General features: G+C 38.8%; 1 protein-coding gene across 1 annotated transcript; it reads left to right on the forward strand.

The window, feature by feature from the left end:
• Positions 1-37,102: 37,102 nt before the first annotated feature.
• On the forward strand, positions 37,103-47,539 carry LOC139743094 (uncharacterized; the record flags this gene model as incomplete). Its single annotated transcript, XM_071653601.1, has 5 exons — positions 37,103-37,350; positions 41,078-41,219; positions 42,018-42,200; positions 43,315-43,398; positions 44,253-47,539. Coding segments are annotated over 5 exons (3,944 nt in total), but the record flags the coding sequence as incomplete, so codon positions are not given.
• Between the last annotated feature and the right edge of the window lie 24,550 nt (positions 47,540-72,089).

Below are 72,089 nucleotides of genomic sequence, written 5' to 3' on the forward strand. Positions count from 1 at the left end.
TCTTCAAATTGCTACTTCTCTGTCATTTATGAGCCAATTTTGATTCTGTTTGCTTTATATGATAGCACTACATGGGAGCTTTGAAACTTCTACACAGAATTTCAGTCGTGACCTTTGACCTTGACCTTTGACCTATATTGTACATTTTGCTACAAAATGCTACTCCTTCGCCATTTCTAACCCGATTTCGATTCCGTTTGCTTTATGTGATGGCACTAGGTGAGGGCTTCAAAACTTCTACACAGAATTTTGACCTTTGACTTCTTTGACCTTTGACCTTGATTTTTGACCTGTATTGTACATTTTGCTACAAAATGCTACTCCTTCGCCATTTCTTACCCGATTTCGATTCCGTTTGCTTTATGTGATGGCACTAGGTGAGGGCTTCAAAACTTCTACACAGAATTTTGACCTTTGACTTCTTTGACCTTTGACCTTGATTTTTGACCTGTATTGTACATTTTGCTACAAAATGCTACTCCTTCGCCATTTCTTACCCGATTTCGATTCTGTTTGCTTTATGTGATGGCGCTAGGTGAGGGCTTCAAAACTTCTACACAGAATTTTGACCTTTGACTTCTTTGACCTTTGACCTTAATTTTTGACCTACATTTTTTGTACATTTTGCTACAAAATGCTACTCCTTCGCCATTTCTTACCCGATTTTGATTCCGTTTGCTTTATGTGATGGCACTAGGTGAGCGCTTCAAAACTTCTACACAGAATTTTGACCTTTGACTTCTTTGACCTTTGACCTTGATTTTTGACCTATATTGTACATTTTGCTACAAAATGCTACTTCCGGCGGGGACATGTATTACGCACCGCGTAATTTCTACTTTTCCTTGTTTTCAGTTGAAAAGAGTAAACTCATGACCAAGTGCAGCTAGGATTTTTATATTAAATTTATTCATACAGCCTGCACAGTCTGTACAAATAACCTTCATAAATCTCCTCCTATTGGTGACACTACTAATGCACTGAATTTAGTCCAACTGCTAATCTATCTATACCACAGCTTCTTTCTACAATGTTTTAAATGTCTTCTGTAGATTAAAATGATCAATGAGTGGATATTTAGAAAATGCAAATTTCAAGTGTTCTGCTTTATGCGAGTCTACTAGATCAAAATGTTTCTAATTTAAATGCATAAAGTTTGTCTTATGGCGAAGTGCTTATCAGATGATTATCATGACTCATTTCTATGGCCAATGTTGACAATCTTGTGTGTTGTAAATGCAGTTTATGCATATCTGTGAAGTGTTTATTATGTCTCTCTCTCTTTTTTACATAGCATATTGCCTTTAATAGTCAGAGCTAGTTTACCTATCTGCTCATGCATAGGGCATATTACAGCAAAGCAGCAAAGTGACTTTTTTTTTCCATTTCTCTGAAATCTTGTCTTCTGTGTTTGTTGGAGAGCACTCCTTCCCTCCTCACTGCATGCAGCAAGATCTGTCTCGTACTTCCATTTGATCAGTGATTCTTTAAAATGGAGATAAAGCTTCTTAGATAAGAGGCAGGGGGAAGCTAGCTAGGCTTTATTTTGCAGATAAGGCCTAAAACCTTTGATGCATCAAGTCTGTCTAGGAGATAAAAAGCGGAGATAACTTGACTGAATCATGCTCTTGGAGGGTGATACAGTACAATGGTGATGATGAAAGAGCAAGGCCCATGAGGAATATATATATACCATACCTCTCCTCTGGGCTCTGCGCAGTGTTTAAACCTGTGATGAATCGCATCTTTCCCTTGAAAAGTAGTCTCTCGAATCATGGAGTTGTATTCTCTTTCGACTTTGTTGTTCTAAAGAAAATGAACATGATGGCAACAACAGCAGTCTGTACTAGTGTTTTTTCCCCTTCAATTCAATTAAGTTATCATTTATTTCAATCTAATAAAAGGGTGTAATGAAATACAAAGCAGATCATATACTAGTAGTTTTATCCATTTGCAAGAAATGCATTTGATAATGCTGTGTGGATCATAAAGCATGTAATAAAATATGTGATATAATCTTGGCAGACTGACATCACTATAAGACAACCAGAATCAGTGAGTGCAATCTGTCTGTTATTTGTCTTGGATAGCTGATTTTTTAAAAATAATTTTTTTTTTGAATATATATGGGCCGTGACGCGGGAAAAGGGCCCTTAGGGCATAAAATACCGAAAATGAGTTTTCACTGCCACACTGTAGAATAAATTCTGAAGTCTTTAGATATGAACACCTAAATGCCCCAATTATGACATTTTAAGAAGCATGTATTGTCCAAATCCTGCTACCTTTTTTGATGCGTCTATGCATGTGTGCGCAGCTAGCTAGCTGATCTGTTTTTTACACGTATTGGTTTGTCAAACTTTTATGGCGCTTGTCCGCGACAGCACTAAGGGCACTTTTCTCGCGTCATGGTCCATATATCGATATATGTTGTTTGTTTGTATTTCTTTTTCAGGAGATAAGAGCATGTATGGATCCGGAATGCGAACTTTGAATGAATGTTGAATATGTCAGACTCTTTGAGCCATTGACAAACTTTATAGAACTTCGTAAAATGTTCTTAGTACCAATATTCTCAATAAGCACTTAAAAAGTACTTCAGAGAGAAAGAGAGAAAAAAAAAACACACACCACCTAACAATTTTGGATGGTGTGAGCACTCCTCTCCTTATAGCTATAGTAAGGCCTTAGTAATCAACATTTATTTTGGAAGAAACATTTTACTTTATGATTATTAACATCTACTGTGTGCAGATAGATACAAAATAAATTTTCTGCGTATTATATAGGGTATGAAACTTTTGTGAATTTCGTGAGGAGCCATGATTCACAAAAGTTAAAGGCATTCAAAAGTTTTTGTCCTCACAATCCAGTATTAAAATATATTTTACTCAGGATTTTTTTCATGGTCAATAATTCACAAAAGTTTCATGCCACGAAAAAAGCCGTCAGCTCCAATATGCAAAAATTTCCATACTGCAAATGTTTGTGGTTTTCTAGTACATATGTGCTGTGCTATACTAGTCATAGGCACTCAAAATTGCAGCCGCAATTAAGCTTAAAACTTAGCTTTCTTTCTGTAAGATGCCAATGTAAATTTTTGTTGAGTGAATTTATCAAAGAGACTGAATGCTGAATGTTTTATGCCATTCCGCATTCGTCAGGTTATTGTGAAAAGTGGGGGGAAAAAAGACGTTTTATGACATATTAAGACTCCTGTATGTACTTCCCCAGCCTTCAAATTGAAGAAATGTGAAGTTCATGGACCAATGCCAAAAAGAAGGTTGAAAACAAAGAAAAGTAACAAGGATTTCTCTTGTTTGTGTGTATGTGTATTAGTGTGCATTCAGTGGGTTAATCCGAGTCTGTCATCTTGTGTTTGGGTTTATTAATAACACAAAAAGTAAGGCATTCATATCAAAGGGGAGTTGTGCTAGAATGAAGCATGATCAGGGGATTACTTACCAGAAGCAATTATTTAGCAATTTTCCCCCATGATCAGCTATCAGTAGAATGTGTACTCACTGGCTGGCTTCCTTTCTCCTGGAACCCTGCCCGCACTTTTGACTTGAGAAATAATTACGCTTGATGCTGTTCCCTCCAAATTCAAGCTGAAAGATGATAAGCAACAATCTTGTTTCAGGAAGGTGAGTAGGAGGGGGATTTTTTTTTTCTCCGCTGCCTTCATATTACTCTTAACCCTTTAACAACCCTGGATCGTGCAGTATACTGCCATTTAGACAGCTTTACAGAGATGTAAGGTTTAATATGATGTGATCATTGGGTGTTAATAATAGTTCACTAGGGATACGTTTGTAAGATGTCTGCGTATATCCATGTAAACAGAAATTATAATCACTGGCAATTCGCAGATTCTGGGGCAGTGTGAACTTTTTTTTTCCCACATGAGGTTCTGAGCAAGCATGCAACAGGGAGTGAGAGATGCAAAAGTTTATAGGCAGCTGTTTGCTTGCGTCATATCTTAACGTTTCCCCGATCTTTCTGATTCACTCTGCCACCGATTATCTCCCAGTTTATCAATGGGCCGTGGGAGTTATCTTGGGCAACATACATGTCAGCCATCAGAGATAAAGGGGTTTTAATTAGGAAATTTGCAAAAACTCATTTCTGATCGGCTATGACTTCCAACACGTAGCGAGATGGTTGATTTTAATGTCCAAACAAGCAGTCTGTATCAATAGGTTGCCATATGAATCTGGTTGCAAGGCTTGACACATATACAGTTAGGGCTCTTGACATGCCATAGCAATAAATAAATCAATAAATAGAGAAATGCGGTTTTGATGGCTACATTGAAATTTCATTATTCATCCTTCAATACAGTCAAGAAGAAACACTTGAGTAATTTTAGCCTTGCGTCTTACTATAATACACATGATATATTTCAGTCCATTTCACAGTGTTATAGATTAATTTTGTGATGTTATATCATGAAAAGACAAGGAATTCTGATATGAGATGTCAACTCAGCAATCAAGGCCTACTATCCCAAAAGCCTACAAACAGTATTCCAAGTCCGACACAATCTTCAGAGGAGGTGGTCACTATACCAGGGCACCGCTTCATGAAACTCAAAGTTGTCACCTCTGACGAGTTGTCAGCCTCTGACAATTTCAGTAAAATCCTTGGTTTTGATTGGCTGAGAAGCTCTTGTGATGACTGACTGATACTATGGTAATTGTCACAAACTGACAACTTGTCAGGGCTGACAAGTTTCATGAAACAGTGTCCAGTTGGTACTATGCTGGTTGGTGATTATATACACACTCATCATCACAAATGGGCAGTCACTGAACATTAAACAAACTTCTTTTCTTCAACTGGTAGATTAAATTCATTCCCAATGCAGAGTAAATCATTACATTCAAAAGGCAGCAAAAATGCTGTTACAGTTTCTGGTGTATCAACTTCACTTCTTCTCTGATGGGGAAACCTTTTATATGGTATTGGGATTGCAGTTAATATGCAGTTCTTTTAAACAGATCTGGTAGTGATAGTAAGCTTTGCTATCAGACAAGTCTCAAGATTGATGAGATATCATTATTAATTATAATGCTTGTTGTTTTCTATTGTACAAAAGGGAATTTTCAGGAAGACTTTTAAACTAATTTGTAACTTTTTTTTTATTTCGAGTTTCAAAATATTGTGTATGTATGCTTTTCAGTTCCTCTTCTATCCCAAAATCATTTATTCAATCCAAGAGTCCACATAGTAGATACAATAGACACAACTCTAAAGTGTAGTGAGAAGCATGTTAATATGAACACACACACACAAAACAAGAACGAAACAAAAACACAGCTCCTGCTAGCTTGGTACATGTAGTAGCAATTTTTAAAGGCCTTAATGCTATTGTTTAGCACTGTCAATCAAGTGCAATGTGAGCGAAATGAGGCTGTTTTCAAGGTGTAATGTTATCACTACTCTGGTGATTGGTTGAGTTCTGCTACCAGATACTGGTGGCAGAATTTGCGCATTCAAGCGCATTTACTGAAGTAAAGAAATTTGGTTTCGTCTGCCAAGGTCCTATCACTTGGGCTTGCTTGTCACCTGTGGCTTAATTCTGTTTCAATGCTTCTCTTGCACTTGTTCCTGCTACACAGTCTGTGAAAGAGGCTAGCATATAAAGTCTTGATGCTCACTTGCTAGATTGGAGAGACAGCCCTTGACATCCGGGTCGACAGTAACTAATCTCGAAGGCTTCTTATCTAATTGTGAAGACAATAGCCTCATCAATTCAGTTCTTATCTTTTATGCACCTTTTGGCTACCATTTACCTTCAGGCCTGTGAACAAAATAATGGTCTCCTTAGACCATCACCTTACATTCAAGCATCCAGAAATAATTTTGTTGTCGCTGTACTTCATCGTGCAATCAGTAGACGACCCATTCACACATGCTGACAAAATGTGACTCAATTTGCGATGCAAATCATGCTTTTTGATGCTCTTGTTCTGACCGACACAGGCAAAAAAGTAATTGTGATCCAAATTGCACCAGTTCTTCAAGAAAAATCGCGACCGAATCACAATGGTTCAATCAAGACTAATCTGCACATCTATATCTGAGTCTCGGAGTTTGATCTGATGTAAACCCAACTGTCCAAAGTGTCAACCATATATCTTACATTATGAGATATTAAAAAAAAAAATAGTATGATTTTGCATACTGTTCATTCACACTTTGCACTACAAAGTATCCCAGCTATTCAGAAAAAAAAAAAATTATCATGATTATTTTGTACTTTAAGTCACACTTTGAGTGGTACAACTACTACTTAAAAAATGAGGCTTGGTTAATACAAGGGAGCAGGTAATGGACTGGGAAATACTTTTCTTCCATTTGGAAATAGAGTCAAATTTTGCTGTCCAGTTGCATTTGATTTCAACACCATCACAGTGTGTATGGTAACCCCAATATACCTCCTATTTTGATAAACAAATTAAATGCCCAGCCTCTATGTTTTAGCTCAAGATGATTAAAGCACTTTTATTGCAGGCTTCTTGTTCATGTAGAAAGTTCAGTTGGACTCTGCTGTGCCTGTGAATGACATCACCACCGAGAGATGGAAATACGGGGGCTGAATTGGCCCAGTGCGGATATTTGGCAGAAAATCTTGACAAATTTGCATTTCCCCCTGCAAGAGGCAGACACATGTTCACGTTCAGAGTGGAAGTGAGTAGAAGCTCATGGATGATACCTCATGATCTTCCTCAAAAATATTCCTCAATTTTGCTTCCCTCAAAAAAGAGGGTGACTCCTGAGCTTAATTAGGTATCTAGAGTAACATTCTTGTGCGTGCAATGTAACCTTAACCTAATAGGGATTATTTGAAGTATTAATTAAACAGGAAAAAAAAATCACTTTTGATTTCTGAGTGCAATTTTTTCTTCTTGCAAGCCAAAGAAAAGTTTGGCAATATATTGCATGAGATTGTAAGTATGCTCTGCTCTATAAAAATGACTGTCCTGTAAAAATACTCCCTGTTATTGGATAGGACTATCTTCTCCACTTATATTTATATCCAGTAGTATGTATGATTTATGAGTATATATATATTTTTTTACAACTGGACATGCAATGATTTTAGATGTATGACTTCAAGTAGATGAGTATGACTGATGAGGCAACTATTTCATTCTTTTTTTTAGGGCAAACTTCAATTAGAAATGTTTATAAGAAATTCCCTGGACCCTCCCTCAAAACGACAACGTCAACAAAAATTAATAAAAGCAAAACAAGAAGTGTTTTTATTAGTTCTGTTCAAAGATGCAGTGAACTACCATAGTTCATGCTGACTTTCATAGAGTCAAATCAAAGAAGCAGAATAGCTGGAGTTGTATCAAAAGCAGACAAGGAATGACACAAGCCATGGAACATTGCATATTTTCACGAGACATCTAAATGTACCAATGATAGCATGGTAGTTGACTCGAGGCAAATATTATTATCTCTCATCCTTAGAATCAGAAAAGTACACCTGATTTTATGGCATCCAATGAATTTTCTTCAAATGCATAATGCATGACGATTTATATCATTCACAGTTGAAGCAATGAACTGTATTCATTACTATTGATGATTTCCCCTACTATTTTGTTGTGTAAAGTGAATTTGAAGAGAGGAATTGTGTCTTTTTGTTATGGATGGCACTGTATTTTCCGCCGAGTGACATTATTGATCTGACTGAATAGAAAGACTATCATGGCTGTCAAGAAAGATTGCTTCAGACCAGGTCAAATTTTTGGGATCATTTTCCAGTGTTGAATCTAATGTTTGCATGTCGATGTTGATGCATGTTGGAAGGCTATTGACCACACTTAACCCATCGAGGATGGTTTGATTTTGTTACAACATACATTTCCCATAGACACCTGCCCGAGTATACTCGGGACTCATCCTGAACGGGTTAAGTTATTCATTTGCAAAGCAGTAAGAGGTGCAAGGTGATGACATTATTACCTCATCTTCTTTACACATATTGAAAGAAATTCTAATAAAAGTTATTACACTATTTTATGAAAAAAGAGAATTTTGTAATTTCAATATTTCACTATAATTATGTTAAGTGCAACTTTAAATGTTGGGGTTTTTTTCAGTTTGTAGCTAACGAAGTCAATTTGAAGTTAGCACACAATGGAATTTCTTTAGAGCTGTTTGTGTGTGTGAAAGACTTGGTAGTGTGTGGACTTGTAGGTGGCCTGATTCAGTTGCTGCCCGCTGGGGTACATTTGAAAACCGCGAATAGCACCGGTCAGTGATCTGTGAATTGAAGAGTATGCTCATTGGTAAGAACAGTCGACTCCAATCCAGTGGCAGTCAACTTTCTCTAGCTGTGTGTGTCCTTACACAGAGAAAAAGCTGTACACAATTTGTAATTTGTATATATTTTTCTCCTATGGCGACCAGGGATGACATCTCATAGTGCTTTGTATCCAGTGGAAAAGGCACTCTAAAAATATCAACTATCATCATAGTCAATTTATTACGGGGATTGTCAAAAATATGGGAGCCGAGCCAGCCTTCCCACCCTATGGTATATCCCCATGCTACCCATTGAAGATGAGTCTCGAGAATACTCTGGCAAGGTGTCTATGGGAAATGCGTGTCATGGCAAAATCAATCCATCCTCAACGGGTTAAGGTTCACTACGTTCATCCACTGATAAGCATCTCCAGAGATCAGCTAATGGGGAAATGGGCTGATGTTAACAAAGTATTCGTCATTGTCATGTATGTGAATTTTTGATGTGGTTATGATTTGGGAATTCTTGCTCAGAATGTATTCTTTATTATTTTGACAAACAAATTGTCTGCCCTCAGAGCATTATGGGACGGAGCCAACTTCCAGGAAGAGGGTCTTTGTTATGGATCTGACCTCACCGTAATGAGGTTCCCCTTGTGTGGGCAACATGTAATTGCACGAGTGCTTCAACCATTCAGGTCTTGTCAAGTCAGATTAATGAAATTGATGCCTGTTTTGCTCTTCTTCGCACATTAGAACATGTCTCGTACAGGTTGGCTGCAGAATGGTTGTGTGTGACATATATCTGTGTTTATCTGACAACCAACATAACTTGGCTGATCTTATCGTAGGTCGTTAAGACAAGAATATGGGACAGAATGTTTAGTAACTGATACAGTTTCATAGAGTCAAATCAAAGAAGCAGAATAGCTGGAGTTGTATCAAAAGCAGACAAGGAATGACACAAGCCAGGGAACATTGCATATTTTCACGAGGCATATTTTCTCGAGACATCTAAATGTACCAATGATAGCATGGTAGTTGACTTCTAGGCAAATATTATTATCTCTCATCCTTAGAATCAGAAAAGTACACCTGATTTTATGGCATCCAATGAATTTTCTTCAAATGCATAATGCATGACGATTTATATCATTCACAGTTGAAGCAATGAACTGTATTCATTACTATTGATGATTTCCCCTACTATTTTGTTGTGTAAAGTGAATTTGAAGAGAGGAATTGTGTCTTTTTGTTATGGATGGCACTGTATTTTCCGCCGAGTGACATTATTGATCTGACTGAATAGAAAGACTATCATGGCTGTCAAGAAAGATTGCTTCAGACCAGGTCAAATTTTTGGGATCATTTTCCAGTGTTGAATCTAATGTTTGCATGTCGATGTTGATGCATGTTGGAAGGCTATTGACCACACTTAACCCATCGAGGATGGTTTGATTTTGTTACAACATACATTTCCCATAGACACCTGCCCGAGTATACTCGGGACTCATCCTGAACGGGTTAAGTTATTCATTTGCAAAGCAGTAAGAGGTGCAAGGTGATGACATTATTACCTCATCTTCTTTACACATATTGAAAGAAATTCTAATAAAAGTTATTACACTATTTTATGAAAAAAGAGAATTTTGTAATTTCAATATTTCACTATAATTATGTTAAGTGCAACTTTAAATGTTGGGGGTTTTTTCAGTTTGTAGCTAACGAAGTCAATTTGAAGTTAGCACACAATGGAATTTCTTTAGAGCTGTTTGTGTGTGTGAAAGACTTGGTAGTGTGTGGACTTGTAGGTGGCCTGATTCAGTTGCTGCCCGCTGGGGTACATTTGAAAACCGCGAATAGCACCGGTCAGTGATCTGTGAATTGAAGAGTATGCTCATTGATAAGAACAGTCGACTCCAATCCAGTGGCAGTCAACTTTCTCTAGCTGTGTGTGTCCTTACACAGAGAAAAAGCTGTACACAATTTGTAATTTGTATATATTTATCTCCTATGGCGACCAGGGATGACATCTCATAGTGCTTTGTATCCAGTGGAAAAGGCACTCTAAAAATATCAACTATCATCATAGTCAATTTATTACGGGGATTGTCAAAAATATGGGAGCCGAGCCAGCCTTCCCACCCTATGGTATATCCCCATGCTACCCATTGAAGATGAGTCTCGAGAATACTCTGGCAAGGTGTCTATGGGAAATGCGTGTCATGGCAAAATCAGTCCATCCTCAACGGGTTAAGGTTCACTACGTTCATCCACTGATAAGCATCTCCAGAGATCAGCTAATGGGGAAATGGGCTGATGTTAACAAAGTATTCGTCATTGTCATGTATGTGAATTTTTGATGTGGTTATGATTTGGGAATTCTTGCTCAGAATGTATTCTTTATTATTTTGACAAACAAATTGTCTGCCCTCAGAGCATTATGGGACGGAGCCAACTTCCAGGAAGAGGGTCTTTGTTACGGATCTGACCTCACCGTAATGAGGTTCCCCTTGTGTGGGCAACATGTAATTGCACGAGTGCTTCAACCATTCAGGTCTTGTCAAGTCAGATTAATGAAATTGATGCCTGTTTTGCTCTTCTTCGCACATTAGAACATGTCTCGTACAGGTTGGCTGCAGAATGGTTGTGTGTGACATATATCTGTGTTTATCTGACAACCAACATGGTGACTATTGTGCCTGCAGCATGTACAGTACGTGAGACAGAGAGTGAGACAGAAATGTTTTGGTTATGGTGCAGTAAGTTGCCAGATTTGGAAATAGAAGGAGGAAGGGGGGCGGGGTACCTTGATGCTAATGGTGGGGGCAATTCAACTTGACTGATAAGAAAGACAGTTTCTATAACTTGGCTGATCTTATCGTAGGTCGTTAAGACAAGAATATGGGACAGAATGTTTAGTAACTGATAGAGTTCTTATCTCGATCTGCCAGGCTATAGACCTGAAAGGCTGTCCCATTCAAAAGTCCTCAAAGAGTTGTTTATTCCATACCACACACTGTGGTATGTCGGATGTCAGTCATATCAAGATGGATGTTTATGAGATAGTCATAGACAGTGAGATAAAGGAGAAGAAGAAGTAAAGGATTGTATGTGTCTCTGATGTGCATTAATCATCCCCGGCGGGAAAAGTGTGCTATCTGCCCGATCCAGGCTAGGCCCATCTTGCGATAACCTCTCGGAGATAATGACCCAACCAGGTTTTGCTGAGGAGTCCCAGTTAGATGGTGTCTGCAATGACAAGTCTCTATCATTACCGCGCTGGATGAATGATTCTTGCTGAAGCCTTTCAATAGGTGCATTCACATTGGACCCCCTGTTCAGACGCAAGCCAGGTTATACCAAAACTCAAAGAAACGAGGTGTAAAGGATAATCGTATATATAGCTGACAGTCCGTTCAGATGCTAATCTCGACCGTTCTGGAAAACGTTATATAGTTGTTATGGTCATAACATTGCCACTAGTGAGAGGAATATACAAGTGTTGTAGGGTCACCTTTCATGCACGTTCACATTAAGTCCTGCCCTGTTATACCGTTCTATGGTCGCCACATGTTCAGAGGCGTATGAACATGATGTGATGCTGTTTTGTTATCCAGTTATAGTTGGAAATGATGCTCTGACTGTCGTTTCATTATGCATCATTTCATTATGCGTTTTTTTGTTAGTCAGCATTCAGACATATAAATTGATCGTATAGCTATACCGTTTTTAATAGTATAATTTTTTTTTCTGTCTGAACTCCCAGCAAATTACTCTGACATCAAGTACCATGGTAATTTGGTGGCACCGTTGTCACTGGTGAAATACGACAGTAATAGATACTGCAGTAATTTACTTTGCGTCATTCTCATTCACAAAAAAGAAAAAATGTGGAATCTCTGGTAAACATCATGACAAATACGCCACTTTGCAATCAGTGGTATTTTGTGACATGATTCGCACTCAAATCTTGCATGTGTATTTTGTGTGAAGTGTGAATAACCACTCTAAATACCGTGGTATTTTGCCATGTATTTTGTGGTGTATCTATGTTCACATTAATTATTAAATAAAAGCATTTCACAGTCAGTGTGAAAGTACCTACTGTCACAATCTCAAAATGCCATTGGTATTGTATACATTAAAGTCTGTGGCATGTGATGAGGGAGTTCAATAACTTGGGGAGGGGGAGATAAATGCAGCATCCAATAAAGATGTTTTATAGAGCAGTCTGAGGTCATAGGATGTGATCATTGGCTTTTGGTAAGAAAGCATTCTTTTTTTTAAAATGATGGTTGAAAAAAGTTCTTGGAGCTAACTTGGATAATTTTTGTCGGTAGTTGTAACTATTTGTGTGCTATGTTCGAATGCATGACTCAGTTGACAGGTTGACAAATTTTGTGTGTTTTGATCAAACGCATCACTGCACACAAACCAATTGATATAAATGGCATCATGCCACAGTACATTGAAAGCATTTCTCACACATTCAGTTTGCAGGGCTTGGTCACTGAATAGCAGCGTTCCATCAGGATTTTTCAAGTAAATTTTGATTTTCTGTCGAGTTTATGTCGTCATTAAGTCATGCCTCAAAAACGTATCTGTGAAAGTGTGTGTTATCATGACAAAAGGTACAAATTTGCAGCCTCTTCGGAGGTTATGTTTTGAGTACTTACCGTATGCAAGAAAATATTTAGTCATAGCTTTGTCATTAAATTTATAAATTGCACAGCAAATGAGCTTGCAATTTTCTCTACAACTTTGCTGAACTTTACTTCTGGCATAAACTCCTCTATGAAAAGTTATGTGGCTATATTCTATGAGAAACTTCTATGAGAAACATCATGTTTATGAAAAAAATGCTCATGTGTTACTGTCTCAGAATAAGCTGGCACACAGAGGGTTTACATTATGGCACTCAGAGAGATAATATTGAATACACAGCTCTGTGTATCATTGTCATTTGCAGTTAAAGAAGGACATTGCTCTTGTTTTTCTTATATCATAAGTCATTAATTTTTCACAACAATTTACCTCATGCTTTTTTAAAGAATATCTAGTACCCTAACCCCTGCCTGCCCAGAAAAGAAGACTCACAAATAAACAAACAAACAAACAACCATGGAATATTCCAAAACATGTTTGAATTTACTCGTGCCATGCTGTATAGACAAGAGCTGACAATGAGAAATAACCTTTTGTTTTATCCCGAAGAGTGACCTGTACTGGAGTCTGAAAGTGTGAAAAACTATTTTTCAGTGAGTGCACTGTATAAAAGCTGCAAGGTGTTGTGCACCTTTGTTGCTATGATGTGACACAGGAGTTACATGAACTTTGGTAAGTAGCGCGGAGGAGGAAAACTTGAGGTTGAAAGGAAACTGAAATGTCTGCAATTCAATGTAAACATGCTGTATATCCTAAAGTGATTCCAGCAAGATAACGTGCATCCATTTGTGTGTGTGTGTGTCTCTCTCTCTCTTTCCTTCTCTCTCTCTCCATCTTTATCATCATCTCTTTATTTTCTTTCCCTTGTTTGGCTCATTTTGTCTCTCTTTCTCTCACCCTGCTAAGTATAAGCTACGGGACTTTTCTGTGTCTCACAGCTGATGCAGTAAAAGGAGGGGGAGGGGGTGTCTTGATCTCTGTCTGGTAGTTTTAAAAAAGAAAATGATATGGAAAGTGAAAGTGCTTCTCAGGCATGTATACTTACATTATTATTATGCTGTTTATTTCACTCTCTCGTGTATCATTCTGCATTCATGTTTCTCTTTTTAAGATGATAAAGTTTTATTGGAGTCACAGTTTGTGTTATGTGAAGTTCAGCTCTGCCCCACATCCACGTTGACTTTGAAAATAGATTAAAATCTAACAGACAGATTGGTTTTATGTCTCATCAAATTTGCTTGTCAAAGAAAAAAATACAGAATTTTAAATTATTGTTATTATTATTGTTATTATTATCATTGTTATTATGATCATTATTATATTTATTTATTTTTTTTTATTTATTTATTTATTTATTTATTTATTTATTTATTTATTTATTTATTTATTTATTTATTTATTTATTTATTTATTTATTTAATTCTTATTCATTTTTTACAGACGAGTGATGTTTGACTCAGCCAAATCAGATTGAGTGATGATGCCATCACCTCACAACTTTCCTGTCTGTGCACATGAATATTTCAGAAATTTGGGTTTTTGTCCATAATTTAGCAATTGCAACCCTTACACCCCCTTCCTCCTCCCCCCCCCCCCCCCCCCAAGAAAAAAGTAACTATTTGTTTATTACAATGTGCATATACTTTGGTGTGAGTGAAGGAAGACTTTCTAATGGATTTCATGCCAAAGTGTGAATGTACTGTAGGTGAATGGGAGACTTCTGAGAAAACTATATTACCTCACTTGATCATGATAGAAATATGGATAGACTGTCATCAGTGTTACATTAAAACATATTAAATGAAACTCCCAACACCTTTCACTTTCTATTTCTGACTTTGCTGAAAATCAAATCATTCTTTTTGTTTGATTTTGTTCTATTTCTTTAAGTAAACTAGAGCACAGAATAGTGAAGTGTACTTCAAGTATAAGAATAAATATCTCTTATACCAGGAGAGACTTTCCTGTAACTGTCCTCTTAAGGTGAAAACAGAAACATATCGCTAAATACTATATTCAATGCTTTGACAATAAATGCTCCATCTCTGCCTGAATGTCAGGTTGTGAATGAGTTTAAATCTTAGGGGGCCCAAAAAGTGCAGTGTCACTCTGTGTTAGAATAGACTATGACCAATGAGAGCAAACAGCATACCAACAACATTCATAATACAGTTTTTAGAAATTGGGGAGAAAGTAAGAAAGTTATAGAATTATTAAGTTTCATATGGTTCCAAGAAGCTGGTACAGTGTTTTTATTTTGGCAACTATGTTGATGTAAGATTACTAGGAATATAAAACTCTGCCCTTTGTGCAGTATAACGTCTGGACGTACAGTGGATGTTTATTTTTTTTTTGGGGGGGGTTATGCTGTCTTCGATGTAAACCTATTATGACAGAATTTTCAGCAATGAAATCTTTTTGTGTTGTAAATTCGTAGGAGCATTGGTGACCAATGAAACAGCATTGAAAAAGAAAAAGTTGGAACGTTGTCATTCGCTTGAATGTCTCATATCAAAGAAATATCATTGATTCTAAACCACCTTAGCTTTTTAGCTTTGTCTGTGTGTGATGCGTGGGGTGTGGTATTTAAGTACTTTTTGCCAGTGTAGTGGTGTGTGCACATGAGTCAATGTTATCTTAACCATCTAGACTACCTGGACTGCTAATTATTTGTGGCATTATTTGACTTGTCGCTAGGCACAAAATTTCATGTCTCTAGGATTTTTTTTTAAAGACTGTTATTCATTCCTTTGTATCAATCACTAAATTGTGAATGATTTTTGTGTTTGGAATTTTCCCATCATTTCGAACAAAGCAAGTTTCGTTGCTTTATGCTGTCCTTACAACTGAGGAATACCATTGCTTGGTATGTCAAAGTCAAGATTACAAATCATTGATTTAGCTTATTATGCAAGATAGTTTTCAGCTGTGCTGAATCATTTGTGGTGCTCATCCTGCAAAGAGACTCTGCAGAATGGGGAAAAACTTTACTTTCAATGCAAAATGGTCACTTCTTTGTGGAAACTCATAGCAGATTTAACATTGCTGTTCCACATAGTGCCACCTGATGAACTTTATATTCATACATGTATTTAGCGTCATACCACTTTTCATGTAACAGTGCTGTACTGTAGTACAGCATTCACACACAATCTCCTTTCTTGTTTAAACTATTGGGAAATTGATGGGCATTTTCACTAATTACCTGTACATGTATGTTTATTTGCAATATCCTGTGTGTACAACGCTGATAATAATTAATCCCTAATTACATGAGCAGTATATAGCTCCCATCTAGACCGCCTGTTCAAAACTGTTTGCGGCAGCCAACAAGAAGTGGAGACTTATCGCGAAAATGCATGGAAATGTTAAACACTCTATCTATCAATTCATCTCTATGACTTTGCAAAATGGAGGAGATTGCGAGATCCCCAGGGGAGGTGAACACTCACCGCCAGCTGCAGCGGTACACGATACCAATGCCAGTCCAGACCGCTGGCGCAGATAAGGGGGCTAGGGGAAAGCCGAAGTAACACCTTTCTCACATGTAACTGTCACTCGGATATATCTCGAGATGTATGTGAAATGCCCATTAGAGGTGAGATAATGATGAGGACGATGATTCTTTCCTTTTCTCTCTCATCTCTCTTCCCTCATCCTCACTATCTGTTTTTGTCTCTTTAAAAAAACACCAAATTTTCTGCCCTGTAACAGTCTCCGTTTATCATTATGTCTCTATATCTCACTTTATTATCTGTGCTTGGCATATCTTCATGTTTTTGTTTGTTTCCCTTTTCTTGTACAGTTGCTGTCTGCTCAGTATTTTTCACTCTTTCTTTTTTTTTGTCATTGATGTCTTTATTCCCTTCTTTTTTCTTTTGATATATGAATCTTCAAATTACTATGCCCTCTTCTTTCCCTTCCCTTCTACCTGGATTTATGACCCATTTTTGTCTTACAGATTTCTCCCCTTGTGCACATTTCTGGTTTGAAAAACATGTTTTACATACCTTCATTTCAAAACAAAGTTCCTCTCTCTGTCTTGTACAATGTAGGCCTACATTGCTGTAGCTTATTGGTCAGTTCTCTGATTTGTTGTTTGTTGTTTGTTGTTTGTTTGTTTTTGTTTTTAGTGTGTGGGAAGGTAGCTTATAATAAGTGATAAATACTGAGTAGGATTTTCCATTCACTCAGTTCAAACGACACAAGCAAAGACTGAGCTGTTGAAAGTGCTTGACTGAGGACAGAGAATCAAACTCTTTCGTTTTCAGTGGGAGATCTCCTGCTTTGAGGCCATTTGCTCAAAATTGATTGATGAGGACAATGATTCTTTTCTCTTCTCTCTAGCTTAGGTTTAAGTTTTTCCCAGTCTGTTTCACATTATTTCTTCTTTAAAAAATCATATTCCTTTGTGCTATCTTTCCTTCACACGAATCTGGAAGTAGAAACTTGTCGATGGCAATTTGTTATCTGCGCAAGTATTTTATTATTTCTTGTAGTTTTCATACAAAGTGGATGCCTGAAAATGGCTCAGGGGAATGCTACCAAGGGATACAACATGAGTGCAGTTTCAGTGAGTTAAATGTACAAACTAGCCATTATGTCACCTTGCTAATTCTTGGAGACCTATCTGAGCTACAATTATGTCAAATATTAGCTGATTTATAGAAGAGTACCGAGTGATAATAAGCCCCCTAAAAGTTGTAACAGTGATGACTAATTTTGTTTTTGACAGAATGTGAAATGATGACCACTCGTCTTGATGTCATTGATGAGGTTCTTGGTAGAATGTGATACCATGTGGGAATGAACAGAATCAAATAAGTAGCATCAGTCACAGTACCCAAGTGGAATAAATCAGGGGGCATTGTAGAAACCTTTCACACTTGAAAGTCTTATCTTTTTTTATCAAAGTACTCAGTAATCTTAAATACCATTGACATTGTACCTCAAATAACTTGCCGACTGTAAAGAGAAAGTCAATGCAGCAATGCTTTGAAAATGCAGTTTGTGCCCTCTGATACCCGCTCTTTACTATTTTTTTTTTCTTACTCACTTCTTTCAATGAAATACCTCCCCGTTCCTTCCTGGCATCATAAAGAATATTTGTGGAATGGATGTTGTGAGATCATATAATTTGATATATTTGTTATTGATACCAGTCATTACAGGGTACATTTCATCAGACTGCAGTATCCACTTGCAAAACATTTACACCGTAAGTTGAAAAAAAAAAATCAAACCCATTCGAAAGATTTTCAAAAGGAGGTGCTCAGCAGACAACCTGTTTGTTTCAATCACAAAGATATGACAAAGTTTACATCACAGATATAAATGAAAAATCTATCCCCTATCTTACTCTTAGCACATTTAGTCCTTTATCACTATACTCCGAGGTGGATTATATCTGAGAACTGAGAAAGTTATCTCTTAGTGGAAACTATCATGACAAATGCTATCACATTACCTTCAAACACCATTCACCTTATCTTGCACTATGTACTTTCTTATGCCATAGCCTTACGTCACCGATGTAAATTGCAACTGTAGGCCAATGAAGATTTTATGAAGGTTCCTGACATAGGAATATGCAATTATTATACAAATGATGCACAGGATAGAGTGTGTTAGTGTAGGCGTGGTGCACTCGAGGGTATTTACAATTGTGAAACATGCACGAGGCGAAGCCGAGTGCATGTTGCACTACATTGTAAATACCCGAGAGTGAGCTACGCCTCCACTAACGCCACAAAATAATCCTGTGCATCATTTGTTTTATAAAATGGGTCGAAAATTCGAAAACTAACATCATTTTTCAGCGTTTTTCACGTACCTTTGTGGGTCAAGACGTCCGAAGATGTTCGTCCCAAACATTTACGCACGTCGCACTCGCGGAAGTCCCGCACATACAGTATAAGTATAATGGGGGGTTGGGTTTCCGGACACTTAAGTTCCCGCATGAAAACTTACTTATTTTACGTAGAATATGCACCCTTTACCTTAAAGACTTGATATAGACTCCTCATATAGGCCTACTAGACAACATACTCTGAAAACGGCGTGAGAATTAACCTGCTAAATCGTTGGATTTGCTCTTCAAAGTGACTCCATGTACGCGTCCGGTCCCATAACACTTGGTCTACTGTACTGTACAAAGTGTACGTATAGTAGAGTATACGTACGTACGTACGCCACACATGTTATGCACAAGGGAAGACAGGCCGGCCGGCCGGCAGCCCGAACTAGAAGTTGTTTACAGGATTGACAGCGCGTATGCATGCAATTCATCAAAGGAGCCGCCGCGCGCACAGACGATCGGCAATCTACCGTAGGATTACAGGCAGTGCAATTGTACTGAAGTAAAGGAAGGAGGTGTGTCTCATTTCAGCGCTTCCTATTGGCTACATTCTTGAACCCATTTTATAATATTTAATATATTAAGATTAACAATACATGTAAACCAATGTACATGTACAAATAATGCATGAGTCTGAGTGTGTCAGTAGAAATTGTGAGCATAAGGTAACTAGCAAAGCCAAGTGTGTTTAGACTAAATTCCATGGTTACGGCATGCACGCAATTCCATCTGACACACAAAAAAGACATGTACATCATTTGTTTAATGAAATGGTGACAAACTTTGCCTGAAATCCATTGTTTTATTGTAATCCTGACAATTTGGAATTCTCTCTTTTTGGCTTGCCATAGATGAAACTATGCATCAGTTTTTACTGATGCATGGTACTGATGCATGGCTACTCTTGCCAAGTGCTCGCACCCGTTCTATGCGAGTATGGTAAGCCATCTCTTCCTAAACGCGCGAATGCTTGGTAAGTGGGCAAACTCTTTGTTACAAGTATGAGTAACAACATGTTATCTGCGACTATCGCCAATGATCAAGCCTGCTGCCAGTGAAAATTGATACATCGCCTCGACCAATGAGATTGCAGGATTCACTCTACCTGTTTTATAATATGTTACATTTAAACAAGTTTTGCTGTGAGTGAAGGGGATGATCCTCCAGGCCAGGCTGTATTTGTGATTCCTGTAAAGGTACTGTTTACTATTAGGAACATTGATTTTAAAAATGTTTGAGATATATATCATATTTGATGCATATGTGTAGGTCAGTTGTGTCACAAAACATCCTACCATATAAAAATTTTGCAATAAAGCCTAAAATATAAGGAGATATCACTATTTTTTTTGTATTTGTAGACCATTTAGTATCAAAACATTTTTCAATAACTATTGTTCACATTTCATGTATTTAACAATATTTAACAGTAATTATACTGATTCAAATTTTTACATTGGTTATTTCTATCCCTAACTCACATTTTAGAACTATTTTGAAGCACTAAAGCTGGGTGTTTGTTTCATCTGCAAATGATAAACGGACATGGAATTCCAGAACAGAATTAACTTAATCTCAAAGAAGAGTAAAGATTTTTCATTCATATTCAGAAGTGATAACCTGATCAAAGTCGATAAGAATATTCAAACAAGTGATATGATGATGTCATAAGCTCACTGCTTGCCATATATTCTGTATACAGAAATAAATATTTCATATTTCAGATATGAGAATACTAATATATTGTTGTAGGATGGACTTTCCCTTGAACACTTGATGTACCACTTTCACACACCCATCTCAGCCACTGGCATGTGAACTTTGCATGTATATGTTGCTCAAACACACAACTGTACACAAATCTAAATTTTGATATGCCATAGAACATTGAAAACATCGTAGTCATATATAAGCTGTGTCATAAAATTTACATCATAACAAAGTTTGCCATTTTCTCTGCAACAGCTGTTCTCTGTTTTGTCGCATTTGACGGCAAGTTGTATGGCTTTAAAAACAGAATGTATTCCCAAAAGTGCTGATATGCTGCACTCTCAGAATGATATGGCACACAGGGGCTGTGCATAGTGGTACACAGTGTTAACCCGTTGAGGACGAGTCCCTAGTGTACTCGGGCAAGGGGAATGCGTGTTGTAGCAAAATCAGCCCATCCTCAATGGGTTAAAAGAAAGGAATGAGTTCATTCCATCGTGTTTGAGTAAATCTCCTTTCTATGTTCACATTAACTTCATTGAAGTTAGTTACATCAAAAACTTTTTAAAAATTATACACATCTAACAAAAAATAGACTAAAAATGAGATACTGTAAACGTTAATATTTTCGCGCGATTAATTTTTCGCGCTGAGCGGCTCGAAAACATATTCGCGAGTTCTTAAATTCGCGCTCCGCAGCGGGTTAATACACAGTCGCTGTTATCATCCAGCGATGCCAGCGTACAATAAGCAACGTAGCGAGCGGCGCGAGTGCGAGTACAAGCACTCAACTACATAGTGCATGTACAATGTATTTTACTCGATACATGTACTGTAGGACTAGTACTGTAGTCGCGGGGATGTAGCACACCAATCGGCCGTGGGCTTGGTGCGTGCGGTGCGTGCGATGATACTGCTATATGCGTAAACATGTCTGTACTACGTAGCAGTATCATCGACGAAGCGCACCAGGCCGTTCAAAATGTGCATAGAAAATTACGAAGATATATTCGCGCATTTTTGAATTCGCGCTAGCCGAACGTAGCGCGAAATACGCGAAAATTAATGTACCGCGAAAATTTCCACGTTTACAGTATGGAAACATGAAATATATCACAAGACAGTGACATCATGTCATAACATTCAAAGCTTTGTTTTTCTCTTTCAAATCAAAATAGAAATAGAATTAGAAGATATGATATCTTTCAGGTACTTTGATACCTTCTGCTTATGTGACCATGGCATTCCTGTACTAAATTCCTCCTTTATTATGTGAAGAACAAAACAGGTTTGTCTTGAATGTACAAAAAAAGAATGAACTACCTGTCTTTTGACAGATATTTGAGGACAAGATATCCAGGATAAAACAAAAGTCAATGAGTGAAATAAGTCACTTTCACTCACTCTGCAGATGAGCAATGCCCAGAGTGGTGGTGTCATGTTCACATTATCAGTATGACTCCTATGAGGTGTACACTGTCAGAACTCTGTCTTGCCAGGGTCATGCAATACGGATTTTTATCTTTTAGTGATCGTGAATTCTGTAATCTCATTGGTCAATCAACCTCTGAATATATCCCGTATTCCGTGATAAGGTCATATTGTGCACATGCGCTAAATCCACCGCTGAATATATTCCATATTCCGTGATATGACGTCATATTACACAGCTAGCTGCGCGTGTACTAGAGACGCTTATAGGAAAGTGCGCGCTAATCCTGTACAAAACAAATGGACAGCGCGTGGTCCTCAAGCGTATTACGCACATAACCTGAGACCACTAGTGGCTTGATAAACGACAACAGCAACTTAGTATCTGGCTACTGCAGTATCTTATGGCTTGTACGTACCGTATTTGTACATTGTATGCGCGCATACAGTGATCAGCTCGCGAGATGTAGGCCTAAGTCAACATGGTCATGGCTGACAGCCGGCGATTTCAACATCATTCACGAGGGGAAATCAGCGAGAAGAAGGTTAGCACTTACACTAAAAGATAAAATCGTTACCCCCTGCTTGTTCTTACGAAATACGGGAAATATCTACGGTCTGGTGCCATATTCCATTCGGCCTTCGGCCTCATGGAATATGGCACCAGACCATAGATATTTGCCCGTATTTCGTGAACAAGAAGGGGATAACTAATAGTCCCGTGTAGATTCCATATACCGGTATTCAAGCAAAGATGTACTTCAATGAGAGTGTGAAATGCCATGTCGATATCTCTCCTGTTTTACAAACAAATTCATGTGAATATCTGTGGACTTCTTCATTGAATATTGCTGAAAATGCTGGGTAAACTGAACCAAATGATCCCTGACCATTGCAGCAGTGCTGGCCACATGGAGCAGACAACCATGTGGTATGTCAATCACGCAACGAACCTATCATAGCACTATATCAGTTCAATGTGATAACCAGTGAATAATCAGCATTTATAGGCTATTTCTCATCGGTAATAGTAACTTTGAACCATCTGAGAGCTTCCGCTCATTTTCTGGTTTATATCTCTTTTGCAAACCATGTACTTTCTTGGGAGGAAGGCCGCTTTTATCTGTTAAAAAAAACAAGATGACAACAACGGAATCAGCCCGAGGCTGATTATGAACACCTTCAAAAGTGCAGTGATAGGAGTTGATATGCCCAACTGAAGTAATCTGTTTTTATTTCAGTTGTGCTTATCCTCTCCCCTGCCTCAATCTTATTTTTCTTTCTCTCACAGATTTGTGATAACTTTGGCATATGAACTGATACAGCTGCCATGTTCTTTTCCTTTTATTGTGCTTATTTTGTGTGTGTGTTTAAAGAGGAGCATTGTGAACAACCAGGGAAGTGCTCACCTCCCTGGAATGACCGACTGTGTGCTGACACTGATACTAACAACGGAGCTCTGCCTAGAATCATATGCTGCAGATCAGAGTCAGATGCTATTCCTAAGTTATGAAGCCCACAAAAATATTAATTCTGATCCCTACATAAATGAGACGTGCCTGTGTACATTTCTTTGCCCATTGCTGTACTCCACGATCGCGTATGTAACCACACAACGAAATTGACAGGAAGTTCAGATTCTCAAAAAAATTAATGTAAAACATGATATATTTGCGGCATGAAAATTTCGCAAATTACAGCCAACAACCTTTCTAGCGGCAAAAAATTTTCGCGAATTGCCACTGGCACCCAATGCATATTGTTTAGGCAAGAACTTTCACATGCACTTTAATTTTGTGGATGCTAGTGCTTGCGAAATTCACAAAATTAAAATGCATGCGAGCATTCCTCGTTTTACAGTAGATTTTGTGTATATTGCATATATGCGGTATACCAAATTTGATTCCATGTGTCAGCAGTGAAACATGGGAGACAGCATGTGTGTTTTTTTGTAATGCATTTAGACTTGTCATGATCCCTAAATGTTTCTTGTCACTTTTGATGATTAGGGATTTTTTTTGTAAAGATGAAGGAAATATATCCTCTATTTCAAGCTTGATAAGCCAAAGAAGAGAATGTTGTGTCCACCAGCATGAATACACGCACATCGATACACACTGCACTCGCCTAGTACCTCCTTGGTTGATCTACTCTGTTGGGCATACGGTGGAATGGAATATAGCAGGTTTCTGTTGACAAAGCAACCATAGAAATTATGGATTTAGGCCTGACATGTATATCTCAATCATCGATTTGATTTTGTATATATTTCATAACAGAACAGAAACCAATTTAGGCCTACATACCTGGGTATTGTTTTTTTTCAGAGTTTACATGGGAATGCAAGTGTGACATCTCATGTGTCAACTTCAGCAGCAGCTCAACAATTTGTGGTACAATTTCAGGTCCTTTCTAATAAAGAAGAACTAAAGTTCTGCATGTGTGATTTTTTTTCATTGATATCAAATTGTCACTTTGTTAATTTCTTTTCACATTAAAAAACAGATGAGAGTTGTGGTTGACATGCTGCGAAGTGCAAATGCCGAAACATTTCTCCATATTGTTTCACCAATCAATACTAGATCATTAAACGGGACTTTGTCCTATTTTAGATTGGACACTGACAAAGTGCTTCTTTAACTCGTGTAAGCAGAAGAAATTTTTTGCATCCAGGTCATGCTACCAGAGCAATAGATGAGAGAACAGAGAGATAAAGAGAGAGACAGAAGTTACGTTCAGACGACAAGCCTTAACGTTGAGGTTAAGCTCGTAGTTAGGGACCGTGTAGATGCACTCGTAGTTAGCTAACCGCGAGGTTAGCTCGATGTTAAGAGCCACAAGATATCTCAGGGTTAGCGCTCTAACCACGAGCCGGGGGGGGGGGGGGGGGGGGGGAGGGGGAGGGGGAGGGGGGTCCCCACTCATAGTTAAGCACCATGTGGACACAAAAATCAAGAACTCAAAGGGGCAGGAATTTAACCTCAAGGTTAAGCTTTGTCGTGTGGACGCACGTCAAAGTAAGGGGGCAAGAGCTTAACCTCGAGGTTAGGACTTGTCCTCTGAACATAACTAGAGAGAGAGAAAGAGAGGAAGAGAAAGAGAAAAAAAGAGGTAAATCAACAACTTCTGATGGATGGCTATTTTCCCACACTCAGAAGTTACAACAATGAGGGTTGAAGGTAGAAAATGTGTATTCTAAATCAATTGATAAAGAGGACTCTTTCGATAGATAAGGTATCACCAGCAGTCGCCATTGTACTGTAGCTTGTATCTGCTACCACGGGTATTTTACCTAGTGTGAAAATCTGGCAACACTGCATGGTTTGATAATCAATGCAGGTCAAGGGATGGTGGTATCTGTGGTAGTCTACACAGGCTTGACCATTTCTGTGGTATGAAAATTTTTAGAAAGATAAAAATCGACGAGATAAAAGCATGATTACTTCAAAAGTGTTCTATCTGTTCTTCTAAAACAGGCATGCGCAAATAGTTCCATTGGATTGTCTTGTGCCATTTAAAGTGTTCTTAACAATATCACATTTTTTACTAGTTGCTAGCATTATGTTGATATGTAATACTGATTGATTAAAAAAAAAATGCATACCACTCTCCTCACCGTGCACCAGTGCCTCAAAATCTGAGAGAAATATGAATTGGCAGAGCATATAATTAAGCAGCTCATCAATTTATTGTGAACTAGTGATAATCTGTCTTAACTCATTGAAGACTAGTCCAGAGTATAAGCCAACTCAGACAGGTGTCTGGGAAATGTGTGTTTCAGCAAAATCAGCTTGTCCTCAACAAGGTAATCACATATTAAAAGAAGTGACAATGTCATTATATAACTCTCCCTGTGGCTGGTGTTCAAACCTGCACTCAAAATTTTCTCTTTTTGATGATTATCATTAATATATAATATAAATGTTACTTTAAAAAAGTAAGATTGAGGTGCATCCTGTTCATCAAATTATTTGATTCAGGATTGACAGCTTTCTTAAAGCTACTGTCAACTGTCAACTATAAGGAGCAGTGATTCAAAAAATGTTTAAGTTATCATATTTGATGCGTATGTGTAGGTCAGTTTTGTCACAAAACATCCTACCGTATAAAAAATTTGTAATAAATCCTGAAATATAAGGAGATATCACCATTTTTCTCTATAAATCATAACTGTAGATATGGTTTATGTTAGGCAGGAAATCAGGAACAATTTTTGTAAACACATTTTGTATTTTTTAGCAATACTTATAATATTGATTACACCAATTAAAATTTTTACGTTGGTTGTTTCTATCCCTAACTCACATTTTAGAACTATTTTGAAGCACTACAGCTGGGTTTTTGTTTCATCTGCAAATAGTAAATTGTAAAGCTTTAAGAGAAGGCTTATTTTTGGTTCTAATTATTCACACACACACACACACACACACACACACACACACACACGTGCACACAAACGAATGTCATTGGTATAACTAACTGGGAGAGCTGTTAGCAAGTCAATGACATAGGCTCATTGAACATGCGATACGTGATTGTAACTGAATTACTCATTTATGACAATCGAAACTACAGTGGGTCCACCTTGTTCGGGTTTAGAAAGATGCAGGTTTTGAACCAAGACTAATGCCCATGATGCTCTAATATTTTCAGTACACAACTCTGCACAGAGTCTTCAAAGAGTCCTTTTATACATAGCAAAATAGGTGTTTTACAAGTCAGTAGTTAAAAGGATGGTACAGTTTCGGTTGAGATCGGACGTCAAGTTTCCAACATTTTTTCATGATAATTTTTTTTAGAGAATGAGAATTCTTTTATGAAATATGAAAAAACACATAATTCTAAGAGGGTTTCCTAGTTTATTTGAAGAAAATTGCTTTTGAAATAGCCGATATATCTAAAACAGAGCGATCCTAATAAAAGGTGACACCCGCCTTTCAGTAAGGTCGCTTTGTTTTACTTCGTTTTTGGATATCTCAGCCATTCCAAAACCAATTTTCACCAAATAAATTTTGAATGGCTCTTAAAATGGCGATGTTCTGCACTATTTCATAAGTGGTTTCTTGGTATCTCACAAAACGTTAAATGCCCAATCCTCATCTCCACCAATACTACTGTAAAAGTGGATATTTTGGGGGGACTATTTTTCGCGCTTGGCCAGGTAAGAAGAGTTTTGCATCTTTTTAATTCCGTGGAATCAAGACATCAAGTACAGGAACAGAGACTCCAACTCTCCCGCTTTTGACGGGAGATCTCCCGCCGAAAGCCCACTTTTGCAAAATCTCCCGTTCTCCCACTTGAGATTTAATTTCTCCCGCCCTGGCTCTGTGTCTCCCGTTTGAAATGATTTCTTACTTTTTGTCTTTGTATGTTGAAAAATAAGCCTTAGATAGCACGAGAGAGCATCAAGAACCCTAATTATTAGAGCTTCCAGGGCCCAAGCGGGCCCTGGACCGGCCACAAGGAACTTTGCGCTCGTGATATCCATGCGCTTCTCGCACATCAAGTTGGAGTCTCCTGTTTGCTAGGAGTTTCAGGCGGGAGAATCTCCAGATCAGAAGGTCCTTAAGGTGCGTTCACACATCGCCGGTTTAGATGGCGGTTCATGGCGGTTCTCAAACCGCCGTGAACCGTGTCCCAATGATGGCGGAAAGCACTTAAGCGCGATGTGACTACGTTCTCAACACGTTTTGAACACGGAGCAAACGCGGATTGACGCGGTAGTAACACGGATCTCTCCGGAAGGTGGAGGAGTCCATACCAAGCCCATGTAGTTGGATGCGATCAGAGCCCTTTCACTTGTCCTCAATGAGTTTCAACAATTAAGGAGCATTTTGCTTTGTTTGGTAAACACAATTTTAAAGAAACTATGAAACGTTGTAGCCCCCTGTGTTTAACAGATTGATATAAGTGATGCAACAAGCAAATATCTTCAAGGTTCAACGTGCTTTTTCTCTTTCTCTTAACTTTTTAACTATCTGTATTAACTGTCATTAAAAAGGCATACATATCAAAGCAGAATCCAACATAGTTTCAAAAGTTTTCACGTTGCTGGCCATCTTAAAAGCTGTTAAGCTTTAATAAGATTATGAACTTTATACCTTTCAATGTAAATGATGTACTATTGAACATACCTAACAACTTTTTGAACATTAAACTTTATTTACAAATATACTGTATATGTGATAAAGAAGTAAGAAAACTATAGCATTCAATATATTTATCCGATCTTGTATTATGGGTTCATCTTTGCTTTCTTTCTCCATTTTTTATTGCTCCGCCACGAAGTGTCGCCGGAGCCATTATTCTCTTTAAGTTCATTGTTTCTTTTCTCTTGAAAAATTATGGCAATGTTAACACGGCATTATCACGGAGCTTGCAGTGCAAACACGGAGGATGCCGTTCTTTACACGGTGGACGGCGATGTGAACACGGTCCATTTCAAACCGCCAAGACCGCCACGAAAAATTAAACATGTTTAATTTTTCTGGCGGTTCCCCGCGGTTCTCGGGGTTCATGGCGGATGAGTGACGGATGACCACGGTTTGTGTACGGTGTAAACACGGTCTTTGGCGGAGCACGGCGACTTGCTGAACCGCCATCTAAACCGGCGATGTGTGATTGCACCTTTAGGGTTGGAGTCTCTGCAGGAACATATGGCAAGCAAGAATATTCGCGTGCTTTTATTTTCGCGCTAGTTTCTGGTTGCGCGAAATGGGCGAAAATTTCGACACTGTGGAAATGTCCCCTTTTACAGTATGCCATCCCTTTAAAGGGGATGGCTAGTAACTGATCAGTGGGAATCAGTGGAAATGCTGGGAGATGATTGTTCCAATCCTTATGGGATTCATTCAAGAGTTCATTGTATATCTATTGTTGTGTGAAAATGATTTGCTTCAGAACGGTCTCATATTCAAGTAATGTGCCACTGACCAGGGACGCTAACCTGGAAGCATTAAACTGCACATTACTTGAATATGAGACCATTCTGAAGCAAATCATTTTCACACAACAATAGATATACAATGAACTCTTGAATGAATCCCATAAGGATTGGAACAATCATCTCCCAGCATTTCCACTGATTCCCACTGATCAGTTACTAGCCTTCCCCTTTAAGGGAAAGTACTTTTCACTGCTTTGATCTCATATCTCTTGAGATACCTGTTACATCTTGTGGAGAAGAGAGAAGGAGAGTGCCTTGAAATGCCTTTGAAGAGGACAAGCATGACGCACTTGACAGGTATACTTTCTCTCCTCTGTACAGAGAAGCAGTGATGACTAATGTTATTAGGGGTGTGATGCCACGGCAGATAAGATTGCCAAGATGCTTATCGTCTGTTGTTGTTGTTGTTGTTCTTTTTGTTCTTGATGTTCTTTTTGTTGCTGTAATTGGTGAGTGTTGAATGATATGTTTTTTGCTCCATCAAGCTTGTAGGAAGGTCTGGTGCTGTATTTTAAGAACAAGTAAGAGATAGATAGATAAATAGATAGATAGATAGATAGATAGATATGTCCCAGCTATAGACAGAGAAAGAGTGAATGAGAGTGAGATAGAAATACAAAAAGAAAGATAATCTTGTAGAATTCAATTCAATAAGATATAACTCATACCCTTTCTTAATTGTATCTCCTGGCATGTATACCAGAGGATACTTTGGATTCAGCAGCGTTATGCCACCGTCTCCGCCACCGCCGCCGCCGCGTCACATTCTTGTGTGCACTCTTAGTGGCCACAAACCTTGACGGATTTCTTTGAAATTTTGCATGGAGGTTCATATTGGTAATATCTCCACACCTATAAGTTTGGGTGATGCTGCCCCCAGTGATACAAGCGCATTGCGCGGCAATGGACATTTCTGGTCATACACGGCTCTGTCATTGCACAGCTTGTTGTGACAAGGCTGTGCCACTCAGTATTGTTGCGCAGAACTTTGAATTAATGATTTTATGTTTGGTACCTCAGACCTGCATAAATCAAATCTTGATCATTTTACCTACATATAGGTGTTAGTGATATTGATACGCAACTTAACGAAAACGAAGATATATTGCATCATCTGCACATTGTAGATCATTTTTCTCTGCACGGTTACTGCTTAGTAAAAGCTGAAGTGACCCGGGTTATCGCTACATTTTAAAAGGTCACGCAGGCAATCGACCGTGTAGCGGTACAAGGTTTGTGCGACACTTTCAGTGGTAAATGCACATGCATTACAGAGTACTTCCGGTCACATCAACGCCGTTATTTTGAACTTGTGCAGCGATAGTCAGGCTTTGCAGTTAGCAGTGGAAAGTTTGCATCCCTGGACATAAGCGCAAGGGTTCGCTATGGATTGTTGCACCATTCATAAAGTTTTTAAAAAAGCAATCAATTCAATGTAAGTAAAATGTAAAATTTGTGCTAGAATGTAGAAATATCCAACAGTTTCATAGCTGTCTTGGGGAGGGGGGTATCTCAATGAAAGAATATAATTATATGGGTGCTTGTCAGATGCTGTGCTGTCACAGTGTATGGTCAGGCTAATCCTTTCTCTGGTAATTGTGAAAAGTTAATGTGGGTATATAAGGAGAGAATTCAGGTGTGATTGCCAAGGCAAGAGAAAAGCAATTACATGATCCAACCTGACTGAAAATAATCAGCATTACTATTGTGAAAACACATGAATACATCTTATGACTTAATATGTGCTGATAAGTCTGGTCAAAAGGTCATTTGACCTCTTGGACATTATGTTTTAACCATGGTATTTCTTCTTGTATAGGAGTGTGTGGATACCCCCCCCCCCCCCCCCCCCCCCCCCTTTACCCCCAATACCCCACTACCTGTTCAAGCGTTGTGTGGGCTAAAGGAGTATCGCCAGAAACATGTCATACCAGAATGGTGCTAAAAAAGTGGTGCAGGCTTCTCTTACTTCTGGAAGCACAATATATATTTTTTTCCTATCTGCATTGTTTTGATGCTGATTAATTCAACTACAAATACCCAGAAGGGTATTTTTTTTGTTGGTTTGGAGGACAACCAGTGATGTGAGTGCATCCTGATCAATGAATAAACCAAGGAAGGAGGAAACGTTAGTCTAATTTTAGGGCTGGCAAAATAATGTGAACAATCAGTTGATCAAGTCCATCTCATTTGAGCTGATTAAAAAAAAAAATCTACCTTCAAAAATAGATCTTGTGGACATGCCCAGCTGTCAAAGGTGTTTCATGTGTACTACAATGTATGCCATGATTGGTTTCATTTTCACGAGTTGACAACTCTCTTTGGCCCATTGTTGGATACCGCACAGATTTCAAAATTGATAATTCTCAAATTCATGGGAATTTCATTCTTTCAGGTGATGTCTCAGTTGACATGGCTGCATATATGCGTCAAGCCTGATTGTCGCTGATAAATTGTGCATATAATACCCTGTCATGTTTGTGTTTTTATCTGTCTGACAGGTTATTTGGATGATTGTATTAATTACGATAAGCCTGTTTTGAGTCATTCATTTTATCAGAACTGACACAAGGTATGGAAAACCAGTTTTTATGTTTCTTATCATCCTTGGTGTTATAACATGGTATGGCAAAAAAAAAAGAGGCATGGAAAGTTATGTATTCTTAATTCTATTTCTTTGTCAATTTTGTTATGGGTGAGGTCTTTTTGTGGCTTGTCTGACGAGGCACTACCGGGTGTATTTAGACTGAATTTGAGAGAGAAAAAAAAGAGCAGATGTGGGCACAATGGAACACCCAGTGAAAATAATGTGATACCAGAAACATCTATTTACAAATACTGAATCAAATGGCAGAAAAGAAGGAAAGAATTAAATCACATAATGATTTTGTGATTTGTGTGGTACATGATGATTATAAAGATTACCAGACAAGTGGTTATAAGGGGGTATAACATAAGATGTTAGCTTTATCAAGTATAGTACATAGAGGCACATGAGCCATCATCAATATATTACATTTTTCTCAGCTCACACCCCCCCCCCCCCAAAAAAAAAGAGATATTACTATCATCAATGATCAAATTACTTTCATGATTTCCAAGTTTTGTATTTCATTTTTGTGTCGAGGGATGGCTACACTGAGAGGAACAATATAGATAATTGGTGAGAAACCTGCAATATGTAGCTCACACGACATGCCTTTGTCAAAGAGAGGTATAGCGTAATAGCCGAGATGGGAGTGAGAGATAGAGAAAAAGATAGAGATAGAGGGAGAGATGGATCTGTAATTGTGTGTGTGTGTGTGTGTGTGTAAGTCAATCAGTTATCAGTCAACTTAGATGATGTACGTAGTAGTAGCAGCATCAGCAGCAGTAAAAGAGTAGGCCTACAGTAACTGCAGCAGTAGTATTTAGTAGTGGAGTGTAGTAGTAGTAGTAGTAGTAGTAGTAGTAGTAGTAGTAGTAGTAGTAGTAGTAGTAGTAGTAGTAGTAGTAGTAGTAGTAGCAGTAGTAGTAGTAGTAGTAGCTAGTATGATGGTCCAGTAGTAGTCGTAGTACTAGTAGCAGTACCGTTGGCAGTAGCAGGGAGGTGGCTGGTAGTAGTGGTTGTAGTGGTAAGGTTGCTCGATCTGCAGATAGAGAGAAAGGAGTGAGTAGCTGCTGAGCTAACATCTAGACAAGGAAGAAAGACCCCCCCCCCCCCCTCCCACCATTTATAAGCACAACTCTGCATGGTGGGATATCAGGTGATAAAGTAAATGACCCTATGGAGGAAGGGTATCACATTATTTCTTTGTGAGAAATGGAATGCTGATGATCTAAGACAAAACGGAGACAGAATGAGGGCAGCCCCTAATGGCAAATCTCCGATGTAGGATGATTGATTGATAATGTGGCTCTTCTGATAAAAAACTGGGTTTTTTTTTTCTTCTCCTCAGGTTGCACACTTTTGATTGGTTTCACTCTGGTATCCCATGATGATATGAAAACAGCGAAGTATCAAGAATAGCAGCATACATATACATGATCTTCAGAAGCTGTTTTCTTTGTTTTCTCTTCTTTTTATGTAAAGAATTACTGATCTCTCTTCTTTTGATTTTCATCTGTACCATTCAGTAAAATCATACAAAGTGGATTGTGTGTTTTCGGTGACAACTGTAATCTCAGCAAGTGGCCCGGGAAGTGCTGTCAAGCATAGCTGAGTGAAAGTCAGTGAAAACATAATGTATTGCTTGATTATGTGTGTGGACTTTTGTTGTGTGATGTCATATATATATGATGTGCTTCTGACACATTTGAGACCTAGTAGGAGTAGTACCAAGAAAATATCAAAGGAGGTATACCAGTATCCAAAAAGGTATCCACGGAGGTATCCAAGGAGGTATCCGAGGAGGTATCCGAGGAGGTATCCAAGGAGGTATCCAAGGAAGTATCATACCTCCTTGGTAGGACCAAGGAATTTGGAAATGCTGTGAGGCAGTCTCAAATGTTGTTTAACCCTTTGAAAACCAGTCTTGAGTATACTTTGGCAGGTGTCTATATTGGGAAATGCATGTTACAGCAAAATCAAATCGTCCTCAACAGGGTAAATGCTTCCACTTGAAACATCCTCAATTGATGTATCACTGGTATCTGCTCTTACATCGACCCGAGCTATTCTGTATGACACTGACTCCGTACATGACTTGAAATCATTTGAAGTTCATGCTACCAGCTGTCTCATCTCAGCCTCCCTCAGTTCTTCATCAGCGATTATTCATCTCTGATACTCTGCACCCTCAATTGGCCCATTAACACACATCCATTATCATTTTTTTTTTTTGGGGGGGGGGGGAGGAGGGCATGATGCAAAGATCAATGTTGTCAGTTGCTGTTCACACATGGTCACAAAAAGTTCCACTTGCTGCAAGCAAAGCAACTGAAATCTCCAAATTGGGCATGTCTATAAAGCAGTATGTTAAGCATCCTCACTCCGGGTCTAGTTAGGTGAGTTGCATCATGGGATTTATTTTCTTCCTTTGTTCGCACACACTGCGAGAAGCACATTACCATGGAGGTTTTAACAACAAAAGCTAGAGTGACTGACCTGTGAACTGCGATGCATATTGCAACACTTCTGTAGATTTTGGGTGTGTGTGTGTGTGTGCGTACACTAAAAAAAAAAAATTGTTTTTTCAAATCATGTTGCAAAAATGGATTATAAAACAAAATGACATTTCCTGGTGTATGAGAAGGGGCCAGTTGTAAGCACATAGACCTGTCTCAGACTTTTTGAGCCCATCAAACACTGACCCGATAAACCCTTGGTGTAAACATTTATCCCCACAGATGATGGTATATTTTTTCTACGAAGTTTTTTATTTTTATTTTTTAGTTGAGTCAAGGCGATCGATGTATGGGAAGGAATCCTTTATCGCCTCGTCTGTTCAGCTATGCCTTAAGTCGTCGCTGGCTGCCCAAAACAGGAAATGCTTATCAGGGCGCTCTATCAGAGAGGTTGGCCGAGGGAAATCGTAGATGAGGGGCTACCTAGCAGCAACTGGCCAGTGCTGTTAAATTGCTACCTCTTACCCCCTCCCGTTTTACCCCTCCCCCTCCCCCCTTCACCTCTCTCTCTTTCTTTTTCTCTCTGTCTCCCTGTCTGGTGATTTGTGATTAACGTACTCCTTTAAAACAAACAAGAAAAGGAGGATTCATCCAAGATTCTTGTCTCATCTCCAGAAAAAGTTGGGGAACATTTGTGCGATTTGGCGCTGGCAGTGGCAGAAGCGCCAGCGCTGTGAGAGTTGCTTTTATTGCTCTGGGGACTGCGCCATCGCCTGCCATTGGGAGATATCTTATCTGTGACGGCTGGAGGTGTGGCTTCGCGTCTAATTAATGGCGCAATGATTTGGATATATTGTAAATTGGCTCAATCATGCCCACTTGCTTGTGTCCCATTTATGTGTGTGTGTGTGTGTGTGTGTGTGTGTGTGTGTGTGTGTGTGTGTGTGTACATTGCATATGTACAGTGTGTGTGTCTGTGCAAGTTGAATGTCTTCTCTCTTTTTTTTTTGAGGGGGGGGGGGAATAGATAAAGTAATTATGAGCTGCCATATTTCATTCCATGCTCTGCATTTAGAGCCCTGCACTGCCATTCATAACTTTTGCACACATGTGGTACACCTCATCATATTATTGATGGTACATCCCATGCCTCAATGTCAACCCTGTCATTGCACTTTGGTGAGAGTGCATTTCATCTTTCTTGAAGAAAAGTGTAGCCTACACTCCTGAGGTTTCTGTAGTGAGACAGATTGGACTTTAGATTATCTACTGGCCAATTCCTGAGTGTAAGAAGTGCCCTTGTAGTTCTGAAATGTCTCATGTCACTGATATTCTCCAGTCCTTGGACAGGTATGAAAGAGGTCTACCTGGTTTTTGAATTGTTCACCAGATAGGGTCATCCAGGTATTTTGACAACTAACTGTGGGGCATTTACCTAGGTACAGTGCAAAAAAAAAAAAAACAAAAAAAACAAAACAAAACAAAACAAAACAAAATAAATAAAACTAAACTAAACTAAACAAACAAACAAAGAAAAAGTTTTTTATTTTCCACCAGTTAGTACATTGCCAAAAACAAAACAAAACAACAACAACAGAAAGTTTCCACAATTTTGGTATCAAATAATATTATGTGCAAGAAAAAGCAGAATGTTCATGTTTGGAAGTAATTAGCAGTGATTACACACAACTTGCGGCTTTCTTTGAATGAAGGGAGGTAGATAGGAGATTCTCTACACCGAGGTTGAATGTCACATGACCAAATAGCAGAGTAAAAGTGGCAAGCTTGGGAGCGAGCATTTACACTGGCAACAACAACAACAAAATTGAATAAAATTTAAGAGTTAAAAAAAACAACACTCCACTTCTAAGGAGGACTTTTGATTTCAGTTTTTGCTGTCATAAAGGTAGTTGCCTAGAAACTTTTGACTAAAAAGAAAAGAAAAAAAAAAACCACCCCAAAACGGGTGTGTGTTGGAAAAAAATTACAGTGGAAATGTAAATACTTCTAAGATTATTCAAATTCATAAAGGGCAGGGCAAGTTGAAAATCAGTTTGCAATCCTCTTAAGATTGTTTGGTTTTTTTGCTTAAGACTATAATATGTTAAACTGAAGAGATGCTACCCACAGGCCCACTCCTCCTGGAATCATTTCTATTGCCTGTGTCACTTGATTTGAACCCACAAATTGTTCTAGAGGAGATGGTATCTTCAGGTAACTTAAAGGGAAAGTAAACCCAAAGAGCAATGTGGATTGAGTGAAAGCAGCAACATTAGTAGAACACATCAGTGAAAGTTTGAGGAAAATCGGACAATCGATGCAAAAGTTATGAATTTTTGAAGTTTTGGTGTTGGAACCGCTGGATGAGGAGACTACTAGAGGATATGACATATGAGTGGACAACAATACAAAGAAAATATAAAGGAAATTCAACAAAAATTCACTTTTCTAGAATTATGAAAGAGCAACGGACCAACCGCTTTCAGAAAGCAGGGGGAATAATTGCTACCCTTAACATATGTCAATATCAAGTTGATGGAATTTGTAATTTTCATGAAAAATGGAATTTTGTAGTATTTTCTTTATATTTTCTTGGTATTGTTGTCCACTCATACGTCATAACCTCTAGTAGTCTCCTCGTCCAGTGGTTCCAACACCAAAACTTTAAAAATTCATAACTTTTGCATCCATTGTCCGATTTTCCTCAAACTTTCACTGATGTGTTCTACTAATGTTGCTGCTTTCACTCAATCCACATTGCTCTTGGGGTTTATCTTCCCTTTAAGTACATTCTGATAATCAGTGAGGGCCTTATATCAATTTCAAACTCGATAAATACCTGGTAGGTCGTGCTGCATTCACCATCACATGTGGTTATGTTTGTTGTTGTTGGTTTTTTTTTTTTTGGTAGTGGATAAGAAGAACTTTGCTGATGGATGATTCTGAGCATGAACTCTACCTACTGTGAGCATTCCTTTGATAAGATGTTGTACTCAATTTGTCCCTTTTGACCCAAGGGGACAAAATGGATACCCGACTATGCAGAAGCCCTGTCAGATAACAGCACCAACACTGAAGTGGCATTTCTGTGACAATTCATTGTGGTGGTATTGTTATCATTATTGAAATCATAATCATTATTATCACCACCATTATCATAATCCCTTTCTTTTTTCCAGCTGACAGTGATCTGGATGAATCCATGGAGCAATCTGGTTTGACTCCATCACCAGCAAACCAAGAACACAATGGCGATGAGCTGGGAAGCAGCCATCCACCGTCCGAAGGGTGTGCATCGCCAGATCCCAGTGGGCCGGACAAGGGGGCCGGCCCTATCTACACGTGGCCTGTGAAGGAGGGCACTACTCTGGGGCCGTTCTCAGCTCGGATTGAACCAACCCTTGGGGAGAGCAACAGGGAAAACTCGGTACATCAATAATTTTGGATACTATATGGGTTCAACTGTACTTCTGTAGAAAACTCTTGGCATACCAGCTTCAGTTTTGAAATGTTTGCCAGAAGTGTGACTTTGTCATATTTGTGAATATGACGCAAGCTATGTTCACAATGGCATACCTTCTTGAAGACATTTCTTTCTTCTTTATCTTTAAGAAGCTTGATTTTAGATGTGTCTCACCTTTTCAGCACAGCAAAATCTTTCTAAAGTGAAAATCCATAACAGTTTGATCTACACTATAGAGACATATGTCAGAATTTTCCAGTGGTAGATTAAAACTGAAGGTAGTGCCCCTTTGTCTCCTAGATGATAGATTATCCAGATCTATCAATAGCTCTTGGGGTTTCAAATGTCAGCATGCAATTTGTTGTTGAAACAAAGCATAGGACAAGATCTCTATAACTTGTTCTCATAGATGAAGAGAAGCTAGATTCCTGCGGGCATTGTGTGAGGTGTATCCTGCCGGCTAATGTCTGACATTTTGTGTTCGATTATAGCGAAGGATGTTAACAATGGAAAATAAGGGCATTGTACCGTGGAGTTCGTTTGGATAAGCCAACTGAGATGGGCATGATAAGAGATTGATACCGACAATTGATGATTGTACTGTTAGATGTTTGCCAGCATCACCACAGAGAAATACATGTAACGGGACTCTCATTGATTTTTATGTATCTATTTTTGTTTGTTTGTTTGGGGGGGGGGGGGTTGTGTTTTTGTTGGATTGAAAGAGTGTTTAAGCCCAGAATGCTGCGGAGTGCAGAGTGATAGTTTCAAAGTTTGGTGTAGGAGAGAATCAGCTGGTGGGCAGTTGGTGCTTGAGATGAATTCTTGAGCTGTTCTGTTTTGTAGAGCCATTTCTGGACTATTTTTATCATGCTTATTTCATCACAGAACTCTTTTAAAGGGATCACATAGTTTTGGTTGAGACCTAACTTCAGTTTTTGAACATTTTTTTTTTTGGGTGAGATGATGAGAAACCTCTTATGAAATATGAAAGAGCATGTAATTCCAAAAACCCAAAACAGAGCAATCCTAATAAAAGGTGGGACCCATCTTTTATTTCGATCACTTTGTTTTACTTTGTTTTTGGATGTCTCAGCCATTTCAAAAGCCAATTTTCATTGAATAAACTTTGAATTCCTCGTAGAATGGTATGCTCTGTACTATTTCATGAGTGGTTTATCGGTATCTCACAAAAAGCTAAAAGCCCAATCCTCATCTCCACCAATACTATACCATTCCTTTAACCATGACTGTGCTTTGCCCACTGATTGGCATGTAAGCTGGGGAGCCTTCTTAATTTTCCAATTGGCGCAGATGTCTGGAAACTGATTGTCAGTGAGTAGAGATTACTTAATCCCACCTAATCCCTATTGTTATGTTACCATGGCCTTCCTATTGGGACTTGGCACATTGCTATACCCGAGTAAGTTCACTAATTTTAACCCATTCAATACTGAATTCTGAAATCCCCGTACGCTTAATACACAGTCCAACGGGCTCCCGTATTGAATGGATTGATATAGGTCATGATTTGAGGGATTATTGATTGCTGATGAAAAAAAGTTTGGCAACTTATACAGGTGAAGTGCTTGGACACAGAAATCTTTGTGGAAGACCAGCCTGACTTAGTGAGAAATATATGTAGAGCTATTATTCCTTTTTTGGTTTCCTGAGGAAAAACTGTGATAAATCTTCCTCATTTCCTGATTAGTTTCAATACCTCCTCACTGCATTAAATGCAAAAACACATTTTTGTAACATTCTGAATTTTCTGCTTGAGCTCTCTCACCTGCAGTCTTCAATAATACCTGCTCGTATAAAGCCGCGTTTATTTGCAGTAGATTAGATCTCATCTTCATGCTGACTGCCTAAGCAATAGTTTACACCTTGACTCGTCAGGGAATGTGAGGATGTTTGTTCGCTGGGTGAAACATGAGACATACAGACGTCAGAAAATTCAAAAAAAACTTTTTAAAGAATTGAGATCAACGAAGTGATAGTCGAGGTTGACTTTAACAAAGTATGAGCAGTTGTGGTGCTCTGTTATTTGTTCTTAATTTAGCATGAAGGGTCATTAAGTAATCGCATCACAACACCAAGTTTGTGACCATGGTTCTCCATAGCTTTATTCTTTTCGTTCCCACGGTCGTACTGCTCCAAGAATCATGATTAGCCATGCAGGGATATGGATGAATAAATTTTTATATCAGATGACTGTGGTATATTTTAATGCACCGAGCGATGTGCTATGTGAGTTTGGCACTAGTAAGCAAAAACTGTCTGAAATTGTGCCTCAAAGACTTCCTGATTTTCCGAATTTGAACAAGGTGTCCAATGGTAAAGATAATTTCACATTTAAGCATTGTTACCTCTGCTCAATGAGTTAATTAGTATACTCATAAAGGTTCAGATGTATTGACAACAGAGAGGGAAATAGGCTGAAATTTATGGGACTGTGTATGAGATAAAGCACCTGTACTGCAAATACTGAGATGAATTTGAGCCTTTTTTTTATAATTTGCTCATGAGATAAAATTTAAAGTCAGTCAATGCAATGGTAGTAGTAGTCACAGAGGGATATATGCCACTAACTTTCCCAGTCGATTCAAATGAAAAATTTCATCCCCTTCATAAAAGCGCAATAAAAACAAAGACACTGTTGCTTGTTAAATCACTGCACATGAATATTCATCAAACATTCTTTGAGAAAAATGACAGCAGGTTTTTATACAGTACAAGTTTTAATTTTTTTACTGCTTGTGTTTTCATCATGTTTGCAGCACCCATACCTGGCCATACCGTTGCTGCAGTATGTTGTGATTGTACTCGTGCCATGGTTCAGGAAGAATGTAAATCCAGAATTCTTGGACTATAGTTATGCAATACCCTGAAATGAGATTGCTGTTTGTCAAGATGAAATTAACTTGCATTTTACACTCCTCTGATAGATAACATCATGATTATCAGTTTGTATAAGATAGGGGTTGTACGAAATCAGTTATTTGAGATTAACATTGTCATGAATGTATTGATGAATTGTGCTGAGGAAACCAGTAGTAGTCAAACCAGTGCTTCACCAATTCATCAATAAACATTTAGTACTAGAAGTAGCCTACACCTGCAATACATGGCCGACCCACTTTTGGGGGAACTGAAAATTAATTATCTTCCTACTGATGATATGAGTTGTGAGAGCACTCTCCAGGTTCACTCTTAAAGGGATGGTTTAGTAGTGGTTGAAGTGAGAATTCAGCTTTCAACTTTTTGCTAGATACTTGGAAACCACTTCATGAAATGTTGAAAAGCATACAACTCTAAGAGGAATTCAGACTTTTTCTGATGAAAATTGGTTTCGAAGTGGCCGAGATATCCAAAAACAGAGTAAAACAAAGTGATCCTAATAAAAGGTGGGTCCCACCTTTTACTCCAGTATGAGTGCTTTGTTTTGGATATCTCAGCTATTTTAAAAACAATTTTCATCAAATAAACTTTGAATTCCTCTTAGGATTATATGCTCTTTCATATTTCATGAGAGGTTTCTCATAATTTCAAAAAATCACCATAAAAAAACATTGAAAACCTCAAGTCCCATCTCTACCAAACTGTACCACCCCTTATAATGCTTCAAATTGATGCTTTGATGAGGACGCTCTGAAAATGTTCTCTTTTTTTTCTCCCCCCTCCCCCGAAGATATGTGTGAGAGGAACAAGTGGGACAGCATTCAGTATCTTTATCCTTGAGTACTACTGTGATGAAATTCTCCATGGGAACAACATCAGACCCGTCAGCAAGCAAGGTGCCAAATCTGCCATCGTCTACATGTACAAGCCAGGTATATACACCTTTCTGAACCCTTTCCATGCCAGAGACTTTGGACAATGTGTACAGTGGTATGGGGTTTTCTGTGCCTTTGGCACTCCAAGCGCACAAAGGGTTAATTCACAGGGCACAATATGTCGTGAGTGATTCAGCTCGCCAGCCTTTGAATTCTGTGATGAGTTGACAGCGGCGGATCCAGAGGGGGGCACACCGGGCGCGCACCCCCTCTTTTTTTCTTTTTTTTTTGTTTAAACAAAAGAAATAACCTTAAATTTTATAAAGGCACCTCCCCTCTACAGAATTTCTGGATCTGCCCCCGGTTGAGAAATCATTGACTCAATTGAAAGGAATGTTTTCAAATTTTTTGTTCAGAGTTGCCAAAGTTTTTCCAAGGTTTTCAAGTTGTCTGAGCATGCTGGTTCACCAGGAAATTTCCTTTCTTTGACCTTCAAATCAGGCAGACTTTCTTTGTGGTCGGATGTGAATTAGTAAGCCACAAGTTCGGATTCCTGGTAATTGTCATTATAAAGTCATACTTCCAGAGTTTGGAGATTAAACTGTATACTTCTTTCTTCCCAGAACATGTGATTATTCACAAATGGGAGATACAAATGTAACATGATATTCCTGAATGTGTTTCCTGCAAAAGAATGGAAACTTGAAGGCAAAGCAGTTGTGATAGCCATTTGTGCGTGTAGGGGAATTTGTACAGCTGCAGGAATTAGTAAACAAATTAACATGCTGTCATTGTGTCACTGCCCATAAGGCATATTTCTAACTGTGTTTATGCTTGGTCTCTTTTGTTTTCCAGACAAACAGCTCTACCTTCTCACCTTAAAAGACATTGCCAAACAGGATGCCATTTATACAATGTTCCTAGAAGCCAGTCAGGATAGGCACCCGAGGTCAGACGAGGTGGATGACCTCATTCAGTCGGAGGTCAATGCCCAGAAGCAACTGGCGGCCCAGCCTGCCCAGACTCCCTGTACAGCAGGTTTGTTGAAATCCCAGAGTAAACAGGGTGTGCAGAATTTCCTCTAGATGTTTGATGGCTTCCTTACCTCTGCCTTGCACTCCCCCTTCAGATACCAAAGATAGTGACTTGTTCCTCTTTAGGAGCCATTAAATTTTTTTTTCCTTCTGCAAATGATTTGATGCTTGTTTTTTCTCCTCTCTTGATTTGTTGACAAGGCAAAGGCAGAGTATAGTCAGTGATCATCAGTCATTTGTCAGGCAGAGTATGATCAGTCATTCATCGTGAATTCTCAAAGCTCGAATGCTTTTGGTATCTGAATATTATGGCCAGTCCACTTACTCAGCTCTGTTAGCAAGTTGTTCTGTTGAAACAAACCAGAATGTATTTCAAATGCATGCTTATACAAGCAAGTTCACCATATACTGCAAAGAGGTCAATCATTGCTTCTTTTCATATGTTGCCTGAAAGCAATCATTAAAAATTTCCTGCTTTGAAATTAGTTTTTTTTTTTTTGTTTAAATGGTGCATCATCATCATTATTATCAGCTCTATGTATGTACTCCGATATCATAGACACCTGAAATACTGATGGTTTTACTGCCTAGTCATTCCAGTAAATAGCCAGTTGTTTGTTTTTCTGAAAGTATTGAAGTATTGACTGAGTCTGCTGCAAAGCTAGAATTGGTTTATACTGTGCATTTAGGAGCTGCTTTTGATTCACACTACCTGTTATGTCATTATGCATTTTCAATTTTGATTATATGTTAAAAAAACAACACATTGCACCTAGTGTGCCTGTGAATGCATAGTCATGCAGTTCTGTATAATAGAGACATAATATGTAAGATTTCATGAAGAAGATATGCTCTTAAGCAGATGTGCATCTGAAAGCAACGCATGTCTGTAGGCAGACTTTTATTTATTACGGGTTGGGAAATTAGTGATGCTCCATGCTCAATGACCACAAAGGACTATGGAAAAAGAGACAGTTGATGTCACTAAAAGAGTACTTGGTATGGAACTCCTTGTGCATTCTAGCAGGAGTGTTCCAGTATGTGCTGTCTTAAGTTCAAGTTTCTGGTACTTCAATTGAATAAAATAGTCTTCTTTTGTGTTATATTCTTTCAACAAGATGAGCCTCACCAGTCAAAGACTCCAGAGAAACACAACAGTCCACCGAGAAGTCAAATCGATGCAATCAAACAGCCTATTGAAGGTGAGTTTAAAATGCATGGATGTTTTTTTGTGTCATTTAATTTGCTTGTCAGCAATATCGATCAAGAATAAAATAATAAAAGTAGTGTTCTTATATCTTAAAATAGACTGTAGTCCCAATCAGTTTCAATGTCAATGCTCTAATATCACCTGTTTACATTCCTTGGCTGCTCCTGTAGACAACTCTTATGGTCAGCCTGATATTGTTTCACTATATACAGTGTACTTTAAAAGAAATATACCCAGACAGTGAGGGTATAGATGTGTGTCTTATTTAAAGGACTGTTGGTTTGTAAGGTATATCAATAAATCATACATATTTGATACATCTTTAAAGTGCAGTGATCTAACAAAGGTGTATGAAAAATTTATATTTTACATTCCTCATGGACTGAGTTTTCAAGGGATTTTGATTGGTTATGCATTTCTGATACATCTTTAAACTGTAGTAATCAAATAATTTTCTCCTGAAAGATGTATGAAACACTTATATTTCCTTAATATTGATAGTAACAATAATATTCATTATTATGATAGATAATTTATTTATAGTAATCTAGTAATCACAGTGATAATTGAACTGATATTTCGTTATTATAGTTATGAAAACAGTGAAAGTGATGATGAGAAGCCTATTCCATCTAGAAAGTGGCCTTTGGAAAATAACAAGAAATTATCTTCACAGAGCTCAAGAAATTGAAAGGGTGCAGGATGAAGAAGGAACAAGTCTAAGCACACACATTGTAATGTTTGTTTCCCATTTGCAAATACAGATTAATTTTTATTAATGTTACAAAGATTATGTCCTGAAATTTTGTGACATTCTTAGTTGGCTTCATGTTTCTCCTACAACAGTACCATCTGTCAGCTGCCAGGCATGTGGTGTGACTTTCCGTAACCCGGCCAACCTCAGTGCTCATCAGCTGTATTACTGTGCAGCAAGGGAGACCGCCCCATTGCCAGTACCGTCCAGGGCCCGCCAGCACAGTCATCCAGGTACCTACAGGGAGACACCTGCCAGCAACTCCCTGCAGCTCAACGGTTCATCAGAGACCAGACAGCCGGAGGATTTGGTCTGTATCCTGTGCAAGGCACGCTTCTCTAACCTGACAAACTGCCTGAACCATATGGTCAAGTTGCACTCTGAGCAGAACTCCCAGGCATGTAGGTGCTGTAACTTCATCAGCGGTGACATCAAACTTCTCAAGGAGCACATGCTCATCCACATTCGGGGAAGCGGGATCAATCCCAACATCTTCATGGCATCACAGGGTCACAGTTCTCATGGTCCTCTCTCCATCAGTGGCAGTGATATCAGCAGAGACGCCAGACTGGAGCAGAAACAACAAAACAATCAAGATGCCCATCTGTCATCGCCAATGGACAACATCTCTGAGCAAGCGGAGGGATCTTTCGTTGCCAATAGAGATGACTCCATGAGAGATAGTGAGAAGAAGTCGTCTGCAAGTCATGAGGTTCTGAGAAGTGACTCAAGCCCATCGGCCAGTGAGACGAGGAGGTCTCCTTCTGGAAGTTTGCCACACTCATCCAAGGATGAGACGAATGAGGGTCGTAGCACTTTCCAGCCAAGACCTGCAGGCAGGTTCCTCTGTGTGGAATGTGACATCACATTCTCCAACCACAAAAACTTCATTGCCCACAAGCAGTATTATTGTCAGGGACACTCGAAGGAGAGAAAAAAACCGGGGCAGATGTTGCCGTCGCATCCTGTTCCCCTTCACATGCCTCTGGCACAGTGTGCAGGCTGTGCAGCCATGTTTCCCAATGGGGACAAGCTGGCTGTTCATGCACTTTACTTTTGCCCTAGTCGCACTGCTGCTGTCAGTCAACAAAGAGCATCTGAAGAATCCACAGAGGAGAGATCAAGCCCCAAAACTAAAAGCGAAGAAGGTAGACCTGGTTCCGAAGACAGCAAGAATGTGAAAAGTGACCCAACAGCTGAAAGTTCTGAAGCTCCAAAGGTATCTGGGAAAGTCCAGAAAGATGGTTCCTCGAAGAGTAGCACTGAGAGTCGTGGCAGCAGTCCAGGCAAGGCAGAAGTTGTACCAAGTGTTCTACCAATCAAGGTGGATGGTTGTCCTCCAGCTGTTGGGCCAAGATCAGTTCTTCTAGCTCCAGGATATGTCCCAGCATACATTGGTCGGCAGGGTTCCTCGCCAGTGTACATTCTTGCATCTCACATGTTTATGGCACCCCATGGTGTGGCAGGCTCCCAGAAAGAAACAGCTATCCCTGTCTATCCTCACTGTGCTAATGGATCGCCTACTGGAAAGAACTTCCCCAGAGGAGAGAATGGTACACCATTTCCTGGGGAGAGACCATTGGATCTGTCAGTGCGTAAGAGAAAAGGAAGTGATGAGGTTGTCCAGCAAGAAGGCAGTGCCTCCAAAATTATTCGAGGGGAATCTCTCAGTGAGGAGTCATCATCACCAGCTCCATTGCACAGTTTGCCATCTGCAGCAAGCCGTCCATCCCATGCTGTATCCACCTCACCTGGACACGTGCAGGTGCAGTACAAGTGCCCTGGATGCCACATATCCTTCCATCGCTTTGATAGCCTCAGTGTTCATAGGCAGTTCTACTGCCAGAGTGAAAATGGAAGTGGAAGCCTGCCACAGACACCCACTTCCCCAATGGTACAGATGCATCCTGCCATTCCTTCCCTTCCCTACCATCAAGTTATATCCGGTCACAGTTCAACTAATGGTTCTGCTCTAGTTCCTGCACTAGCAACAGTTCAACTCCAAGATGATCCAGTGAGACCATCCAGTAGATGTGAAAAGGGAAGAACATCATCTAAAGAGAGCTCATCAGCAAATTCATATACTGAAGACATGGACACAGCAACTGCAGCTGGTTCCAAGTCCCCACAACCGCTCGAGCAGAAGGAGAAAAACAAATCGTCAAAGTCTCCCAATAGCAGTGTCCTTGAACAACCTGCCATAAAGCAGGAACAGAGTGATGAGGAAGGTAATGCTCCACAGAACAATGATGTACCAAATGTATCTCCTGCAAGTACAGATCCTGTTAGGAATACACTAGAATTGCTCTCCCAGGTTAACACGAACACTAGCACCCTACATGGGCACAGCATGCCTATGTATGTGCCACCTGTCCTGAGGTATGTTTGTCCCTCGTGTGGTGTATCCTTTATGAAGTTTGAGTCTCTGTCTGCGCACCAACAGTTTTATTGCAGGGCTTCACAGGCTGCATTGGTGAGGGATATGAGCAGTCCAAAGGGTCGGGAAGTCAAGAAGGGTTATAGGCTCTCTGACACAGAGCCATCCGATGGGGCAGAGTGTATGTCCACGTCTCACTCCACTGGCAGCTCACCACAGGCTAATGAGAGATGCCACACAGGAGGTTCGGGGACCATGAAAACAGATGCTGCTCAGACGGAAAGCATGGATACAGCCGAGCCGTTCAATGCTGCCGGTGCAGAAGCTGCACTTCAAGAACATCCACATAGTTCTACAAACACAATAGTCGGAACCACTTCACGAGTGGGAAGTGTCAGTAACCCTTGTGAGATGATGAATGATGCATCCTCTGATAATACCACCTCAAGTGGAATGATTAGAGATGCAAGCAACGGTGAGGACAGACAATCCCCTGTCAGGGTGAAGCAGGAAATAATAGACTCTGATTCTGGCTCATGTACCAAGTCCCCAATGGATGCCAAAATGCATAGAGTTGAAGACAATAATAATTTCTTTCATGTCAAACAAGAGAAGCTTGATGATGATGATAAAGCTGATAGTTGCTCTTCTGCCAATCATCTGCCACAGCGATCCCCTTTGGGTGAGAGACAACCGAGCAGGAATCCTGTACCTTTGACCATTCAGAATGGACAGTGTAGGAGATCAGGGGAGGGCCAATCCCCAGACAGGCACTCCTGCCCTCCTCAGAAGCCGGACGAGTGTACTAACCCAAGACTGCCTTCGTCTGGTGGTGAGGTTCAAAGTGTGACCAACGGGTCTCTGGCAAATGGGAGACCTCCTCATGTGGTGATGAAACACTGTAGAACTTGCAACATCAGCTTTTCCAGCCTCTCCACATTCATTGCTCACAAGAAGTACTACTGTGCATCTCACCATGTCGCAAAGAATTGTGTTCAGTGACTTGGAGTCAGAGAATGGTAGATTTAGAAACTGAAGATGGTGTTTATCGTTAGTTCATGTTTTGTACAAACATGACTACATGGGTATTGTGATTTGCTATAAAAAAAAGAAAGCAAAGACAGCTAAGTGGACAAGAAAAGAGTAGATGAGATTGTTTTGTTTATTTGATTAATATAAGATACTACCATTTGCCACCAAATCCCTAGTCTTATAGACATCTTTCTCTGCAATTTCTTTTCCAGTCCAAGGGTATCATACTGTAGTGAGTACATTCAGCCTCTAAAAATGTTTTGGATAATATACTGAGCTTGTACATCCATGAGGGAATGCACATAAAGTGTGAATTGAAAGGGTTTTGCTTACAGCTGCGTATGCACACCAGATCACTGGAATGAAAAAAGTGATGAATTCGATGAGGCCTTCTGAAGTCTTGCCTTTTGTTTCTCTCCTGAGTTTGCTGTCTGACAGCCTGTGACACATAACAATTTAGCTGTGTAGGTACAAGGTGAGGTGGTAGTGCATCATTTGTGCACTATTGCCACATCCATGCAGTTTTATCTGTGCCTGATATCTTGTATTTACATCGAGTATCATCAAAATTCTGTGCTCAATTTCATCTCTTACTACAAAATGTTACAGTTTTACATAAATTTGATTTATTTCTGAGGTGAGAGCCAGTGACTGATTGAATATGATTTTTAAACCACGTGTACACTTTGCTGGTTGATTTATGAATCACAGAGAATTGTGAACCGTAAAGTGTGCTTACTCAGAAAATATCACCGGGTAATTTTGTAGATTAATGCTTCTTGTACCCAAAAGTATCAACTGATAAACCAGTTGTACAGGTCATGTTGTTACTGTGATTCAACATATCTCGACCAATCATGACCAGGGTTTTTGGAAATAAGTTCAATCATTCCAAAAGTTTACAACCCAAATAGTGGCTCATAGAGCAACACAACTCGATAAGATAATGTGTTCCTGTGTGCATGGAACAGACGGATGTTAGTAAAAGGTGATGTTTCACATGTTCAAGGCCGATGATTTCAGATGTGTTGTGAGTGACAGTGGATACTAGGTATGAAGGGAGATTAGATGACAAAGTACAGTACATGTTTTCACAAACTCTGATCTTTTGATTCCAATGCAACAGATTCTGTTTTCATTGCTTTTGAGTGATTATGCAAAAAAAAAAAAAATCTGATATCATAATTAAACTTTCTCAATCTCAAGAGCTTCTTGCAAGATTCCACTGTACTCGGTACTTTGAGTAGCTGATGTGGCATCCATAAAAAGCATGGCTCAACAAGGAAATTGTGTATTATTTTGTATATTACAGTGGACTCCCGTTATAACTACATGTAAGTACTTAGGACCGGCAGTTTTCTTTCCTTATATCGAAATTTCGTTATAACCGAACAAATAAATAATAACAAAACATAGAGCCGATAATTTTGCGACCTGGATTTTTGTTTCATTGTAACTGAAATTTCGTTATAACATTGTCTGTTAAAACAGGAGTGCACTGTAGTTTGGGTGTGGTATTTCTGTATTTCCTTGCACTGAATATTGAATTTTAAGTTCTGCTGTCATGCCATTGGCCTGTGAATTTTTGCACAAGTCTTTGGTGAAGTATAGTAGCAGTTATGGTGTAAGTAGCCATAAGAATTGGAGCAGTCATTTCTTGCCAAAGTTAGGATTATTGTACAGTTTCTTCACACACAGATTTGTCATTTTGTTATTTTTTTTCTTCATTGGTATGGCTTCTTTTAAAAAAAAGTAAGTGACAGGATCTGCTGTACTTATGTTTGGATTCTGTCATTTGGATTCAGTCACCTTTTTGGGATTGATTATTAATTACCATGGAGCAGTTAAGATGTGCAGTGATGTTAGATGTTGAATACATGTATATTATATGCACCGTTGTTGCCAAACTTTGTACCAGTAAAGACATTACTTTGCCAATGTCAATATTGTCCGCAGGAAAGCCTGTAAGTGCCTCTGAAAAGATAGGTGTCAATGATAAGTGCTGTGCTTGGCTTGCATGAAGGCACAATGCTCACACATATTATGCCTGTAAAAGGAGAATGAACCCCAGGGAGATCAGCCTATTGCAATCAAAGCAGAGGGAAAAAGCAACAGTTCAACAATTTTTTTTTTGACTGACATTGTACAGAAATTTATGGAATACACCGTACTATAGTATGGCTCAGTGAATCTAAGTGAGATGTGTTACAGGGTCTATGATAAGAACTTCGAAAGAGCTATCATGGCCGTCAAGATTGCCTTGTAACGTCTCTTAAGATATGCATATTTAATATCATCAGTTTCACAATTTCATGCAAAAAAAAAAGAGAAGAAAATTCTTAAATGATACACAAAGGCTGTTATGTTTTTATGCATTATCCAAGGGGAAAAAGCCACACAGATTTGCTTTTTCATTCATGAGGTGAGGCTATTTTTTTTCCCAAAATTCTTTCAAAAGAGACACGGTCATCATGTGATTGGACAGTAGCCTCTAATAATCCCTATATTGCCATGTTAGTGAACTGATTTTCTTGAATCAAACCAGTTGTAACTAAATAGTTTGTCTGTCATCCCATCTTATTCAAAGTGTCACTCATCTATAAATTACATCTATAAATTGATTCTGATCGATACATGTAATTTTGGTTACATTCTCGTGTACCACAGTATATGGATTCATGACAAGTGTATAAATGCGGGGAAACCCAGTCTTGTGGCCCTCCCTTTTCTCTGTGCATATGCAGATACACGTTATGTGATTTAATATTGTGACACCAATAGTTTTCAGCGTACGCACTAGTTATGTGTATTGATTGACATAGTTTCCCTAATTTGTTTTGACGGTCGAAATACCTGTTTGTGCAGTAAATTTTTCTTGTTTAAACCAAATATCCAAAACCCATTGACAGATTCTCATTACACTTTTCCCAATTATATCCTTGAGATATAGCTATCATACTGACCAGATTTTGACGCAGTTGACACCAACGTTTAATGAACTTGGCTTGGGAATCTCCCCCCCCCCCCCCCCCCACCACCACCACCAATTCTGTATGTAATGCAAAGATGATTTGAAAAGAGTGCCAAATTGTCTGAAGGCACAGGCTACGCTAATATCACAAGTTGCCAAATTATTATATCATGGATTTTAAGCTCGAAAAATCAGACTTTTTGGCTCAAGAATCAACTCTGACAGGGAAATAATAAGCTGTAGGCACCTGAGTTGTAATGAAAATTCTGAAATATATACTAATGGTGGTAATGAGACACAGCGTGATATAGGCGATATTTTGGACTTGCCAGAGTTTTGGATCCTGAAATTGACTCTGCACATGTAATGTGTTTAGAATTAGTTGCCTCTCGCAGATTTATTTTTTTTTTCTTCTTTATTTTTTTTTACATAGTTCAGGCCTCCTCCCCTCCTCTTCTTTGAAAAAGGGTTTTCAAATTTTACATTTTGTGCACTTCCCAATAAATCCCAATCATTGTATGAAATGGTTGACTTTCAGCTAACGAGAAATTAGCTTTTAATCATGTAGCTTTCTGTAATGTAAAATGCGCATTTCCTGTTTTGGTGTTTTAATCATACAATGTGATTAATTTATACAATACTATGTAGTTTGAGAATTTACAACCAGCTAAACTTAGCGACATTTCATAGACATTGTATATTGCGGAATTATTAAAAAAAACATTGTCACTTCTCTTTTCTTGTATGTTTTCCGTCTTACTCAAGTCACATTAAAACATATACGGAGAACCTTCTTTACGGTAGTGTCTCTAAGCTAGCCAAAACTTTTTTTTTTCTCTTGTCTATATGCTTCCGTCCTCAATGACCTCAAACTTTGCCAACCTTTTTTTTTTCTTCAACCGACTGGTGTTAATCTTACCTAACTTCACTTCTGTACTACAATGTACTTTTTTTAAAGGGATATTATAGCACCCTGTGCAACTTTCGACTGGTCGCCTTGTGTACGTCTTTGATGATTATTTTTTGTAGAAATTGCCAAAAGTGGAATTGAAAATGCCAATCATGCTTTTTGCGCAGGCTTTTTGCCAAAGTTGACAAGTTTGCAGCCAGCTCGCAGCGCGAAACAGAACTGTGTTTTATAATGTGCACGTTTGGATAATACCTTAGCATGTTTTCTATCATTGCAGTGATGTGTCTGTTGAGTACAAAGTGGTAGTTACATGCATAAGAAATGCTTATCCACGATTTAATACGACCGCATGAAATCTCTGATTTTTTGTGCCGTTCTAAAACAAAGCACCGATGTCATTATGTGGACTCATAAGTTCTCGTGTATTTTTAAAGTGAAACGCCCATGCTTATCACCAGCTGATTACATTGTGTGATTGGTATATCTCACGTCGAGATTGTATCATTTCCAGAGATAGTGCGATGTGTGCGATAATATTATGATGAACTATTGTACATCCGTTGATGATAAATATCTCGCCACAAGGTTGTTGTAAGCTGCCAAAAAGATCATGTGTGATAAGTACATTCATTGTACTCTACTGTAGTGCATGCGAATGTGAAAGGGCACCTAAAGTTTGGACACTGATGCGTTGACGCTTACATCGTAATTCCACATCGTGTCACAGAACACATAATCCAGGAGGTGACATTTTAAAGATGTGTAGCAATGGTAACAAGAACATCATGGATGAAAAGGCAGAAATGATCTTTGCATTTAATCATATTCTATGATTTACGAGGTGTACATGTTTTTAATATGGGAGCATGAAAGAGTTTCGTTCAGATGCTGTGTAGTTGTTCTTGTGCTATAGACGTGATATCCATTGAATGCCAAAAAGAAGGAATTTACGCATAAACATTGCTCATCGTTATTTTTACCGACGTTTCTGAAGTGTCCAACTTATCCAAACGATTGGATTAATGTTTTCTGTGCATATTAAATGTGTAATATATCTGCCACTCTTGTATATACCTTGGTCATCCACAGGATGATTGGAATAATGTAATTAAAAGAAATAAAGTCATGAAAAAGAAAAGGAATCTTATTCTTGGTTTTCTACTCGAATATTCGACGCCTCTGTGAGTGAATGCGAAGGTTGAAAAGCGATTTTTTTTAGGAGTATGCCCTCAGGCACTTATCTCCTCCTCCTCCTCCTTCTCCTCCTCCTCTAGTTTGTCATCGTCAATCATAAGTAACATCATCACGGACAGTATCAGTGGTTCAACCACTATACACAACCAATAACAACAACCAAAAACTTGGCAGCGGCAGTCCGCATATGAGCTGTAAATGAATTATATAATTATTAGATTGAATGAGTTTTACCAATCTGATCACACGTGATATCAGGTGTAGCGGTTCCTCCACAAATTAACCCCCACCCCCCCCCCCCCCCCCCCCCCCCCTCCGAGATGGAAGTGCATTTCCATCGAATTGTGAGGGACCACATTTGGATTGGATTGGATTGGATTTATTTGTTTGTTTCAGCGTGACATGACACACTTTAAAAAGGTTCGAGTTAAACAAAATAAAAAACATGAATTCACAGTATCAAAGTGCTATGTTATAAACGCGTATAGACTTTAACATACGTAGAGTTTGGATGCAAAAAGGGATAAACGCCATTTTCAACTTTTTTTTCAAGGACATTGGCAATTAGTGAGAAATATCTTTTCGATGATACAGTTCTGCACTCGTTTTATTAATGTTTTGCAAGATATCAAAATTATTAGATGTCTAAGCTATCATATACACGTGTACTTAATCATTTTGTTTTGTTTTTTCAGCAAAGTTTATTTCAAATATCTCAAAATGGATATGGATATATCTGTTTTGCATTTAAACTTTTCATCTGTTTCAACGGGAAATTAGTGTGCACGTACAGGCATGCGACCTAGGTGAGATGACATTTTGCTCCTGCGACAAATGCTCGGGTCTTTTCTCCAAGGACTTGGGGATAGGGTTTTTTACAGGTATTTTCTTTTTAATTGGTTTGATGTGAGGCTTAGGATTAAGGTTAGTGTTATGTTGTCGTTTGTGGGTAGAATTTAAGTTAGGCTTAGCGTGCAGATACAGTTGTATTTCGAATGTCATGGAACCTGCAAACTCATCGTGATGTAGACACAAGATGGCGGTGTTCCGACCATCATAAACCGCATTATGGACTGTTTCCGCGTACCCTGTCTCGGGTACCACATTACCATCTAAAGCAACAAAATGAAAATAAAGATGTTCTTGTCTTTGCCTGTTCTTTAGAGAATGCTTACTGGTAATCTTTTATAATTAATTTTTCAGTGCTCTTTTTAGAAATTTTGTCAACGGAAACGGTTATCATAAGCCCCACTGATGTCCTATCAAATCTCCACGAGAAAGACATGGTGATTTCCACGATACAGCAACCATGAACAATTTATACAAAAATGCAAAATAACGTACAGGTACAGACAGAATACAGTGGTGGATTTCGGGGGGGGGGGGTGCGGCCTCCCTACCCCCCCCCCCCCCCCCCATTGGGTTCCCCTTGTGGGGGAGGCGCCGCATTTTTTGTTTTGTTTTGGGTGGTTTTTTTTTGGTTTTTTTTGTTTTTTTTTTTGTTTTTTTTTTTTTGGGGGGGGGGGGGTTCTTGTCATGACCCATCGTCATTGGGTCAACCCCCCTTGGCAGATATAGCTAGATCCGCTCCTGTTTTACATGGAACTTGTCGCTCAGAATGCGAAGAGGACAAAGAGGTTAACTGCCTGCCCTAAAGCTAGCCTGGTTTTCAAAAGTTGAACCCGGTAAACTCTTCTCAAGAAAAGTAGGAAGCTTTCATTGCTTCCAATGGTATCGAGATAGGACTAAAAGAAGCTATCGCTGCGTCCATTCTGTGGGAGCAACGTCGATCGTCGAAGTCATCGTAAGCCTATCGATTTTAAACTTACTGCTCAATACAACTTGTACTGTGGTAAGATTCAGTATGAAGAATTATTGATATGCTATGGAGGGAAACTTTTGAATTTCTAATAGCGATCTTTGATGAGCGGACGACGGCTTGATGGCTGTAAATTTGCGAACATTTTGATTTGCTGCCCATCTATATCTTTTATTTGTCTGCGACTGAAGTCTAGAGAAATAAATCATTAGCAAAAATAAAATCTCAACTCGGAGACGATTAACTCTCTGCGTGCCACGTTAATTTCCTGTCAATTAGGTATGTGCGTGAAATTTGTGCACATCTGAGTCATTGGTACAGAAAGGGTTGACGCCAAAGGTGAGGCATGCTTTATGAAATCGCCTCGTATGAAGTAGGAGAAGCTGCAGTCATCGGTTTATTACTTGAATACCATATCGTAATTGGCAATACTTGTCTATACATGGGATTACACATACGATATTCAGTTAGCTTTGGTTAGATGCAACACCAAGGGTACAAAAGGGGATACGATGAATAGGCAGATTTGGGAGGATTGAGATTACATTCGTCACAAATCATATCCTAATCTGCTAAGGTTAGGATAATCTTACGAACAGATAAAATATGTTCTTATTTATCTGCCACATTTCGATATCGACTTGGATCAGAATAATAATAATAATAATGCATACAATTTCTATAGCGCCGTTCTCCACTTTGATTAAATGCTCAAGGCGCTTTACAATTGTACATCAAAGCAAACAGACTGAAGATACAAGTACATCACCGTAATAGAAGAAGATGAAGAAGTAGAAAAAAAAAGACATGAAAGTCTGCCTTCAAAAGACACTGGTCTTCAAAATGCACTGCTAAACAAATAGAATATTTAATGCTAAATCAATGCTATATAGATATAATGCTAAATCAATAGAATATTTTCTACTGGTATCCCGTCCTTTTCTCTAGAGATACTAATTATACTCTTCTTCCACAGATGTAAATAAGTCTTTCTTCATTATCATAATGGTAGCAAACAATACTGCTCTGCATAATTATGGCAAAAGATAATGAATTGGAAAAAAAAAAATAAAGTTATTCGTTTTGACTGATCACAATGATCACAATATTTATCAGTAAGATACGTGTTTCGATCAAAGATTTGTGTACACGTGGATCACTGATCTACTATTGAGTTCAATCTTCAGGAAACAATCACTCCGAGTTTTTGTTGTTTTTTGTTATTTGCTTTCCTTTGTCACTGCATTGATCACAGATGATTTTTATGGTATGATTTGGCTGTACAGGATAGGACAATAGGGGGCGCACGTCATTACTTTTTTCCAGAGCAGATTGAAGAGGTAACGTTGTGTGGAGAGAGAATTGTGGAGCAGCGTAAAAACATAAAATGGAAGGGACGCATCTTTTTTCCATCAACATCCGCCAGAGAGCGTAAAAGATCCTATCATTCCCCCGGAATAAACCATAGTGATTATTGTATCTTAGATTGACTCATTCACTGATAGCATTCGACAGCTCATAAATGAATAAACTGGTTTTCAGTAACTGGAAATAATATCATGAACCATTATAAAACGCTATTTTCAACTGAGAAAGAAAATTACGCTTATAAAGGAAGAGGGAAGGGGGTTTTCGGGAATCACCAATTTGTCTATTACCGAGAACCCTAAAGTTGGTTTCATTTCCTCCGTTCAAGGTGTGCTCTTCCCATTTTAAGTCTCATTTATCACATTTTAATCTTGGAAGCATAAAGGACAATGCAGATTGCACCCGCAGACATAATCCCAAAACAGATTATCTGCGTAATGGCCGGAGACGTAAACATGTTAGTAAGAAGAAAAATAGACAAAAAACAAAATCCATTGATATACTTTAATGGCCGTCCGCTGTGGAGAGATAATTTGACATCGTTAACGAGATAGTGATACTAGGGAATATATATATACATATATATATATATATATATATATATATATATATATATATATATATATATATAATAAACGAATCAGTAGAAAAAGAACGCCGTAAAAAATAATAATAAAGAAGATCTTAAAAACGGAGCATAGCTCTCAAATACTGAAAGGCAAGGTCACACTCTTCATCAGTGCCCATGGTGTGACAAAAGATCTTAATCAAACCCGTTTCTGAAACAGACATGAAAACACGTCTGATCATGGGCAGACGGATTTTGAAACTCACCTTTCAAAGAAGTCACTGCGCTAAACAGATGGAGGTAGCGCACAGTGTCCATAGTGACGCATCCAATGACGCGTAGTCATGACTGCAAGATGACATGGCAAATCTCCGGCTCCAAAACAGTGAATCTGAAAAGGGCCTCATCGCCAACAGTCGGAAGAGTAGCAGAAAATGTACACAGTACAGAAACGTAATAAGAAAATTGGTCTGCTCGGCATCTTGATGATAATAAGTAAACGAATCAGTAGAAAAAGAACGCCGTAAAAAATAATAATAAATCCTAGATCTTGAAGATCTTAAAAACGGAGCATAGCTCTCAAATACTGAAAGGCAAGGTCACACTCTTCATCAGTGCCCATGGTGTGACAAAAGATCTTAATCAAACCCGTTTCTGAAACAGACATGAAAACACGTCTGATCATGGGCAGACGGATTTTGAAACTCACCTTTCAAAGAAGTCACTGCGCTAAACAGATGGAGGTAGCGCACAGTGTCCATAGTGACGCATCCAATGACGCGTAGTCATGACTGCAAGATGACATGGCAAATCTCCGGCTCCAAAACAGTGAATCTGAAAAGGGCCTCATCGCCAACAGTCGGAAGAGTAGCAGAAAATGTACACAGTACAGAAACGTAATAAGAAAATTGGTCAGTGACCCTTTTCAGATTCACTGTTTTGGAGCCGGAGATTTGCCATGTCATCTTGCAGTCATGACTACGCGTCATTGGATGCGTCACTATTAGTCCGGGAGCCAGCGGGGGTCAGCCTAGCTGAAAAGGTTACCAATTTTTAGGTATACAGCAATTTAATACATATGCCCCTGAGTATGGAAATGCACGTCTGGCTGGTCATCGGTGGTGGGTGTGGCCAGGAGGGCCAAAAAAAGGACCCCTCAAAATTAGGCTAGCCTAGCTGGAAAAGTAACCCCATGAAAACAACTGGAACTTGTTCGTTACACTTACAGGATAAATGAATGACCATTGCCAGACGTTTTAAGTGGTGGGGGGTAGCCGCCAGACGCTCTTAAAGGCCCCACTCCAGCTAGGCTAGCCTAGCTGAAAAAGTAACCTCATGAAAACCACTGGAACTTGTTCGTTACACTTACAGGATAAATGAATGACCATTGCCAGACGTTTTAAGTGGTGGGGGGTAGCCGCCAGACGCCCTTAAAGACCCAACTTTTTCCAGCTAGGCTAGCCTAGCTGAAAAAGTAACCTCATGAAACCCACTGGAACTTGTTATTTACACTTACAGGATATATGCATGGCCGCGTTGCCAGACGTTTTAAGAAGTGGGGGGGGGGGGGGGGGTAGCCGCCAGATGCCCTCAAAGACCCAATTTTACCAGCTAGACTATAGCCCTGGCTGGAAAAGTAACCTCCTGAAAACCACTGGAACTTGTTCTATGTTTGTATCTCACCTGACCTAATGACCTAATGAAACCCACTGGAACTTGTTATTTACACTTACAGGATATATGCATGGCCGCGTTGCCAGACGTTTTAAGAAGTGGGGGGGGGGGGGGGGGGGTAGCCGCCAGACGCCCTTAAAGACCCAACTTTTTCCAGCCAGGCTAGCCTAGCTGAAAATATGACCTAATGAAACCCACTGGAACTTGTTATTTACACTTACAGGATATATGCATGGCCGCGTTGCCAGACGTTTTAAGAAGTGGGGGGGGGGGGGGGGGGTAGCCGCCAGATGCCCTCAAAGACCCAATTTTACCAGCTAGACTATAGCCCTGGCTGGAAAAGTAACCTCCTGAAAACCACTGGAACTTGTTCTATGTTTGTATCTCACCTGATAAACACTGTCGACATAGTATTCTGGTGTTCTTTCAATAACTTTCCACACTTTTGAGCTATATGACCACCAAATTCACTCCTCAGATCATCTAATGATTGCTGCCAAGTGTTAATATTGGTGAAGTCCGACTACGTCAAAGGTCAAAAAGTCAATGAACTAGGCCTATGCCATTTGAAAATCTCTGTAATCACAAAGTCGATACGTGGACGAGACATCACTTTGCTTTTGCCTTGTTAGATGGTGAATATTTGTAAGCTTCCGTTTCTAATTCATACAGCACCAGCATACAGTCATGTCTGAGAATAGCGGTAAAGAAGATTAGAGTCTTTGGCAACAAGTGCAAAATTAAATTCTGTGCCTTATTTGCTAAACAAACGTGGTATAGTGATAGGAGGACAACGACCTGTTAGGCAATATGGCGGACCAATAGCTCTATATTATTAGTGTTATAGAATAAATGACAATGATGCAGTTCTGAAGCATACTTTTCATTAGATGCTTTTGCAATGACTCAATGTATACTTTTAATCGAACTAAGTATATATCCATGACTTGCTCATGAATTACGGCAGAACGATTCGGTGAGGAAAGTTTTCTGTCATGTCATTACGGAAGAAGTGAACGTGTCAATATTTTGGTATTTGTTCCATAATCATTTCTGAAGTGGTTAAATGTATTTTCCTAAAACATTTTTTCTTTTATACAATACCTACGTTGCATCCAAATGCCTATTCGTTGAAAAAATGCGGGCCATGTATTCAAAGGTCAAAGATCATAGGTTAATGGAAGTAGGGCATACATTGTACAACATTTCACTAAGTTGTTGTTGTTGTTGTTGTTTTTTTTTTTTTTTTTTTGGGGGGGGGGGGCATGATTCAAAGTGTCCTAAAACCTTGTATAATACGTGTATTTAGTTTTGTAGTCACGACTCTTGCTATGTATGATGCCAAACTCTTCCCGCTCATACAAATGCAGCCGTTTCAGGGAAATTATGATAATGATTGGTAATGCTGAAGTGGTTCATAACATTCCATTGATACTATGTATAGAACAGAAAGTGAATTTGACAATGGTATATGATATCCGCAGTCTACTCTTTGACAGGTTCTATCATCCGATTAATAATGTATAAATTGAATATACAGTAGTCCCCTATTCAGTAACTACAGGTTAAGTTAGATAAGCTGCATTCATTTTGCACGCGACCATGGCGTTATAGCCAAAGATGATTGAATTCTGTAAATCTCTGTGTGCCTGCACAGGATTGGAAAACGAAACAACTTTCTGTGTATAGAACAACGAAACAGAAACTGGTGCATGCATTATTCTCAGTCACTTTGTTATGCATAATGATGGTTTGCTCATTGCAGTTCCGGAATCTCAGCTCGAGGGACTCGAATTGATCCCAAATCAGTCGGCATGCGTGTATCACCCAAAACAATATCTGAACACAATTATAACTGCAGTCCTCCATAGTCTCTATTGGTTGCCGATAAGGGCTGGTATCAAGTTTGATTTTCATATTATTTACAGTACCTTGTATTTAAATGTTTTCATCGAAATGCCCGTATACGGTATGCGTATCTCAGTTAACTCTTTAAACCATAGTTGTAATCTACGTGCCAAGAATCTCATGTTTTCAATAAGCGTGAACTCCAAGACATGTCGTGATAAGGACTTTAAGACAATTGGCATCGTCATTATAAAACGAATTCCCCTTTTACAAGACACGTTTTAGATTTTAGATAGAAATATGGATTCGTTTGAATGCATACAAACAGCTTCTTAAATCCTCTTACATTTTGCTTTTAAGAAATGGTGTATACTTTAGAAGTGTACAGAAGCATGCTCTTGTTTTAGAGGCTTTGAGTACTGGTAAGAAGCATATGTTATTCTTATAGATTATGTGAATAAGTACGCATTCAAGAACGTTTTGAATAAAACGTATCCAGACAACTGCATATATCATATTTTCACCTCTTCCTTCATGCAGATGTATACTCTTGCCGAGAAGGTTAACTATTTGATAGATATAGTGCTCACCTTATTGAAAAGGTAATTGGGTAAATTTTTGGTTTCAGTATATTATTCAAACACAACTAAGTTAACTTTTACATTAACATTTTCACAACTCACAAATTCCACACGCACACACATTTCATGATTCACAAGATCCAAGTTACACTAATCCTATTTACTTTGCAGAGTGCAACAACAACATAAGTTATATACTGAGCAAATAGGCTTACATCAGTTCGCACTATTCAAGGTTTAGAGTAGTTAAGGAAATAAATCGTACCCGATTATGTGATGCTAAGTTGCACCTTGAGATGATGGGCAATATTGCCCCTATAAAGGAGCAGGCAGTGACACTGACTTGCTCCTTTAAAGGAGCAATTTTGCAGTAGTCATGGAGCAAATAAGCACCACATAGGTGCAACATCATACCAATAAGGCATAAGATTGCATCCTCAAGAGAGGGTACATTCTTGCATCCTTCGGGCATAAAGTTGCACCTAAAGGTACGAGGTGGCGCCTTTTTCAAGGGGGCAAAGTTCCTCCCGAGGGTGTAACTTTCACCCTTTCTTGCGGGTACAAAGTAGCACCCAAAGTTCCAAGATTGCACCCTCAAAACAAGGCACAATCTTGGAACTTTGGGTGTTTCTTTGCACCCTCACGAAAGGATGTAAAGTTGCACCAAGATGTAAAGGCTATAAACACGGGGTGCAAAGGTGCGCCGAAAGGTAAAGGGTGCAAGATCGCACCCTCAAGAAAGGTGCAACTTAGCACCACTTAGTGTGGGTGGAAAGATGCACCCTCAAGAAGAGGTGCAATCTAGCACCACTTAGTGTGGGTGGAAAGATGTACCCAAGGGAACATTTTCACACCCTCAATAAAGGGTTCAACTTTGCACCCTCTCTGCAGTATTATTTTATACACACGTGAATTCCTTGTTCCTGTGAGCTACGTTTAATATGAGCGTGACCCAGTATTAGACACGTGTCAAGCCTTTGCAGACACAGAATTTTTTTCTTCATATTGTTTAAAGGTCATTTAAAACAAATTTAAATATATATTTATTTCTTTTAAGTTAAGAGGAGCAAATGTGGAGATCATGACCTGTGATACATGTTACGGGAAGTCTATATTTTTATGTGTACTCGGTTTTTTTTCAACTACAAGGAATTACCTATGAGCTAATTGGATAAAGAAGCTGAGCATTCCTTTTTTTTTTCATCAGTTAATGTCAGTGCTGGTGTATTGTTCTTGAAAAGTTGGCATCTAAATGTCCTCCAAACCAAGTACTTACTGTATAAAATTATGATCCTGTGAGTTACGTTTCTTATGAGCATGACAGATCTGTAGACGCGTGTCATAGTGGTTACAAACACTAAGTTTCCTTTGCTTTCATCGTTATCAAGAAGCGATTTTGAACAATTTCAGATGTTCTGGTTTTTTCAATTTCGTTACGAGAAGGCAATAATGATGTCATGTAAAACATGTAAAGGAAAGTTGATAGTTTGGTTATTTTATCATTACTCATCTTCGTCTTCTCAACAAGAAGATGATACACATGAGCTCATTTGCTAAAGAAGTTGAAGGATGTTTAATTGCTGGTAGCCACGTAGGGGCTTTTGTCATAACATTTTGCATCTTAATCCCTCGAAACTAAGTACATGCAGTATTAGTTTATAGATAACATAATATCTTTGTTGTTGCTGTGAGCTTATTCATATGAATTTTAGACATGTTTCTCATATGTTTCTGTCATATGCTTTACTGAAGAACAGCAAATGTTGAGTTTATTGGCAAGAGAGGTTGATCATTACTTTACATTAAGTTCATTGAAGTGCCGGAGCATAAACTTGTCTTGAAATGTTAGCATCCAAAACCCTCCAAACCAAAAACGTGCAATACTAGACACGACAGGAATTCCTTGTTGTTGTGAGTTATGTTTCTTAAAAACACTGATTTTTTTCTGCTTTTGCAATGTACTATGTTCAAAAACACTCTTGAACAATTTTCAGATTTCGTTTCTTTCTTAAGAGAAGAAAACGGTGAGGTCATGTGAAGCATGTTCCTATAAGTTTTATTTCGTTAATAATTTTTCTTTACCCATCTCCTCAACCGTAAGGTGATACGGTACCTAAAAAGTCATAGGCCAAAGGTGTTGAGCTTTACTTCCCCTTTTTAAAGTAAATTTAAGAGCTGGGGCATTATTTTTAAAAAGTTGGCATTTTAAGCTTTGTACACCGAGGACGAGTCTTACTGAATGGATTTCTTGTTGCAGTAGAATTGTATTTTTTATATGAGCTTGATGGAGTATTAGACAATTGTATAAAGTGTTTGCAAAAACTGTTAATTTATTCCCTTTTGCTAATGTCCGAAGAGTTCATTTGCCAAGTTTTGATTGTCTTTTGTTTTAATCATCAGGGGTTTGTTTTATCATGGTCATAGAGGAGAGAAACTTAATTAGAAAAAAAGCCTTCATATAAGAAGAGATACTGTAGGACGCAATTTCATCAAAAGTTGTGATTTTCAACATTTCCAAAATGCAATTGATGAATATTTCTCCCCAGGGCACAGAAAGAAAGTAGTTTCTGGTCTTGTTTTTTTTTTCACGTCAGTATGTTATAATACCCGCGGGTTTACGCCCATCCCACCAATTTCCATCCGGATACTGTACCCAGCCCTGTTTTTTGTTTTTCGTTTTTTATTTTTGTTTTACACTGCAAAGAAAATGAGAACACTGATGTTTGAGAAAAATCCCGACATGTTTGATTGGGCAATTCTTTTTTGATGTCTATTATTCTTTCCAAATAAGTTTTTTGGTTATCACTGAGGACAAATACAGATACCCTATTTCTTCTACCAAAACCACAACACTGTATATTCTCATATTTCTACAGTATTTCGTCTCAACACTTGCCCTATTGATATTTCAAAGCATGTTTCCCTGTGCGCTCAAGAAACTCCCCCATTAAAGGAGACCTCCGGGTGATTCTCAGATTTTTACATTTGTACAACTATGAATTAGTTATACTGAGGACAGAGTTTCAGAATTTGTGATAATTGGGATGAAGAATAAGAATATTTTCAAAAAATAGAACAAATTGCAATGAACAAGGATGATGACATGGGAGAGTCACCATAAGAATGCATGAGTTGGGGCTCAAGGAAGCAGAACAAAAGAATAAGGCATGCATAGATTATAGACAGGTGAACTCGCAAGCAAGCGGTATTGTTATGGAATTACACTGCTATCATTTCTGAAATATGTGAACCTTATAGCTGGTAAAATTGGGTCTTTGAGAGCGTCTGGGGGCTACACCCCACCTCTTAAAGCGTCTGGCAACGGTCATGCATTTATTCTGTAAGTGTAAGAACAAGTTCCAGTGGGTTTCATGGGGTTACTTTCCTAATTTTCAGCTAGGCTAGCCTAGCTGGTAAGAGTTTGGTCTTTGGGGCGTCTGCCGGTTATTGTCTGGCAACAATCATTCAATTATCCTTTGAGTGTATCACAAGAACAAGTTCCAGTGGGTTTCAGGAGGTTATTTTTCCAGCTATATATAGGCTAGTCTAGCTGGAAAAAGTTTGGTCTTTAAGGGCGTCTGGCGGCTACCCCCACCACTTAAAACGTCTGGCAATGGTCATTCATTTATCCTGTAAGTGTAACGAACAAGTTCCAGTGGGTTACATTAGGTTACTTTTTCAGCTAGGCTAGCCTAGCTGGAAAAAATTGGGTCTTTAAGGGCGTCTGGCGGCTACCCCCCACCACTTAAAACGTCTGGCAATGGTCATTCATTTATCCTGTAAGTGTAACAAACAAGTTCCAGTGGGTTTCATGAGGTTACTTTTTCAGCTAGGCTAGCCTAGCTGGAAAAATTTGGGTCTTTAAGGGCGTCTGGCGGCTACCCCCCACCACTTAAAACGTCTGGCAATGGTCATTCATTTATCCTGTAAGTGTAACGAACAAGTTCCAGTGGCTTTCATGAGGTTACTTTTTCAGCTAGGCTAGCCTAGCTGGAGTTGGGCCTTTAAGAGCGTCTGGCGGCTACCCCCCACCACTTAAAACGTCTGGCAATGGTCATTCATTTATCCTGTAAGTGTAACGAACAAGTTCCAGTTGTTTTCATGGGGTTACTTTTCCAGCTAGGCTAGCCTAATTTTGGGGGGTCCTTTCTGTGGCTCTCCTGGCCACACCCACCACCGATGACCAGCCAGACGTGCATTTCCATACTCAGGGGCATACGTACTAAATTGCTATACACATAAAAATTGGTAACCTTTTCAGCTAGGCTGACCCCCGCTGGCTCCCGGACTATATGGACACTGTGCGCTACCTCCATCTGTTTAGCGCAGTGACTTCTTTGAAAGGTGAGTTTCAAAATCCGTCTGCCCATGATCAGACGTGTTTTCATGTCTGTTTCAGAAACGGGTTTGATTAAGATCTTTTGTCACACCATGGGCACTGATGAAGAGTGTGACCTTGCCTTTCAGTATTTGAGAGCTATGCTCCGTTTTTAAGATCTTCAAGATCTAGGATTTATTATTATTTTTTACGGCGTTCTTTTTCTACTGATTCGTTTACTTATTATCATCAAGATGCCGAGCAGACCAATTTTCTTATATATATATATATATACATATATATATTCATGAAGAGGGGAAAGGAGTGATGGATGATGTCTCTTGTAGATTGTGTATGCCCATATGCCTATATGCCTGTGCCCTATGATTCAGCTCCTCTACTCACCCTTACCTTGACCCCGTGACATTCCCACTCCCTTAATCACATTAGTATCACTGGTCAAACTCAATGCACTTCCCAATATTTCCACGAATATGTTGTTGATTATTTCAAAGAATCATTCATATACTTGCAAATGCAAATAATTTTCCCCCTTTTTTCCAACCTAATCTAAGATTGTGACCGCTTATTAACATTCCTCGTAGCATGTGAAGATGATACTGAAGATGCCCACGATGACACCGTTGAGGAGACACTATAAGAGATGACAAGAGGACATGAATTGCGAAGCCGCGGAGGAGAGAGATGACACCTAACCAGTGATTGAGAGGACCCTGGAGACGATTTGAAGATCCATGGAATGTGACATGTGGAGGTGAAGTGATGTCCGACGTGATTCAACCAATCGTGAGGGGGGGGGGGGGATCCTCCATTTATGACAAGATTGCACGACGTTGGCCAACACTACACACCACATGTGAGAACGTCGCGTTACACGAGGTTATCATCTACTCCAGATTAGCTATTACAATACATCCTTCCATATAGTCTCCGAAAAAAAAAATACCTGCAGTCTCCTTCATGTGATTTGTTTAAGTGAAGAATGAATGAATTATTGAATGAATAGGGTAACAAATCAGTAAATACATAAATAAATGAATATGCACATGAATAGATAGATAGATACTTAGTAGATAGATAGATAGATAAATAAATAAATGAATAAACAGATAGATAGATATACAGATAGATAGAAAGATAGATATCCATAGACAGATAGATAGACAGATAGATAGATAGAAAGATAGATAGACAGATAGATAGATATAAAGATAGATAAATAGATAGATAGATAGATAGATAGATGAATAGATAAATAGATAGATAAATAGATAAATAGAATAGAATTAATGAATAGATAAATAGATAGATAAATAGATAAATAGAATAGAATTAATGAATGAATAAATGAATAAATTATCAATTAATAAATGTATATGTAAGTGTATCTTTTTTTCCGCTGTCGATGAGAAAGTCTTGTGAAGAATGACGGCCCTGTGCAATTTGATTTCATCTGCGGGAATTGAAAGCATGAGTTTTTGAAAGCAACTTTCAGTCGCCTACATTTCTCATCGCCACGGTTGTCAGCGATCAGTTACCACAATGATATTCACTCGTGCTTACATTTTCCCTATACACGAATAATATACAGTAATAAGCTAGTTGTTGAACATTTAGCTCTTGGAATGTATATCATTATTATTCATGTATAGTCAAAGCAGGAATTAAACATAACTGCCGGCATTGAAAGAGGCTAAGGGTATAATGACGTCGCTGCACTGTGTAAAACACTTTTTAGATCGATTATCAACGTGTTAGAGCTATGTGGTATCTTGGGAGGGAACCTGGGGGGTGTTTCATCAACGTTTGTCAGTCAGCGCTGACAATTTCAGCAAAATCCTTGGTTTTGGTTGGCTGAGATGCTCTGGTCACTGACTGTTACAATGGTGATTCAAGTTGTCAGCGCTGACAAACGTTAATGAAACACCCCCCTTATCATCAGGTCAGTTGAGTTCATTTCAATCTATTGTCACTTCCGAACAAAATAAAATAGCAATACATTATTGAGCGGACACGTACGCTTCTGAACTCACTGACTGAATATATAGTAATAGTAAAGAAACAAATACAATCGATATCACATATTGTCCAAGATCACATTACCTCATAGAGAAAGACAACATGAACATAATATTTCCTCTCTAGAAGTGGCCAACTTTCAGAATGGGAATGAAACATCATTACAACAGATTTCTTTACTTTCGAGATTACGTTCCGAGAACATGTTTAACAGATAAATCTTTATCATGCTTATCAAAGAACTGTGCGGGAGTACAAGACAACATTCTCCACTAAGGTTAACATTAGTCAATGCCCGTCTGTACCGATCTTGCGGAACACTTGATAATGTTTACTCAATGTAATGACACCTTGCTGCCATGTGTATCATATTCCACTGCAATCAGGCTCGGTCAGGATATGGTGTGTGCTCTTTCGCACACCATTCAGAACGCCAAAATCATTAGCATAGCATAACGTGACCGTACAACAGCGCCACGATATCAGGTATAGACTTGGGGTCTCCCTTGACCCTCTTTCGGGCCGGAATTCCCCGGCCGGATATGAGTGCCTGTCGCTCCCTCGGCGCCACGGGTCCAGTTCTTACAGGGAGCGGTCACATAATCCACTTTGTCTTCTTACCTTCGCACGAGGACTTCTCGATTTTCCGCTTAATTTGCTCTAAGCTATTGACATTTGAAGCTGAAAAGGACGCCGTAACAGAAAGACAGACGAGCATCAACCAAGAACTTGGAGTCAAGCCGGCTAACGTCATGTCTTCAAAAATCTTTTGAGCTTTCTCTTACCCAACTCTGTCGTCATTCTTCTCCAAAGCGTCCCTAAACCAAAAATCAAAGGTCAGGACTATACTTTGTCATTGGAGTACACATTGTAGGAGTAATTTGATTCACATAATAATAGAGAATTAATAAAGTGATATGCTAATAAAGATAAATGAAGCAATGAAATGATAACGTGTTTTTGTTATGTGCGTGTTTTATGTCTTTTACATGGCCAATGAAGAAGGCGATGAATGATTGATAGCCAACAACGAAGGGACAGATGGCTTAAAGTCTCCTTCTAAGGACATTGAGAGACAAGGAAAGGATGAAACTCACCTGCCTGGAAACAATAACGCTGTAGCCGAGATCCTGGATACTGGTCCTACCAGCTGCACTACAACCGCTCCTAAAGTTGCACCTTGATATCCAAAACCCTTCAGGCAAAAGATCATTAATGATTTAGTTTGATGGATTTATAAACGTCTTCTTGCAGTTAGCATAGGGGGCTATTTCCATTGTATTTTTCTACGGAAAACTGCTTACAGTAGATGGCGCCCTGCTGTTTAATTTTGAATACCTCAAGTTTCATTGAAGTGGCATGTCGTTTTTTCGTTGCAAGACTCTGTTTACGGAGAGCTGTCAACCTCTCTTAGAGCCAAATGAATATGGAAAACCAAACGCGTGTTTATTTTCTTTCATTGTCTCATGAAATGCCCATTTGGTAAGAATCACAACTAATTGTTGTCATTTTTTTTTTTGCATAGTACGTGTGAATACATATGTCTAACCACTTGGGGCTTCTTACTCTCCCCCCCCCCCCCCAAGTGGCACCAGAAAAATGAGGTTAAGCTTTTTTAATTTTGTTTTCAATTCAAGCCGATTAACATTGGAAGTTGTAACAGAAATTCGTCGCTGAAGGCCTGTTTTGTTTTGTTTTCTTTGTTTTTGTTGTTGCATGTGAGCTGATGAAACCCGGAAGTGGCACTAAAAAATATGAACTTGCCCCCCCCCCCCCCCCAACTTTTTAAAACGTGGCGCCGGACCTGTAGTAGGTCATGTGTGGGAAGCTCGAGTGTTTCTCAAGACAATGTAAAATTGTTTTGTGTTTTTGTCTTTGAGGAGGGAGGGGAAGGGCAGATAAAAAGTTGTTTGTAACGAGTCGCCATGAAATAACTGACGTAACTGTGAACAGGAGCGTAAATGAATTACGTTCACAATTTGTATCATTGCCATAGATTGTAATCTACTTCTCATTAATGTACTGACAGTACTGTTTATGGCGTGAATTGTAAAAAAAAAAAACCCGACACTGTTTTCACTACGTAAATGTCGCCCTCGACGACTAGTTTAACAGATTAGAGCTTGGAGTTCTGACGACTATTTTCGTCGGAAACAACGGTGAAACGAGGAATGTCTTATTCAAAATCCTGACTACAACCTCGTGTGTCTGTGTAATCAAGACCCATCACAGATATTTCTGCTCTTTTCTTTCCCCTTATCCCAACCACACTTCACATTTCATAATCATTTCATTCTTCAAAATAAAAATCTCCTCCAATGTGCACCCAGGACATCTACAGCAACCGGTGACAATACTCTCCAGTCTTATGCACTTCACCACGCATTGGAGTCAGTCTCCTTCAAGTATTATGTGCTACACGCTCACTTGCAGTTCTTTATAAAAGATACCTTAAAGGGATAGTACAGTATTGGTGGAGATGAGAATTGGGCTTTTAACTTTTTGCTAGATACCAAGAAAACACTTATGAAATAGTACAGAGCATACCATTCTAAGAGGAATTCAAAGTTTATTTGATGAAAATCGGGTTTGGAATGACTGAAACATCCAAAAACAAAGTAAAACAAAGCGATCGTAAAAAAGTGTGGGTCCCACACTTTATTAGAATCACTCTGTATTGGATATCTCAGCCATTTCAAAACCAATTTTCATCAAATAAACTTTGAATTTCTTTTGGAATTACATGCTCTTTCGTATTTCATAAGAGGTTTCTCATTATCTCACCAAAAAACGTTAGAAACCTGAAATTAGGTCTCAACCAAAACTATACGATCCCTTTAAGGCTTGGTCTGGCTAATTGATTGTCCTAACATTTTTCATTGAAAAGCGCTGTATGGAACCATCTTGTGAATAAGATGCGCTCTTCAAATGAATGATATTGGTTTTATATTTTATACCGTTATCGGTTATGAAAGGCATGTCACTTATCTTCCTCCCTTTCAATACGTTGACATGAGATCATAAAAGAGAAAAGAAAAGTGGAAAATATGTTCATATGCGTAACCTTAGTAACCCCAGGCACGCTTATAAAATGACGTTAGTATCATGTCGCTAGAGCATTGCTACGCTTAGAGTTTGACCTATAAAAAATCATTCAACGAAGAATAAAAGAGCTAACTCACGTCCGCTTGGGAGCAGACGACGCTTGCACACTCTTGTCATTATGTTCTTCACGGTATCATTCAACTCCCCACACAGTCGTCATGCCTTGTTCGTCCGTTTTGTGTAATGGTCTATGTAGCTTGTAGACATCACTTGTTCAGTACAGTTCAGTTCAGTTCAGTTCAGTTCTGTTTTTATTTTCCATCCAACAAAGAGTGAAACAAAATATTATATAATATAGGCATGCGTAAAACAATCACGCTGTTTTATCACTTTCAATCAAGAAAAAAAGAAATACACAACGCAAAGTGAATCAAAAAAGTACATAATAAGTTATGATATAAATAGGACAATTAAGAACACCTATATGCATGCTTTGAAGGATAACAAAAAATATAAGTATAAAGAGTGGTCCACTAAAGAGCAAGGTTTGTAATGCATGGATCACTCAGACATGATAAATAAATATACATCATCATTATAAACACTAATTATTTTGAAGTACACAGAAAATACAATTTCAGGCATATCTGACAATGTTAAAGTTGCAGGCACTACGCTCAAGTTCAAGTTCAAGTGTAAATTCATGTTTGCAGACAATGTTTAAGATTGCAGACAATTATTATACAAGTATCTATATGTTCTTGATGCACTTTAGGTGTGTGCACATGATGTCATGATTAAACTGTGCATCAATACAAGGGTTTTCTGGTGAAAGCAGAACATTATCAATGGATTTTAGGTCTATAAGGGATGTAGATGTAATAAAAAAGACATTATATCATAAAACATGGTTTCAAATCTGAGAAGCATAATGCTAGGGACTTTTGCATTAGTATTACCTGCCATTCTTTCAAATTCAATTCAAAATTATTTGAAATGATCTAAACATGCGGTCCTCTATACGCCTCCTAATTCTTGTAATGTCCTGTGCAACATGCAGATCATAATTATGAAAGGTTTAGGTTTTACAGCGTTATTTCATTTCCATTTCATTTCATTTTATTTCATTTCCACCAGAAGTATAAAGGACAATAAATGTAATTTATTTATATACAAGTCAAATACACAACTCAAATATACTCATCAAATCACGGTCATCAAAAGCGATGTCCTGTTACCAGGTCAGCAGTGTCAATAAATCAATTACTATCTATTCTATTCACCCATCCGTGTGTCTATAAGAACATGATAATCATGCCCGTGGTGTTTTCTTTGAGTCAACAGGGATACACGGTCTTCTAGAATCATTTAAATGTTTCTGGGTGCTAATCTCGACAGTGCAACAACGGTCCCCCATTTCCTTGTTTTTGTATTCCGCGTCAGATGTAGATGACCATTCTTCAATCATGATACGCCGTGCTGGGCATATCATTGAAGACAAGCCTTCACTGTTCATCCCGTCGTGAAATAGTGGAGAGCTTCGAGTTTCAATTCTTAAGCCCGGTGGAAGCAGATACGTATCCACTTGTCTGTCGACGTCGTCATCCGTATCAAAACAAATGCCATGAAGCGACGTCGACAGTGCTTGGCCCCTTTGCTGTAATCATCCCTCGTACCTAGTTAAGTTTGTTTGCAGAAGACTAATACACGCCGCTGTTTGAGCTCACTCTGTCGACAGACATTTCAGTGGCATGCAATTGATGTCAAAAGACTACACACTAGCAGGGATTTACTCGAGACGCCAGGAACAACACGCAAGACGCAGCTGATGGCACACACTGCAATACTCGCCCGCAAGGCAACGTTTATATCTTATTTTGATACTTATTTTACAAGAAAATGTGACAGCCGTACATTATTACATTTCATACTTCATTGTCAACTGTAACGATCTGCATGAAATCTGTACGCCTCTCTTTCGTGAGGAACTCTATTTCAGGCAATGTCGATTTGGTCACAACATCACAACATCTATTGTCACAACATAGTCACAACATTTATTGTATTTCAGATCACAGCATTTTTCTTGATTACAATGTTGCATTGGTCTCGTGTAATTACGTGTATCAAAATATCTTACTGCGACTGCATTGTTGTTGGAAATGAAATAGAATAAATGAAATA

Source organism: Diadema antillarum, unplaced genomic scaffold (assembly GCF_040938485.1).
Source record: "Diadema antillarum isolate AM-2024a unplaced genomic scaffold, OU_Dant_1.0 seq00001048_RagTag, whole genome shotgun sequence".
Taxonomy (NCBI): domain Eukaryota; kingdom Metazoa; phylum Echinodermata; class Echinoidea; order Diadematoida; family Diadematidae; genus Diadema; species Diadema antillarum.